Source organism: Aythya marila (assembly GCF_965140915.1).
Source record: "Aythya marila genome assembly, chromosome: 6".
Lineage (NCBI taxonomy): Eukaryota > Metazoa > Chordata > Aves > Anseriformes > Anatidae > Aythya > Aythya marila.
In genome coordinates, this window is record NC_139047.1 from 38,827,617 (window position 1) to 38,897,743 (window position 70,127).

Genomic DNA, 70,127 nt, shown 5'->3' on the forward strand with positions numbered 1-70,127 from the left:
TTGTGAGCAGGCCCCCGGCCTCCAGCGCCTCCGTGAGCGCTGCCTCTGCTGCACCTCCCCGTCACACCCTGTGCACCGCGGGCACAGCGGGCCATGGGCTCAGCAGGAGAGCCTCTCAGCCACACTGACATTTTCTTGCAGAGAATAACTCATATTTGGAAACAGGCTGCACGCCTCCTAGTCTGCTTTCCCTGCTATTTGGCAGGCAGGGAAGGCCCTTCCAGCTTTTGCTGTTCTGCAAATCCTCGTGAGCACAAATAGCAGGCTCCCTGCGCACAGCAGAGCCCTGTTCTTAATTAACGTCTCTTTCCGGGGCCATCTGCTCAGCAAGGATGGGGCTCAGCCCCCCAAGACCCCACACATGGCCCAGCCCCCAGGCAGGGTGCAGGGGGTCCCACACCACGTGCACCAACCACACTGCTGCTGCTGCCTGCCCCTTGCCCCTTGGCGAGGTGCTAGTGGACGTGCGCTCCGGCACAGCGCGACACGAAGCTGAGCCACCCCTGACTCCTGCAGCCTGCCCCACACCTCGTGTGGTCCGCTCCGACACAAGACACGTCCAGCCCCACGTGCGCTCTGCTCTCCCCAGCGTGAATCACCCCTTCTGCAGGCTCCCTGCTAGCGATTTGGCAGCAGAGTCGCTGTTCGATGCTACCAGGTAAGAGGCAATTGGTCAGAGCGCAAAGTAAAATGTCACCCAAATGTCACAGCAATTTCCAAAGTGTCCACAGAATGGCAGATGCTCCCTCTCAGTGGCACATGGGCTGCTTGGAACAGCAGCACCTTGCTCGTACCTGCCGTCCCCATTGTCATTGCCGCGTGCTAGTGGTGGGTGCTGAGGGACTGAGCTGCCACCGTGCTGGAAGGAGAGGCGTTATCCCACCAGGAGAGACCCCTCCTGCTCAGCTTAGCACCTGTGTCCATCTCAGCCCTTGCCTTTCCCAGCTTGGCTGGGGAGCAGCTGATGTCCACTCGGCAGCTGATGCGGACTGTTTCTGCCACCCTGGCTTTTCTTCCCCGGCTTGTTCTGGGCTGCCAAGACCCTTCACCCAAGGCTGAATGAAGAAACAAATCCAAGCTAATTTTAGCAGGGTGAAGCTGAAAGGTAGCACGCTGACACCAGCAGTGGACATGCACAAACTGGTGCCCACACAGGTCTCCGTGGGGCTGGGACACTTCACTGCTGCGCACTCTCATGTTCACGAGCCCCTCTCATCTCCTCAGCTGTTAGGCACTGGATTAAACACCGTGGTGACCAAAAATGACTCTGGAGCCTCTTAAGCATTTCTCATGCTCCCTGGAGGCTGATTGCTCCCCAGACTCTGCCACAGCTGTGGAGATGCCCTCTGAGGCACACTGGAGTTGAGAGCCACCTGAAGTCCTTTCTGGTGGCTTCCAGCACCTGCTCATGGTCAAGGACCAGGACCTGCTGTACTCATAGCACCACTGCCCCACACCTTCTTTGGACACCTGAGGTTGCCTGGGCTGCAGGGGGGAATAGGTGGGGAAGAGGGGAAGTTGCCTCCAACTTGTTCTGTTCCCAAGCCCCCGAAGAACTGCGAGCAGGCAGTGAGGTCTCCCTGCCCCGTCCTTGGACACGGGTGACATTTTTGTACTTCTCCCTGGTGCAGGGCTGGCTTCCATTGAAGATGACTGGGCCAACCCTGTAACAACCAGGGCTGCTGTCAGAGGGCTAGCTCTTCCTTCTGGTGCTGTGCCTCCTGACTAAAGATTTCCCAAGGCAGCAGAGTTCACAGACTGCAGGTGGTGACCTGGGGCAGGGCTCCAGTTTGGTTTTGCCTTCTCCTGTGCCTGGCCACCTTCATACAATCCATTTCTGGTACTGCACTTGCTTCAAAGGGCCAAAGATGCACTCCAACAAACGCAGCCGTGCTGCACGCTTGTGAGGTGGAATCATCTCTGTAACTGCCACATTCATGGTGTCTTGCTGTGCCTAGCACTCCGGGTACAACACGCACTGCTGATGTCTGAGCTGGAATATTTCTGAAGGCGCTGGCAGAGCCGCCCAGACTGCTCTCTCCTGGCAGCACAGTTTCTTGGACATGACCTCGTATGACTGAAAACACATTGCACCAGGAACACCTCTCCTTCTATCCTGCTCATCACCAGCACGTATGCAATACAACACAACAGTGACACATGCTCACAATGTAAGACAAGTGTCAGAAGCAGCGAGCTCTGACTGCTCTGATGAATATGTAAAAATATCACTAAGAGCCACATAGGAAAATGGACCAGAAATAAGAATATATATTCTGAAATAGCACACCATCTGCTGCATAAAAAGTCTTACACAACCACAGCCAACCCATTGGTATGTGGTGATGGAGACAGATCTCCACTTCCCAAACTTCTTCAGTGGACTACTCTTTAAAGCCTGGAGGAAAGCTCCATCTTCTGCATGGGCAGAAGACCCAGCAGAAAGTTCCTGCCATAAATGTTTTGTTCTTTCAGCTGGGCCCTGCACTTAGCTGACAATGACCACACTGTCACTTCCACTGCAGCATCAGCATACAGCTATAGACTTGGTGGAGGTAAAACCTGGGTCCTGTCCAACTCCTAGCAGAGATCCCATTTCTGTGGCTAGGAAGATGTAAATTCTCAAGCCAAGGCTGAGGCCAGTGTGTAGAGCCGCAGCTGAGAACCACAGGCAGTTGCTGTGCTGATGAGGATGCTTTGCCTGTGATCACCCTGTTACTTTGTGCCATTAATTCATCAGACCCCTTCATGCTTGTGTGTGCATCTAATTCTTGTAACTTCCGGATCAGTTTTCTAAATATCTCTATAAAGTATTCATAAATAGCTATACTTTCTATTTTGCCTGCTTAGCGTACTAAGGACTCCAAACACTGCTTTAAATGATTTGTCAGACACCTACGAAATGTGCATTGCCATCAGAGTGGGTTTGATGAGCTGCAGTTTGATGAGAGCCCCCCCCTGCAAATACAGGAAACGGTAGTGGTACAGAAGGCACAGCCCTCTGTGGCAGTGCTGTAATTACACAACTCCGAACAATTAAGTGCTTACTGATTATGTGTTGAGAGGAAGCTTAACGCCATCAGATCATATCATTGCTGATTTATTGAGTTGTTATTGGACACATCCTGAAGCTCTGACTGTCCTTACTTGATCAAAACTCCTCATTTACCTGAATAAAGATGAAGAATTTTGCCCTACAGTATTTCAGGCAATAGTGTATAATCTCAGAACCTTTTCAAATGCTATTTATAATCCTGAAGCATATTGTTTTATGCTTGTTGAGTTTTATAAACAACTATTCTTCCTGCAAGGATAAAAATAAAGTCAGCCAATGGCTTCTGCATTTAAGTCAGGTCACCACAAAGTGCAATAGGCAGGATTTTAAAAGGTCTGTTTTTAGAATTTATTGAAGACGAAAGAAAGATGTCTCTTGAAAGCCTACTGATTTTGTGTGCACCACAGTACGTTATGTATAAAACAAGGTCATGTATGTATTATCTTTATGTCATACATTAGGAATTAAATGAAACAAGGCTGACAAGCCATTTTCTGTGTGTTTCTGTTAATATCACAAACTTAATTTAGGTGCTAGAAGACTCTGCTCAGAGCTTGTCATTGACAAAAAGGTACTAGACAATTGTAAAGAGAACAAGGTAAGTGATCTTCATTATTATTATTATTTATTCCATCTCTTCTCTTTTTCCCCATTAAGCATTTTACTTGGAAATTCACTGGGGAAAAATGGGAGGAAATGCATTCTGCTTTCCCATCTGAATATCCTTAAGTCACATATGTTATAATATATTTGCATTTTTAAATAAATACCCTTCACAAAAAATAAAAATAAAAATAAAAATAAATTAGAAATGATTATTTATGTCTTATGAAGCTATGTTACCCTGCAGTGCTGTCAAAAGGTCAACCATTGCCTCTAACTTTGCTGTGCATACAATGACCTGGAAGTACCATCGATAATGACCCTATGGCTGCAAGTCTTGAAGACTTAATCATCTGACATACAAGGAGCCCTAAGGCTCTTGTACTTGGCATTTGCCTTATTGAAATGTACACAGACAATATGCATTTTAAACAATTCAAAACTGCGTGCCTAAAATAGTCATTGGGCCACAGATCCCTTTCCGAAGCAGGCTTCTCGCTATTTCAGCTCTCTCGCTTTGATGAGCAAGTCAGCTAACGAAACAATCTGATGCATCTGGAGCTAGAAACTAGCTGCATTTATTATTGGCATTTGCTCCATATTGCAAGGGAAAGTTATCATCTGCGTCATCTGGAACTTAATTACTATCTGCCACCAGCCAAATTTGATTTTAAGCCTCTTTAAGAGAGAGTTCATAAAACACAACAACAAAAGAGGGGGGACCAGTGGGGAAAGAATTCTGCATTAAAGAAGAAACCCAACCAAACCCCAGCAAAAGCAGCCGCCCTGGAAGCCTGGCTTAGCTTTGCTGGGTCAGTGGCTTCTGCCTGTGGGGCCTGTGCCCTGCTGCAGGCTTTAAAATGGGTGGGTCAAAAGGGGGAAAATAATAATAATAATAATAATAATAATAATAAACTACAAGGAGGGAGATGAAAACTGCCTTGAATACAAAAGCCAAAGTCAACATCTACCCTTATGATCATGAAGGACATTATTTAATGATCCCCTGTTTGGGAACACTTTTGCAGGACCACCATGTATTGCTGAGTGAGGGCCTGGAAGGAACAATTTCCGAAATACAGCCGTGGGCAGGCTTTGCTGGAGAGTCTGACCTCACCTTGAGAGCCGGCAGAGGCACAGAGGGAACTCCTCACCGCCTGCTGCAGTTTCAGCCCTCCCACCAGATAACCAAAAGCTCCTCTGGCAGCAGCCATACCCGTGGACTCCCCTTCTCCGTGGGTCCATGCCAAGCCCTCCAGGGGCACCTCCACCATCCTGCCAAGGCTGCAGCCTGCACCCAGCAGGGATGAAGCCCACCCTGGCTGCTCGGGGCTGTGGGAGCTGCCCGGTGCTGTGGGGGTGCCCCGAGGCTGCCCCCCACCGAGCCGCCCGCTCCCCTGCCCGTCACTGCGCAGGAGGACGCGGAGATGTGCGGGCTGCGCGGGAAAAGAGGCAGCATATGTCAGCGGAGTGGTGGCTGTGTTCTGTTACGTGTTTACCCTCCTACATATCTTCTCAGAGGCTTGAAGGAATTATTCTTAATGCAGAAAGAGACGCGAAAAAAAAGTCAGAAAGAAATCTTCCCTGTTCTACCTACCCTTGAAAAATATGCCAAAGTGATGTCTCTTTCTGGTGTTTCACATCGCTGGGAGTCAGGAAAACCAACCCATGCACTTGCCATGTCTTCTGTTTTAATAAACTGCACATTAGTTTCATTCAGCAGCTCCAGCCTCTGGCTATCCATTGTACTGTATATTAGTTTTAAATACACATTGCTTGCAATAACACTGGAGCAGGAAGCTGTGCCTCAAGTTAAGAAATGGTTAGGATTGCTTTACATTTGCAGTCTCATTGAAAACATTTATTCAATCAAAGGGAAAAATAAATGTGGTCCCTCCGCTCTGTCAAGTATAAACTGTTATTGATCCCCTAAATGAAATTTGTCCATGCTGATCGATCAAACACATTATCTTTTTTTCCCCAGTCTATTACCAGCAATTGGAAACTCTCAAGCATCAATAGCAGCTTGACCACACAAACTGCAAACTTAGCCTATCAGCTCCCAAAATGTGAGTTATTCTGGTCCCCCTCCTTTCTCTGCAAACAGCTGGACCCCTGCATGATGACTATATTTTTCCTGAGCTGAAGGTTAGAAAAAATTAAATTTAATAAAGCGCTGGAAATCATTTGTGTCGTGTTAAACTCCAGCCTCGTGGTAATGGCTGGGCACTGGCTGCAGGGCTGGCGCACACCCTGGCTCTCTCCTGCAGCCCCTGCTTGGGGTGAGCCGTGTGGGGTTTGGCTCAGAGGGGCTCAGCCTCTGCTCCTGCTGGCTCCAAAGGCTGTTCCTCAGCCACAGCTGCTTGCATTCCTTCCAGTCCCTGTCCCTGAGCCAGTCCCCTGCGTGTGCTGTACGGCTCCCACTCTGCCAGAGAGCGAAGGGATGGGGCACATCCACTGTGTCTGGGCTGAAAGTGCAGACACAGAGCATAACAGCACTACCAGTCCTCTACAGGGTGCTTCTCATCTTCACAACCTAGAGAAAAGCTGGGAAGGAGAGGAAGTTCACACATCCTCTGCTGAGTAACGAGCAAAGAATGGCCATAAAAAGGACAGCGGTTCTCTCTTGGCAAGGAGAAGAGAAGGGACAAGGGGTACAAGCTGCACTGGGAGAGGTTTCACCTTGGTATAAGAAAGGGACATGGTACAGACTCTGTCACTGGAGGTTGTTAAAATGGGATTGGGCTGGGTGCTGGATAATCTCATCTAGGCTCCCTTTTCCCATGAAAGGTTGGGCCCGCTGGTCTTTCAAGGTCCTTTCCAGCCTGGGCTGCTCTGTGGTGCTATGATTCCGTGAGTCTATGAATTATGTGAGGATGAGGCAATATCGTGCCACGTGAGCTGGCTTATTCCATGGTCTGACAATCCCAGCAGTAGCCAGTGCTTTCTGCAGGGAACCTTCACCACCCCAGGGCAAGGCACATCTCACGGTGCTCTCTGCAGGAGGATGCTCTGGGTGGCAGTGCACGCGCGTGTGCACGTGAATCTGTTCCCACGTGCTGCGGGCAGCAGTGCTCCCACGTGTGCACGGAGAGCAGCGTGGCCACCCCACTCTGCTGGCACTCGAGCACCACCACCTCCTCCCGAGGACGCAGCCTCGGTGCACCTTTCTAAATCAATTTGCTTCAGAGACATTTTGAGGTTGTCTGAAGTGAGCTCCCAGCAGCTCAGCTGAGCACCGATCTTCAAAAAGAACTTAATTTCAGGTAGGCTGTGAAAAAAAAGGTAACTCTTGTCTCTTAATAGCCATCATGAGGGGCTTACTCTCTGCTGCTGTCAATAGCTCATATGTTTGTCTTCTGTCTTGCTGATAGGTAATAATTTTCCAAGCAAGCTTAGGGAGCAGTGACTCTTTATTAAAACTAATAAGGGTGAGAGTCACGGGTTTTTAAAAATCACTCAGGAAATTATTACTGACAACTCTTTCTTGACTCATCGTGTAGAAGGAAAGCAATGAGAAGTTAAAATGCCTTTCAAGAGGTAAGCTCATGGTTTTGCTGCCACATTTACTCAGGACGTAGAAAACTTTACAAAGCAATTCCTTGCAACAGTGGCAAACAAATACACTGAAAATAAAACCATCCTGAAATTTCACCTGGAGTAGTAAAAGCTTTGAATCTAAGTTGTTCCAAGTGGATAATTTTGGTAAAATGGCAAAAACAGCACGTTAAGGAAGTAATTAACAGTGAAATATTTGTGGTGCTTTTAGCATCTGCTCAGGTACAGGACATTCAGACATGGATAACAAAGCACAGTCAGCACTGATGGCGTGAGGCTGGGCAGAGCCCTCCGCCAGGCACACAGCAGCCTCGCCCCCAGGGGCAGTGGGAAGGGGGCAGCTGCAGGGCCTCGTCCTCCTTCCTCTCCCTGCTCTTAACCCAGTGTCCGGAACCCGTCTCCTCTCCAGATCCTGGATCAGTGACCCTGCCCTGCTCAGTAGGGCAAGCTGCCCCCAGCCTGCCCCATGGGGGATGCTGTGGGCCGCCTGGAACCAACAGCCATCAGCGGCACCCTGGCCTGCAAGGGATGCTAGCACGCAGTGACTCCCATACCAAGTTCGCATCTGCTGTTTCAGCGTATCTTGCATATCTTTGTAAAAAATAAAAAATAAATAAAATAAAATAAAATAAAATAAAATAAAATAAAATAAAATAAAATAAAATAAAATAAAATAAAATAAAATAAATAATTAAAAACCTGCCCAGCCATGAGGGGCTTGCCTGGAGCTCTGGCTGTTTTCTGAGCACTTTCATGTTTCAAAATCTCCTTCTCAAGGAGCAGAGCCCAGAGCTGGACATCACCCTGCCATGATTTCCCCACCACCCCCGTCCCACCAGGCGGATGCCCTCGCCCCTCGCTTAGCTCCCGCTCCCCAGGTGCCCACCTCGGTGCTGGGCACACGGCGGGGCAGCATTTAGCCCAAAGCTCGCTGCTGCTCTTTCGGAGCTCAGCAGGAGCCCATGTGCCAAACCCTCGCCTTTTGCAACTGTACGAGCTGGTCTAATAAAGGCGCTGACCTCTGCCTGTGCTTCAGCTGGGAATGCGATCTCAATGAGGTTACTTTTATCAATCAGACTTTTAACCTAATAAAAAAGATGACCGGGGAAATGACATAAAGACCAGTTTCTTGCCAATATTGTTGCATTACATACTATTATAACAATCTTCTCTGAAAAAAAGAACATGAACACGTGTGGCAACATCCATTTCTGTCCTGAAGGATGCTGGCCGAGGCACTGCCTTATTGCCACCCAGGACTGTCCCTCCGCAGGGAGCCATCCCTCGCTGTGACTGGCCGGGGTTCGCCTCGGTCACCTGCGGGGCTCCTCTGACCAGCCCCACAGCGGGGTTTTCCACCTGTGCCACTTCATAGCCAGGCTATCACACAAACAGCGGCATGATTTCTGCTTCTTCACTCACAGAGAGTAAAAGAGCCATTTGGGGGGAATATTTTAAAATGTTGGTGTTGCCCTTGGAACAGCAGAAGCACAGGGTGGCCCATGTACACTCTTCTAACCCAGTCGTGGTGCCCCCCCCAGCATGGAAAATGGATCCCACAAGGCAGCTCAGCCCACTTCTGCCCAAAGGCCAGGCCGTGGCACCCCGACTGCCCCGGGGAACGTACCCACACCAGGGGGGATGTTTCTGAGCCACCTCTAAAGACCAAAACTTGCTCATTTGTCAGGAACTATGAATGGCTGCTGAAAAATGGGGAGCACGATGCTTTGTGGTGGCAGCATCTTCACCCCCAGTCACCAACCTACCAGATTCAATGCTTTCATGCTCAGTCGTATCTGCAGGCTGGGCAAGAGTGCCAGCACCTGGCATTAAAACTACTTTATCTGCGCTGCATACTGTCAGGCGCTTCGTTTAGAAAAACGCATGGGCTTTTTCCGCTCTCTTATTTTTGCACGCCTAGATGCAATTACTTTGAAGAGACAGCAAGGTGTTCCTGCTGTCAAATGGCCAGGGCAGCCCTCCCTGACAGCGCTGCCTCTGTAAATTATAACTTACCAACCTGAGCCCCATACCAGCTAATTTGCGGTGGGACTGGCTGGGAGTGTCTCCAGTGCTGCACTCACAGAAGGATGGAGGACAATGGAGAGGAGGAATAGGATGCCCTCCCTGCATTTCACTCAGGTGTGTCTGCACTTTGGAAGTGAGCAACATGACAGTGCAATCACAGTAATTCACAGTATCAGTCCCGCAGTCCTATAAGGGTTCTGCATTAGTGCTCCACTTTTCCACTGTCTGCCCTTTGTGTTTCATTTCCAGGCTATGGGAATGTAAGACCCCCAGGTTGGCAGCAGGGCCAGCAGCAGCCTGAAGTGGAGAGGTCAGGGGCATGGGTTGCCACACATCCCCAGAGGGCAAAGAAATGTGGGCTGGGGCTGCTGGAGGCAGTTGTCTCTTTGAGGAAGGAGCCCAAGGCTTGTTCTTGGTGTCATGTAGCTTTAGGGACACCTTGTGACAAAGTCCCCTATGTCCCATGGATGCTCTGAGTTTCTCTTAACAAAGCCAAAAGGAAAACAAAACTCCCACAGGCAAGGTGACACTCATGGTGATGCTGGCCTCGATTTGCAAATGGGCTTCCCCAGCCCCTGTCTCTCAGGGGGCAGTGGGGACAGCACTCAGCAGCATGCAGCAGGTACCAGTCTGCGGTGTGTCCCAGCCACCCCCAGTGACGGCAGCTGGTTCATTCGTAACCACCAAGTGGCGTGGACTAAGGGCCCCTCGTCCTGAACTTGGACTTAAAAACAGAAGCTTTTAACTTTTCATATGCCTCTTGCTTTCCTCCAGATTGTCCAGCTAGGTAAAACAAAGGGAACTTATTATGTTCCTGTGCCTTTTTGCTTATGACTGCTTTGGGTTTTTAACAAATTGCCACAAAATGTGGACCTTCTTCCCCAGAACACCCTTTTCCTCTTTACCTTTATTTTTGGCCATGCGTCTGTTCCATTTCCCATGCAAATGCCAAATCCTTTTACCTTGAGGCATTGCGTAGCTCTCAGGATCCAAGGAGCTACAAGAGGAACCTTTTTCCCACCTGCACCGTTTTTGAGGGCAGATTTGTGGGGCGCCAGGTGCCCACAGCAGCTCCAGCTGCAGTGCCTAGCGCCCAGGAGCAGCAGAGATGCCTGGGTCTGGATTTGCAGAGCAAACACCTTTAAACTTTTTTCTTTTTTTTTTTTTCTTTTTTTTTTTTTTTCTTTTTAATTCTAAGCAAGGAGAAATATGCAGCACACCGTGAACTCCTCTCATGCTGCCAGCCGGGTGTGCACCTCTCACTCCCAGCTCACAGCGCTCCGGCCCTGCCTCCCTCTGACACCCTGGGCTCCACAGAGGCCTCTGAGCACTGAGAGCCAGAGCACACCCAAAAGAGACCTGGAGTTTCTGGGGCTCCCAGCATCTCCTAGCTCCACAACTTATAATTATACAAGCTCTATAATTACAGAGTTAGCTTTGGGAAAAAAAAAAAAAAAATCCAGCAAAGTCAGTCAGGTTCTATATATGATATTTGCTGGTAGATAATTCAATTATTGTAAAAAATTATTTTAAACATTAAGATGCACAAAGTTCAGTTTTTCCCCATTTCTACTACTATCATACAAGCTATTGATAAGATGTCTAAATTTATTGCAGAATAATTCTGCAGGAAAAGAGATAAAAGGTTCCTGAATAAAATATGAGGCGAGAGCTGTAAATTGTAGCAATGCATATCATTTCATTCAAATGTAGGAAGCAATTACCATCTGCTATACTCATCAGTTCCCTCCTTTATGACTTAATTATATGTTTAATGCTATCAGATCAAGGAAAGGGCACAATAGATGAATGAGTGAAAGAAATAGAAAAGATTCAGCAACAAGACAAAAGGCAGATGAAAAGTAACCCAAGAACAGAATTGATTTCATTTGTTGGGAGAGAAGTTAATTTAAATAGTATATTCTATCATCTCCTGTGCTGTGCCGAGATAATATAAATCATGTGTTTGTGAATTTGCTTCATACAATTTTAACAAAAGCATTCAAGTTTCTGAAAACCTAGGGTCTGCAGGTTTTGATTTATTTATGAAACGAGTAACATTTACAAAGAAAGAGCAGTGACTGACAACCAAAGCATTTAAATTATTATTAACAGTACTTTGCTGTACAAGTATCAGATGACAGCGGAAAAGCTGACAAGCCCTTCTTGTTCCCTCCCTCTCCGGGTTAAATACCGGGGGCTCGTCGGCGGGCCCCCCCCGGTGGGACCTCCCGGGGCTGCTCTGCTCCCTGCAGGCGGCCGGGTGCCAGGGCCAGGTTGGCACCTCCACGCTGTGCTCCTGCGCCCTTACCCCTGCTCTCCCCACAAGTACAAAGCAGTCCTTGGTACCATCCTTTCCATCCTGATCGTTCTTCTCTTCCCCAGTCCCTGGCGCTGCGTTGTGGTCCTGGTGTCCCCAGGTTAAGACAGAGCGCGTCTCCTGCCTTTAGCAGGGAAATACCCATTCCCACACTGCAGAAACCTCCAGCACCACATGTTTTGCACTTACATGCTTACAAATCATCCTACATTTGAAGGTCCCGGTAGTTTAAAACATTTACCAGCAAAGCCTGACAAGGTACCTGCCTGCTGAATGCTGTCCCTGCGTTCAGCAGGCTGCATACGCACTTACAGCCTGGCTCGCAGTGCCGCTCGAACGAGGCAGGGTGACCTTGGAGGAGGTGGTGCTGCCCCAAACCCACATCTCCTGTCCTGCAGCAGCCCCTGGGGCACCAGAGAGGCCAGACCCCAAATCCCTGCTTGTGGACACCTCGCATTTCACCTGCCGTGTGCCAGGCTGGGGCAGTGATCCCGCCTGCATCCAGGGCTGCCGATGGGTCTGGCGAGAGCAACAGGCGTGAGTGGAGACTCCACCAACACAGCCCAGACCGCTCCTTCCCCTCAGAAAGCTGAAAGTGCCTTCTCCTGACATTTAGAAAGGATAAATGCTTGATTTAAACTAATCCACTTTAGCTAGACCTAGTCTGTAGGAGATTGTTTTGACAAGACAGCGCGGCACCCACCGAAAGCCCGGTAAAGTGGTCAGAAGGAGAGTGCCTGGCTGCAGCGCCCAGCCTGCCTCACCGGGTGCTCCCTGTGCCCCTGGGCCTTGCAGCACATCCCCTGTGCTGAGGGGAGAGGTTCCTAGCCTGGCAGCCTGCAAAGCCTCTGCCAGGCAAACCCTGCCATGGCCAGGGGCTGGGGAGCAGGGGGAGAGCGGCCACAGAGGGTGCTCAGGGGGCCTCGATGCCTGAGCTGCTCGCAGAGGGCAGGCATCTGTTTTTGGGTTATCCCCAGAGCAAGCAGTTGTAGGTGCCTCTGTAAGAGCCATCCCCGTGCTGCCAGTCTTCTTGCTGCTTCTGCCAAATTCCAGTCTGGGGGAAACGTGGTTGGTGGTGCTGGAAGAAGACAGCCGTGGCCAGGTCTGAGGCCCTCTTGTCTCCCTGGTCTTTGTCAGAAGAATTGGTTGCCATCAGAAGCCCTTGTTTTTACACCTGTTATCCTTTGAACCCACTTGAGTATCCTTTGAATAACCAAGGCATGGCACGGCTACCACAAGGGGCAACCCAGAGCATCCAGAATCCGAGAAGAGAGCAGCCCCCTCCAGGCTGGTTATTGTGGTACACTTCATGTGGACGGAAAGTTAAACTGCTTCTCTGCTGCCTGCTATAGATACACATACAAAGGCAAAGCCAGGGATGGTTTGAGATGGATAGAGGGGTGGGAACATGGGAAACCCACGAGAAACTCAAGCAGAAGCCATCCGTGCCGCATGGATGAAGGCAGCCCTGTGGGTCCTGCCTGGGCTCCCACCTGCAGCTGGCAGAGCCGGGAGCACAGCTGCCACGGCCCCACACGATGCTGCTCCTACAGCAGGGCAGCCGCCGCCTGCACTAACTTTGTTTCCCCAGGGGCTTTATGGTATAGCCCCACGCTGAGCCTATTGCATTAATCTGTCCTTAATGGCGCTGCACACTCAGGTATTTCATTAAGTGATTTCACTTTATGTATGTGCTCTCACCGGTGCTGCTGGGCCTGAAAAGCTTGCCACTGCTTTCAGTGGGAACAGCCTGCTCCTCTCCATGTGAAATGCAGTCTCTTTTCCAGCAGCTGTTGGAAACAAAAATTGAGGTACGGGTTACCTCTTCCCACGTTTCCAAGCACTGACAGAGCTGTGCTGGGGCGCAGCAGTGAGCTCCAGGAAGGAGAGGCTGAGACAGCAGGGTGTTTTTGGAGGGGTGATGTGGAGGGGTGGAGAGAGAAAGGCGTAGTGCTGAGGGGGCCTCGGCCAGCCCACCCTCTCCTCCTGGCTCTGTGCAGCAGTGGTGGCAGTGGCAGTGGCAGCTCCTGGCCCTTGCCCCAGGCCCCTGGCTGCGGTCAGCACAGCAGTGAGCAGGAGGTTTGTGCAGTGCTGCCGCCCAGCAGCCTTCCAACCGCAGCCGGCCACAGAGAGAAGCAGTAATGGAATCGTGTAATTTGCTTAAATATCGCGTGGTAGGGTTAAAACACAAAAAAAGTGTGTTGTCTTTTAACATACTTTCTGATGCCTTTAATTTCCCCTACTGGTTTCAATAATGTGCAGGTGGCAATTACACTGCTGTCTAAAATTATGGGGTTGTAGGAAATAAAGCAGTAAGCCCTTTCAGAAAACCCAGGCAGAGCTGGAGTTAGACGCAGTTACAGGCACAGAAGCAGCCCCATGGGCTGTATCTAGAAGTGCTCATCCCAGGAGTTAAACGTGATGAGCTCTGAGCGTTCCTTCAGAAGAGTAAAAAAAAAAAAAAAATCAAAGTTTTTACTAGTTTTTATTTGAAGTTTGAATTCAGGTTGTGTTCAGATCATAGCATCACACTGTTCCTTGCAAGCTCTAATGATACGGTGTTTGTCTACGGGTGATTTTCTCTCTGGCATGTGTGAGGTGTGCATGAGGTGTACCTTCCTCCAGCAGCTGATGGCTCCCCTGGGGTCTTCCACCCTGACAGACCTGACCTACAAGCACCTGGGAATGCACTGGGGAGAAATTACAAGGTGTAATTCCCAGGGGACACGTGGCAGGGCCAGTCCTGCCTTTCTAGCTGGCAGATCAAGGGGCAGGGCCCACAGCTGCTGCCCCAGTGCCTGGCTCCAGGCTTGGTGCCCACGCAGCCACCCAGGTGTGGGCAATGTTGGAGGTCTCCCCAGGCCTGGTTTCTTCTCCAGGTTCTGCCCGGGCAAACCCTGACGGCTGCTGACAGACCACATCACATTGCCAAGACCTCCAAGGTGATTTCCGTGTCCAAAGTCCAGGCTGGCAGGTGCTCTTGACCTAAATCCCCACGTGTCTCACTTCCCCCACTACAAGGCACCAATACTACTTCATTCCTGCTGTAAATACTTTGGGTGCTTAGCCCTGTGCCACGCCAGCCCACCCCAGCACTTGACCGCGCAGCACTCTCCTGAGGGCTGGCTGTGTGCAGGACAATGCCTCCTTCACAGCTGGCACCACGGCTGTGTGGTGGTGAACAAAACCCACATGGAGATGCTTTGGCTCCAGAACCAGGTCAGGGCTGGCTGAGCTGGAGGTAGGGGATGGCGTTTAGTGAAATGGTCTCAGTTTTGGACCTTCCCTCCACTTTACTCTTCTGTATCCCCACAGTACAACAGAGCACTGGTGGGTTTGGCTGCCTCAAAGGGCAAAGCTCCAGAAGACAGCTAAGCACGGACAATCCCGCACTGCACTTGCGGCTGTGGGGTTGCCCTGATACTGTGATCTTGTTCCTACATGGACACATGCAGACCATTGCCTTTGCACAGGATGGCCTTGCAGAAAGCACATGCATGCAAATATGCGCTGGGAAATCTATGAAGAAAGAACGCGGTTTTATACTAATTCCCTTAATTTATTCACACCAAATGTCAGTGCAGTGTCATATAAAAATCTTTAATGATTTTAAAACAAATGGTCCCTGAGGCAGGAAAATAGTTATAGTGTCATTTCTAAAATTAATTTAATTCCTTTGGAATAGAAATAAAAAAGAGTGCCTGCTCAATTGCATATGCATTACAAATAGCATTAGAAAATATCCGAGGCCTCACCCAGCCCCGACCAGGCAGGGTTTCCCAGCCTTGCTGCCAGTCCCCTCGACACGTGGCCGCCGGCCCTCGTGCTGCAGGCACTGCTCCCGCTGCCGCTCCGCACGCCATAAAGAGCACCCGGATTAATTAGTACCTGTTATTTTCTTTACACAGTAGCAGAACCTATTTTTATTACATTTCTAAATGACTCATAATTGTGTATCTTCTTGCCATATGTGCACAAGCTCAGGACAGCATTGCACTGATATTCTGGGCCTGGAATCCTTCCTCTCCAAGCTCATGGGATGATCATATACGGTCCCGCTTCGCTGCCCACCACCCCGCTCAGATGCTGCCGTACCTACTCACCATATGCTGTGCTGGCCTCACGCTGGGCGCTGCTGGCAGCGGCTCCGACGGGCAGCCAGCCCCCTGCCCCGGGGCCGGTCCCCATCCTGGCTGCAGGCTGCGCTCAGCCGGTGGCCACGCGCCTTCCCGCGGGCACCAGGGCAATGCAGCAAAGGGAAGATAAGCAAATGTGGTTAGAGCTGAGCTCAGCCCAAGAAACCGGCAGCAAAACCACAGTCCCTCAGCTAGAGCTGCCATACAAACCCGAGGTTTCACTGGGTGCTGCGTGGCAGCGCTACCGATCAGCTGGGACCTCTGGGGAAACACGCGATAAACACAGCCTGGGCACCAAACGTTCAGGTCACATCGCCACCCCCAAGTCCACGAGCTTAGCTCAGAAATCAAGCACTTTTTTTAAAGATCATACTATGAAACTGATTTTTCACCTGCATTTTTGGATGCGTTCTGTGCCTCACCAAGTCAGACCTTGCTGCCAGAGCTCCTAAATGCCCTGAAGGAGTTGGATTTGGAGCTAATAGTCCTCCACGCTGCTTATCTGTGCCAACTGCCTTCCAGCCTTTACCCAGCCTTCCAGCTCCTAACTAGGATCTAGATTTTTCCTCTTTCCCAGCCCTGAAATTAATTACATATGCCTTGGTGGTCCCTCACTGAGAAGCAAGTAACCCTGATATTTCCTAAATGTAAAGAGTTTGTCTTTGCAACCCAAAAGAACTAATTTTCTAGCTTTTAAAATGATGGTTTTAAATAAAAATATCATTTATCCTCCGCAGATTGGCCCTCTGAAGTCAGAAGCTCTTCTGTGCTGCCTCTGTTGAAGCTGCTGATTCACCTGCTCCTTTCCTCTGCTGCTCCCACTGGTGATCCCCTCAGGGAAATGGTTAACGGGAAAACTAGGCGAAGGAAAACTGCACCTCGCCAGATTCTAGACAGAAGCCTAGAAGGGGCAGCGTGAGATGGCACTGCAGAAATCGGCCGCCCCTCCCAGCAGCAGTTGCAGGGTGGCTCTAAGGGCAGGGACACTTCCCACCCCTACCAGGCTGCCCAAAGCCCCATCCAACCTTAAACACCTCCAGGGATGGGGCATCCACAGCTTCTCTGGGCAGCCTGTGCCAGTGCCTCACCACCCTCAGAGTAAAGAATTTATTCCTAGTATCAAATCTAAATCTACCCATTTTCAGTTTAAAACCATTCCCCCTTGTCCTATCCTTACACCCCCTGACAAAGAGTCCCTCCCTAGCTTTCCTTTAGCCCCCCTCCAGCCCCTAGAAATCTTTGTGGGATCGGTCAAGGATATCCCAGCCTGAGATCTGGTCCTTGCAAGACAAGACAAAGTTGTGTGTTAGGGAGAGCAAAGGGAAGTGTTGGCTGTAATAATTTTTAGCACATTGGATAAAGAAATGCTTCTGCTGCCTGGGAGGCAGCTTTGCTAAAAGGTTCTCTCAGTAATTCCGTAACACCTGTAACTGGAGAGTTTCCTAGGGTTTTCCCACCTGTAGCTGGGATGACACAATCGTGCAGTGCTTTCTTCCAGGCACGGAACAGAACCGTTATCTGTGCTGCTGTTGCATGGAGACTGGAGTCTTCATTTCACGTCCTACATGCATGGTTGCAGCATTAGACCACCTGTAAATGCAGACGGGTAGATTAATAAATTGGATATTCGTTCCATAATTTCACCTTGTAAGTACATTTCTGGGAAAGCACAGGCACAGATTACTGAAGGGTAAATCTCTTCCCCAGCCTTGCCATCATGGTTGTGATCAACCTGTGTATCAGGCCAGGAGAGGAGGTGGGCTGCTGAGTATTTTCTGTAAAAGTATGCTAGTAAAAACAGCAGAGCTAACCCGTACCTCCCATTGACGCGAGCATCGTTATGGGCACTGACAGGGAAGCGTTAGGAGTAGTACAAAGGTGGGAGATTTCCTGAAAATTGCCAGTGTGGATAATTAAAAAAATACCCAAACACATAAAATTATGTTCAGTGACTCAGTCCACACACTCCCACTCTCTCCTCCCACATGCCTTCTGATGCTCTGGGAGAAATTAAGCGCTTTAGTTTTTTTCATGTTTTGTACTTGCAGCTTTACATTTTCTCTTTCCTCATCTGAGGCTACCTCCAGCATGACGGTGAGTTTGCAAACCTGCTGGAGATGCCTTCACCCATCCCAGCTAACCTGAAATGCTTGTGCAGAGAAGCCTCACAGCAGCACAGCTGCATTTTTAAGATAATGACATTACATTGCTTATGGTTTTATTTAAAGTACCCAATTCACAGTGGGCTTTAAAAAAAACACTGAGGGATCATACAATTACCTCGTCCAAGGTTCTGAACAGGGCTCAAATTTATTGTGAATTATGCTCATTATGATTTTGATGGACTTTTGCAGAATAATGTGGAATCATTTTCTGCTTGTCTCCCACCTGTGTGGTTGAAGTAGTTCACAAATAGTTTGTGTTTGTGCTGTCTGTTGCTGAATGCTTTGCTTGTGGAGATATTTTCCAGAAATATTCTCATGGTTCTCCCAGAAAACCTGAGAAAATCACACACACCTGATGCGATGCGAGGCTTCTCTAGCCTGCATGCTGGCCTTCGCCTAGAGCCAGCTCTTCTCATAGCATCCAGAGGCTTCTGTATGAGAACAATCACATTAAAGTCAGGGACCTAGAGAAAAAGCAAAAGGGAAAATTGCTGTTAAGTGCTTTAGTTTCTTTTCATTTCTTCCAAATCCATTATAATATATGCAGTTTTATTATGGAAGTAACAATACGTTTAAAGGAAAAAAAAATCCCAAAGCATAGAAGGCAGCAAGGTGCTTATATCTTTTTTGCTTTAATTAAGAAAAAGGTAAACAAATCTGTTTAAATATATATATAAAAGATCTGGTGTCAACAATTCAGTGTCCTTATTTCCAGCATTGCTGTGAAGTAAGTTAAATACCATGACTTTGAATTAGTGGCTGCACTTAAACTGAGGTGCCAGGTTCTAATTATTAACAGATTCGATAGCATCCATGACAGTAGATTACATTTCAAATGGAGATTTGACATTTTAATTTCAGCTGTGCCTTTAAATTTATTCAGGTGGAAAATAGAACAAATGACCATCTCCAAATATATCATTAAGCCATATGTTCTTAGCCTGACTCTCCTTTCCTTTTAGTTTAAAAACTGGGCTAAAACACAAGAGTACTCAGAAAAAGCTCCGATCCCAGCCAACTAAAACACTCAACTTCACCCAAGGTGGCCACTGCACCTGGCTGCTTATCAACAGACAGGAGTTTCTGAGCTTTCATGAAGCCTGGGGACTGGATGGGGGTGTCTGAATGCGGCAGCACACCTCGTAGCAAGGGCACGTGTGACATGAGCAGCCATGCTACCAGGAGCTGGACATCTCCCACCTCACGTATCTCCCACCTCACGCATCTTCAGCCTTCAAGAAACCTGTCTGCATAGGATGAGGCTGTCCAAGGGCTGCCCAGCTCTGAGGCACAGCCTCTTCTGACTCACCAAACTCCATCGGTGGTGTCTGTGTACTTTCCTGCTAAGGACAACCGTTCCTCAGTCACAGCTGGGTGATTTGCTAGTCCTTGGGACAGGCCTCAACAAGGATTTTCAAGCTCATTTCCATGCTGTAGTGAATATGCCTTGCAACAGGTCTTGTGTTCCAAGATCCTTTAAAGCATTCTTGAAAATCTGTCCCTGGGGTCATCAGCTCCTTCCACACTGACAGACCTCTGTAGGACAGGAATAATTCTTCACACATGAACATCAGGAAGATTTGAACAAATAGCATGCTGGACAGATGATTGATTATAATTTCCAAAGCCACCAGTTTCATCTACAATATGTGCAATCCAGCAAAATAATGGGGTGATTAACAGGTCAGGGCATTAGGTGCAGGTAGCATATTAGCCGGTGACATGTGGAGGGTCAGTCAAAGACATTTGTCTGTGCATTGGAATAAGCTATTATGGCTCCACACACAGAGAAGCACATAGTTTTAGCTCTCAGATCTCTCTTGAAAGTAACTTTTGCAAAAAGTCTGATTCATTTTAACCCACTGAAAAGTGGTAGTAGTACTCATCCAGGAGAGCCCTCCAGTCTGTCTCTTGATGGAGCTGGAGGTGTTGTAAAATTAAAACAACTTTTTACTAAACTCTTAGAAAAAAAAATAAAGCTAGCTAAACTTGGGACACATGAGAAGAGGAAAGTAGTGTCATTTCCATTCTATTTAATATTTTTGGACAGAGCAAGCCAACTTATGGAAGCATGCCACACCATGACCTGGGAACTCGGTTTTTGCTGTAGCACAGCCCTTGCTGACCTGGTGTGGGGCTGGCTTGGGGCTGGGGGTCACGGCAGGGAAGGGGCACACTGTGGAGGGTCTGCTCCCACAGGACTTGTCCCTGTGGCCGTGGAGTAGCCAGGCTCTCCGGGAGTCCTCGCACCCTCGAGCTGCATGAGTCTGAGCATGGCCACAAGCGGCTCTTGCTCCAGCACAGCGCGGCGCAGCACCGGGCAAGGCACAGGATGGCTGGGCTTGTGCCTCGGTGCCTGAAACAACTCCTCTGGAGCTGAATAGGAAATGACAGCACTTCTGTAGGTACTGTAGTGTCCTGCAGAAAGTAAATAGGCAATCAGAGCCGTGTTACAAAACATCCTGGGACATCCAATAAAACAAATGGAAAATGTATTTCATTTATGCATTTGTAGAGCACGGCTCACCTGGGCTGAGTCACTAGGAAATCCCGACAGACTTTCCCACGTGGAAAGGGCTGTGAGGATACGGAGCTGCTTTACTTGCTGTTTACACACCGAGCCCAGCACCCCGGAGCCCTGCACCCCACGCCAGGCAGAGTGCGGCCTGCGAGCCCCACTGACCCCGGCCTGCCGGCACAGCCCGGCCAAGCGCCTCGGCACGGTACCGCAATGCCTAAGGACAACTGCTTTGATCCCTAATGATTCTTCTAAAATTAAAGACTTTCGTCAACAGTTTCCGAGCTATTTTTGCTGTACTGCCAGGCTATAAAGAGGGCAAAAGCACCACCCTGTGGCTAGAGGAGAAATACATTTCTGGACGAGGCACAGTTGGACAATCGCGTTTGTTCTTCCAGCAGCTGGTTTCTGAGAACACTGCCCATGGTCCTTGCTAAAAAGTGAGCGTGAGCGTACCTCCCTGGCCCATGGCAGCACCAGATGTGCTGGAAATTCCCGCTGATTCCTCTAGGCTCCTGATCCTGCAATGGAAACGAGGTAAATGCATCGTGTTACTCTATGATGAACTGTATTTTCAGCGTAAGCCCTTAAATCCGGGCTCTGTTAATAGTCCACCAAAGATGTTCTCCCAGGAAGGCCCAGGGCTGGTGCTAATCTCTCAGGCTGGTGCAAACGGGTCTCACACCAGCACCAACGGGCACAGCTGCCTGTCCAGTCATCGGCCTTGCTGACTGCCAAAAAAACTCATTGCAGTGGTTTTGCATCAGTTTCCCTGCATGTGCAGCTATGGAAGATCTTGCTCTGACCATCGTCAGTGGGGAGGACCAGTTTCTCAGTTTAGTATCCTTGCTGCACTAAAACAACTTTAAAATATCAGGCCCTTGTTATTTGCTTCTTCCTCTCTATGCAGGGTCAGCAGAGGTGGCCTGGTGTCCCAGCTCCTTGCTACAGGCACCCATGTACACTGGGGATGCGAGATTTTATTTTGGATGTGGCAGAAACAAGATCAGGAGTGCATTTTCAAATAACCTATGGGCTTTTGAAATTGCTTAGGAAACCATTTTGATTGGCAAGTCTAAACAGTACATTACATATTACTGATTACTTTCCCCAGCTAGCAATAGATTACTGATTATTTTTACTTTCTTATGCATCATGCATGCGAATCTCTCAGCAAGACAATGACAGACTGCCTGATGGCGATCATGCCGACTGTCTTTACATGACATATCGTTTCATGGCCATCAAACTACCAAAACATCGTCACTCATTCTCAGGACAGAACTGTCAAGTACAATGACCGCCTGGTTACCCCGGATTTCATGGCAGGATTTTTAGATCGATCCATTCCTGTGACCACCCTTGTTAAAATATTACAGAAGGAATAGGCATTTCCTGCTATCAGCTCTTTTAACGTTTAGAATATTTTTAAAGTATTAACATATTGCATGAGCAATTGAGGACACATAGCACACACTGCCTAGTGTCTTCCAGGACAGATGAACCTCAGCTCAAAGGAGATGCTGCAGCGGTGCTGTGGTGGGGCTGGAGCAAGTTCTGGCAGAGCACCACGGTGTTCTGCTGTACCAGCCCACCCTGCCTGCCCTGCCTGCCCTGCCCGCAGCTCCAGCAGATCACACAGGGATTCACTGTATCACAGAGGGGGTTCAAAGGTTTCCTACCACCAGGTAGAGGGAAGGGCTGAGGAAAAGTCATCCAAAAACAGTCACTTTGTTTTGGTTAACTAACCCTTTTGAACTCCCCAGCACGTTCTAGTTTTAATTGCTGCCAATGTCAAGATCAATGCCAAAAACATTTTAATAATTTCCCAAAATATTTGTGGTTTTAAAAAATGCAAAATGACAAATATTCACCTTGCAGTGGAGAAGAGATGCTTTGCAAAGAGCGGACACAGCCAGCCTACCTGGTACAAACACAAATGAAGAGCTGCTGATGCCATGCTCTAACATAGGCATTATGACCACACACCCTCGTACTGAAGGAAATGCCCCCTTTTTCCTAAAACTCAATGTACAGAAATTTATGGAGCAATTTGTTTTAATGTATTCACTCGGTAGTTTTAGCCAAAAAAAAACAGTAAAACCTTATATCTCAAATATAGATGAAAGAGTAAAGCTAAGGCTCAGAAGGGAGACTCTTATCTTTGATTTTATGTTGATAAAGATAAGCAACTCTACCGGCTTATTTTACTAACTTGGAGTGACGTGCTGCTACACATATTTAGGGAACAGCTGGGCCTTTCTCTCCCACCTGCAGAAACTTCCAGAAGACTTTACTTCCTAAGTTACTTAAACGATTTTGCAAATTGTACCCAACATCACTCAGAGGACAGGAGAAAGATCAGTCGGTGGAAGCAGAGCCTCCCAAAGCGAAACTCGGCCCTGCGGCTGACCGGGACGTGGGGAAGGCAGGAGACCCGCGGAGGGGCTGTGCCTCCATTTAGTTCAGGTCGCTGCCCATGGAATGAAATACAGGAGCGGCTAGACGAGGCAGGAGTGTGACTGCAGCCAGACAAACGTCTCCTAAACTGTGTTTGAAGACATTTGTCTCAATTCCCGGTGGCTGCATAGGTCAGCCATGTCCCGCTCCCTCAGTATTTGCTATTCACCAACATGTGTGTGCCCGGTCCTGTTCATGCAAATATTAGAGGAGCATTGCCTTGGTGCTAATGTCCACTTCCACATGCAAACAAAGGTATACATGATTGCACACCTATAATTCATCATATATTAGCCAGCACTTGTGATACCTTTATTAATGGTTTTAGCCCTTCAGGCAGGAGGCAGAGAAAATAATGTATAACTTAGGAGAGCAGTCAAGTACCTCAAATATTAAATAATTATTTTGAACAGGCTTTGAACACCCTACCTTGTGAGCTGAGCACATACAGAAGTATATATTTACAAAAATCTGGATCCCTTCATGCATTAATTAGGATCAGAATAAAAGGTTGAGCTCGCCTGTTAATGTATTCATGGTGGGGCTGTCATCCTTGAAATACAGAGCGAGCAGCACCGTGAAGAAATGGCTGGGCAATGCGCTGTGCGCCCTGGCCTGGGGCTGCCTGCAGCCACGCTGCATCACAGCAATGTTTTGGGGTAGACCATGCAGATTTCAATATTTGGAAGGAAATAGGGAGAAAAAGATGTGCCAAGAGGGCAGGGGGCATCTGGCAGCTGCTGGGGAGCGCACAGCGCAGGGAAGTGTTGTGGTGGGTGAGATGGAGAGGTGGGAGCGGGGATGTCAGATGAGGAAAGCCTTCATCGCGGTGAAAAGCTGAGGACAGGGCCTTTGCAGCACTGATGGGTGGAGGTAAGAGGTGGCATGGCCCTGGCAGCAGGGCTTGTCAGAAAGTCTTGGGTGGAAGCTTCTCATCGGAGAGCACCCACCTGCCCCATCCTCCAGGAACTGCTGCATGTTGCTAAAATTTGATTTAGAGAAAAAAGGAAAACCAGTCCTAATGAAAATAACATGCTTATGCCAATGTTGTTGCAACATTGCTTCTTTTCTAGATTTCCTCCTTTAATAATCCTGAAAATAATTTCTCTTGTATTCTGCTTCATGAAACACTTCAGAAAAACACCTAAAAGTAATAGTTAAATTAATATATTTTGAAGTTACTCTAAATGTTTGTTTTTTGTTTGTTTGTTTGTTTGTTTCTGGAATTTTCTTGCAAAGCTGGACACACGAGGCAGAATGCCCTGAAAACCGCCCTGCACTGGGAAGGAAAGCACGTGTACCACCAAGCACGGCAATGATGCTTCCACTTCGGTGCAGTGTTTCTGCTGGCCTCCAAACACAAGCTCTCCTTGCTGTAGGAAGGCCAGATGAGGAAGCTGAAGTCCTTCCTTAGAATCGGAATCAGCAAATCTCCCTGCTAGGGCCCTGCCGCTGTCGAAGCAGCTGGTGCCTGCACGGTGCTATCTGTCTGGTTTTCTTTGGAGAAAGATGTCAGGGGAGCAAATTGCCTCTGCCTTCGGTGCCTGCCATGGGTCGAGCACCGTTTCTCCATCATTAGAGCTAAGCACCAGCCGTTCCCATCCCTGCTGCTCACATCTCCTCGCCTCCCCAGCCTAGCAGCGCCCAAAGCCACCGAGCACCAACCTGCCCGGGGGTCCCGCCCCGCCACGGCACCTCCGAGCATCCCCAGCGCTTCGCCGACAACTTGACAAATTTCCTTTAACTATTTTGATGTAATAACGTAATTAGGTAAAAGGGTTCAGCAACCGATTGCGTTTCACTAATTTCAACCATCTGCTTCAACATTTGTTCCTGTGTGTGCCAGATTTCAGAGTGTCTTTGCTCTAATAGTAATTAATGAAACTGTTAATAAGCTACATATATCATATTATGCTGCAATAATTTATCAAAGGATAATGTTATGAGACAAATTATATATAACAATTATAGAAAACGGCTTACATTACTAAATGTTGCACACTGCTAACTAGTTTCTTTACTCTTCTCTTCTTAATGAATTCCCTAATTAATTTAATGCATACTTTATGCATAATTTGAAATTTAAAAACATCTCTGGGTCAGGTTTTAACCATCCTCTTTTACATGCTGTCTGCTTCTACAAGACACATATTAGCAAAACATGACCTCTATGCAAATGACGGAGACCCGCTGCTATTTCCATTCCCAATCCCGGCGCAGGCGCTGGGGCATGCGGGAACCCCGGCCGCCCTTGCTGGCATCCCGGCTGCACAGCAGCACACACACCCGTACGTGGCCCAGGAAAGCCACTGTGAAAGTAGGTCACTATTTATACCCCAAAAAAATAAAACTAAATGGCTGTTCTAATCTTTTATTACATAACCAGCTCCGTTTTCGGGAAAGCTGTTCACTGTTATAGTTTGTGCAAACAGACCTCTAAAAATAGAGCTTCGCCGGCATCATACATCAAAAATCATCCCGTCCCCAGAATAATGGGGTCAGATTAAAAATCAAGAAATCTTTAAAAATGGAAATGTAAAGTTTAGTTTCTTAATCTTCAGATGTTTAAGCCTCCAACATATAATTTTCCAATATTTGCTAGTTTTCTACGTCTACAGCTTGGCAGCTTTACTGCAGAACAAGACCATAAACTTTCCTTTCAGAGCCAAAGCTTCTATTCTTGTCTGGCTGTAGAACTAACTGTTTTCTGCTGGGATTTCAGGAAAATCACCAGCACCCCAGCATTCCAGATAAATCACAAGCATACTCCAAGTTTAATGTTTCCTATTATTTTCTTCCTGAATTTCCATATTAAGAGATATAAGATACCCCTGAGCAGGACCCCACTCACCGCAGACATTACAGTGCGGTAAATTGCAGGCTGGACCACTAGCAAAATCCACAGAGAAGGGTGAAACTCCTTTTTGGCACACACAGGAGAGCCAGAGACTTAGCTCAAGTTTTGACACTTCTCTGTGATTTGCCAGCTTACCATAGGACACCTCTGGGTTTAAGTACTGCACATACCTGCTACTTCATTACAGTAACACTACTTACACTTTATTATACGTTATTTAATGAAGGGCTGTGAATTTTGTCTAGGAACAGGCTCTCAGCGATGCAGAGGGCAGATGCTTGTTTCTGTAGCACAAACATTTGCTGACGCACGAATGATCCACTCTGCTCCTCATTCCAGGGCTAACTTGTTCCACTGCTCGCTATGGAAAACTTCGTGGGTTCCAGTTTCTGGAGGCAGCGATGCTGCGTGGACGGAGAGCAGACGCTGCGCCATCCCGATAGGCGCTCGAGGGCTTCGTGCTCTCTGCAGGCTGTGGTGCCTGGAGCCTCTCTGCAGCACTGCCTGTAAATACAGCCTGTAAACACAGCCCGCGCTTTAATAACTAAAGGAGAGAAGCATTTCCTCCCAGCAGTAACAACTGTTTGGTAAGCAGAAGCACGGATGTGTTTGGGAAGGACCGCATTATGAGCCACAGAATGCAGGACAATTATCACATCAGCCTCCAGTGCCCTGTGCCCGCCTGCCCTCGCGGGGCTGCAGCCCCCGAGCTGGGGGAGCCCCTGCCCCATCCCGCGGGGAGCACGGCCAGGTCAGCTCATCCTCCAGCACGTCCCCCGCGTGGATTCCTGCCCCGTTAGTCACCGCCTGGAACCCAGTCCGGCGCCCCTGCCAAAACACGCTCAGCGCCTGGCCAGGGAAAGCAGAAAGCAAAGCAAAACAAGTAGCTCCGCCACGTGGTTCTCCCAGCCCCCGTGCTCCCAGATGTCCAATATCCCACTGAATGAGGTAACAGCCTGCTGCAGCAGGTCCTGCAGCCGAGCCCTTCCTACCCGCCCACCAGCGTGGATTCTCTGATGCCTAGTAGTGTGGGTGAGCATTCACCTTTTCTTTCAGCGGGGCGCTGAGCTGGGGCTGTCTGGCCTCCACTTGTGTACCTAAGGTCTTCAAGATATGTACTGCTCTGTCAAATTCAGTTAAGGTTAATCAGCAGATGCAAAAGCTAGCAGGCCTCAGAGGCGATGCACAAACACAGATTTATCAGACATTCTTAATTACAACTAATATCTTATGGAACTCAATATCTTAATGAACAAACCATTCACAAATAAAGTTTTTGTGGTGAGTTGATTATCATTTGGTAGGCATGATTGTATTTCAGAAGTGAAAACATGATTCGTAACTGGGAACACATACGAAGAGTGTGAGCTAGATGGAAAGAGCCCGAGCGCTCAGGTGGCTTTAACAACCGAGATGCCTGGGGTGAGGGGAGGAGCAGGCAGACCCGTCTCGTGCACAAAATTTAACCTTCAAATGTAGCAAAGGTGATGATAGGATACATACACCAATTTCTCAGTAAGATCCTTAAATGCAAAGTTTTCCCTTCTTCTACTGGCATTCATGCTTATGCACATCTATACTGCTGCTGTCCCCTTCTCTGCACGGAGCAGGGTTTCTTTACACGAAGGTGCTTTTCAGCATGGCTTGCTTAGTGCATGCCCGTGTCCATATCCATGCCAGAAGTGATTAAGTCATCAAGTAACTAAGATATAGCAGATCCTGCCTTATGGCAAGAGGAAGAGCCTGATGGCTTTCTGAACTATCCATTTGCACTATTTCCTGCTATTTTCAGCCAAAAGGGCCCTTGTATTCTGCACTGTATGCTTACCCACAGGGGTCTAATCTTGCCATTTGTGGACAAAGGAGTTGTCTTCAGCTATGTTTGGTCTCTTATGCTCCAGAGCAGAAAGACAAGCTACCAAGCCAGCCAGCCTTTGGTATGGGATCATTCCTCCCTGGCTGCTCTTTGGACAATATTTTTTTAATACGTTAAGAAAATATTATACGGAGAGCCAGAGCAACTTATTGTGATGTTACCTCACCTTCTGGCACACTTCTGGCAGGAAAAAAATGTTGAGTTTTCATCTTCAAGTTAGCTTGCTTCTGTGCTTTTCAGTCTGACACTTCAGATTATTTTAATGATGGAGTAGCCTTGATTAAATAATTTCTCCCTACAGAAGCAGCTGTCTTGTGTCAAGGAATCTGTTCAAGTATCTGGAACGTTTATATTTGCCAAGGAGGAAAGCCAAGGCGTAGAGCTAACAGTGGGAATGCCTGACCATACCCAACCAGTGACGACTTTGTCGTAACGAACAAACAGAAGCCGACGCTTGGAGAACCATTAGAGACCTCCCCTTCCCACGGGTCGGACATCGCAGGAACAAGCCCAAGGGATAGGGAAGCTTCTCCTTTCCCTTCCCTTCCCTTCCCTTCCCTTCCCTTCCCTTCCCTTCCCTTCCCTTCCCTTCCCTTCCCTTCCCTTCCCTTCCCTTCCCTTCCCTTCCCTTCCCTGAGCACCCCATGGGGTCAGAGGGGACACGCAGCCCCCCAGGGACATCAAGTCACAGCAGGACCCCGAGCACTCCTGCCACTGGGACAGGCAGACAGAAGCAGCAAGGGAAGAAACCAGAATAAAAACAAAGAACTGGTGCCAGCGTGGTGAAGGAAACCACAGTCCGTGGTTTATCTTAAATTTTTACTTCTAAACTGAAGGTATTATTTATCTTGAGTTTAATCTTGACTCAGAGCTATCCTAGTCTCTGACAGCTACTCATTTGTTCCCTTTTAACAATCCCTTTGCAACCTTATCCTTCACTCCCTCTTCCTGAAAGTCCTTAAACGTGTACCATCCGCACAAACAAATCCTGCTGAAATCAGATCTGCCCAGCACGTCTGAGTGAGCTTGCTTTACAAAGAAAAGCCTTGGAAGAACAACAGAATTGCCATTTATTTCAAAAAGGTATGCCTTAGATCTCACAGTATAAACACAGGCTGGGCTTTGAAACTACTATTTTTTCTTAAGTATGAATATGAATGAAATTTTTTTCCACTTATTTATTTCTTTCAGTATTCATATATGCACTACAGTGGGTTGGAGACTTAAAAAAATGCTTTAAAAATATGTTGTTTTGTGATTTGGGGTACTGTGCATTGCTTTTAAATTCATTAATACCAGATTTTAAGAGAGCTGCAAAACATTGACTTGAGCTTTTCTCTCTTCCACATCCGTACCCGTATCCTGAGTTTTGGAAGTGGTGCCCATACACCACAAGCGGTGCCCATACACCACAGGTGGTCACAGCTCTTTAGGCTGACCGTGCCTACAGGCTGCACCTCCTGTGACCGCCCAGCATTGTCCCCACTCGCTGGCTGCCCTGCACGTCTCGATGGATGCACCCCTGCACCCCGACCCCACGCAGAACATCTCCTGAACACCCTGGGCCCACGCAGGCCACCCTGTGTGACCATTTGCAGAACAGCTTCTGCTGATGATCCAGTGGGTTTTGTCCACGTGCAGCCTGTGGGCCTGGGCAGCGGGGACCCCAGGGGACACCGCACCCAGCTGTGCCCACAGCCGTAACCATGCTGTGCCATAATCCATAGCCACGGCCGTGCAGACCAGCAGTGCTGCCATGGGGGTGTTTATAGAGCTCCGGGAAGCCCTCCACGTCCTCACCCGCTGCCCAGGGCAGGAGCAGGGTAGGTACTTTCCCGACCCTTTTCTCAGCCCGTGCTCAGTAAACACAGCTTCTGTGCCAGCTGCCCGAGCCAGCGCCGTGCAGTTGTGGCTCGCGTGCCCTGGAATTAAGGCGGCATGGGACGAGCATCCACGTGTTCAGCTGAGGCTTAACCTACGTGCTGCAGCGCCAACAGCCGCGTAAATCACACACCGGCACTGCTCCGGGACCGTGCCGAGTCCCTGCCAGGCAGAGCCCCGGTTACAGCGGCGTCCCCTCAGGGCTGCCCCGTCCCCCGCCGTGCGCTGGCTGCGGTACCTAAATGAGACACCTGGCATCCCATTCTTCTTCTTCACCCGCAGGAACGCCGTGAGCTGACCCGGCAGCAGGAGAGCCGCAGCCGCTGCGTGCATCCCCCGCCAGCGGGTCCCCTGCGTGCTGCGGGAGCGCTGCGGGGAGCGGGGCCCGGCGGGGGGCGGCGGGGAGCCGCAGGCCGGGAGGGGAGCTGCGGCTCGGGCAAAGTCCTGCCGAAACGGTTAACAGCCGGCAGGACCCAGGAGGTAAGAGCCCGGCAGAAAGTTTGCTGGGTAATGGCCTGAAATAGTTTCCTTATGCGAGGAGGTGTTGAGTTACAGCGCAGCCTTTAGCCTTTGAGGGCTGGGTGGAGAGAGGAGAAAAAAAAAAAAAAAAAAAAAGAAAGAAATCTGCCCCGCCACCTTCCTTTCTGTCCGGGCAACGTGTGCAGCAGCCGGGCCGGGGCGCGGGGCGCGCTGCGGGGCCGCTCTCCCTGCCCCGGGCCGGCCGCAGGATGCCACGCAGGCAGCGGCCGGCGGGCGCCCGGGGCTGAGCTCCCCCCGCCGGGCCGGGCCGGGCCGAGCCGGGCCGGGCAGGGCAAGGCAGGGCCGGGCCGGGCCGGGGGCTGCACCGCCCCCCTCCCCTCGGGCGGCCGGGGATCGCGGTGAGGATGCACAAGCTCCGGAAGCTTTTCCGCGGCAGCGGGCGAGCGCTGGCCTTCGTCTTCGTGGCCTCAGTCGTGTGGCTGCTCTTTGACATGGCAGCGCTCCGGCTCTCCTTCGGCGACGCCGCCGGGCAGCGGGCGCTGGCGGCGGCGGGACGGGGGCAGCGGGAGCGGGGCCGGCTCTGGAGGGGCTCCCCGGGGCCGGCGGGCGGTGGGCGGCGAGACCCCGGCCCCCCCCGGGCGGCGGCGCCGCGGGGGCCGGGCGGGGGCAGAGCCGCGGAGAGCGCGACGGCGGCGGCGGCGGAGGGGAGCCCGGCGGGGGGCGCAGCCCGGCGGGCGGCGAGCGGCACGGCGGGGCCCCCCCCGGGCAGCCCGCAGCCCTCCGCTGCTAAGGGCCGTAAGGGCCGGGCGGGGGGCTCCCTCCGGCCGGCTGCGCCCCGACGGTTCGGGTGGTCCCCGGCTGCGGCGGCCGCGCGGAGCGACGTGGCACCGGCGGCGAGCGGACCCCCGGCATGGGCAGCGAGGACGGCAGCGGGCGCCGTCGCAAGCACGGCCCGGCTGCCCGGGGCACCGCCAGCCACGGCAGGCGCCGGGGGACCGAGGGACAGGGCCCTGAGCCCGGACCTGCATGCGCCTGAGCCCGCGGAGCCAGCCGGGGCTGGGGCGGCGGTGCCGGAGGGAGCCGCGCACGCCGCACATGGGAGCCTGGCCCCCCCCGGCAGCCCGGCACACCGAGCCTCCCGGGCACCGTGGCACCGCGGAGCCCGAGCGGGAGAGGCAGCAGCATCCCCTGAAAAATACTTCGTCCTCATCGGCAAGGCGGGGGCAAAACCCAGCAGCAGCGCAGCAGCCCCGAGCCTCGGGTCCGACGCCGTGCCGAACTCCTGGCGGAGCCCCGAAGCACGCGGAGCGCAGGAGCTCGCAGCCACGAGGCTCAGCACCACCCTCGCCGCCAGCACCACCGGCAGCGCCGCAGCACCGCGCTCCCCTGGGGCAGGAGCTGCGGGGCCGGCAGGAGATGCCGGGGGGGCAGCCGAGCAGGGCAGGCAGGGGGTGGCGGGCAGCAGCAGCCGCGCAGCCCGGCCGGGGGGCAGCCCCGGGACACACAGGGTCTTGGCCGTGGATGCAACGCTGGCCCCCAGAGACCCCCAGGCTCCCGGGCAGTTTGGGCATCCTGTGGCAGTCCCTGAGGACAAGCAAGAAGAAGCAAAAAGCAGGTGGAAAGAAGGCAACTTTAACGTCTACCTCAGCGACCTGATCCCCGTAGACCGAGCCGTGGCGGACACCAGGCCTGCCGGGTAAGATGTGCTTCCCTGCGCACGGGCTGCGCCGCGCTGCCGGGGGGCTCGCGGGGAGGGCAGCGGGGACACCGAGGCCTTGGCTGCGGGCGTGCCAGCACTGACAGGGCTCCCTGTCCCCAGGTGAGAGGAGCTCGTCACTAACAGTAAAGCCGGGTAAAATTCCCTGGTGTCCAAACAGGCTGGGGCACATGAGGCAGGCAATGGGGCTCGGGCCTTTTTGCGCCTTAAAATGTTTTATTTGCCTTATTGGGTGTAGCAGCGAGCACTGCTTTGTATCGCTCTCCGTGCGTTTGGTTCCCCAGCCGCTTCTGCACACCACCAACGTGCCCAGGCAGCTGAAGCCCTCCCTGCCCGGGAGCACTGGTGCTCTCACGCCTGGAGCTGCCACTACCCCTTCCTGTCCCCCCCAGAGCTACCCCACTGGCCTCACCCACCTAAAGGGCACAGAGGGGGCTCCTGGGCAAAGCCACCTGATGAATGCTGAGACAAGGACACGGCAGGTGGCTGCCTGCAGCTGCGGCAGTGCTGGGATGTCCTCGGGATTGCTCCTTTTTCCCACCAGCATCGCTGGCTGCTGCATGGCACTTTTGTGCTGCCCAGCGCCACGTGGGTGTGCGCTGTGTGAGCTCGGGGCCTGTGGGCAGAATTGTGGTTTGGTAAGCAATTGCTTCACAGCTGTCCCCCTGCAATGTGCGGCTGAGTCTGCAAATGTCAGTATTGCACTTTGAAACACAAACCAACGCCCTGCCATAGTCCACATGCAAAAGCAGGGCAAGATGTGGGCAGTACCTTGCCAACAGAAGGGGCAGACGTTCATGGGGCTGCTTTCTAGAGCAGGTGCACCTGAATCGCTGCAGACAAGGTCTAGAACAGGTGCAAATTCAGGTGAATCCTCCTGCCCCCCCGCATGGGAGCAGTGGCACAGGCTTTGTGCTGTGACACACAGGACAATACACAGGTGTTCCTGTGCCGCTGTCGTTACTCGCTTTGTGAGCCGAGGTGAAGTCCTGGAGAGGCAGGAGCAGGGCAGGGAAGGAGCTGCAGCACCTTTCCAGCGTGCAGATGCCAGGTATGGGAGCCGGCTGCATACAGAAAAAGAGCTGACGTGGCTCAAAACCAGGCTTGAAAGACGAGCCCTGGCGAGCTGCAGAGCAGAACACCTGCCTGCCTTCCAGGAGCACCCGCCCGCCTCCGATGAATCAGGCACCTGCCGGGAAGGGAGGCGCAGCCGCTGGGGTATCCGGGATAACACCTTAGCCAAACAGGGGCTGGTCCCAGCACCCTGGCCCTGGGACCTGTGCTGCCACATGGTGTCAGGCTGCACCCTGCGGATGGTGACGTGGGAAGCACCCGCGGGCACCCCAGTGCTGGCAGGAGCCGTGCAGGCTCTGAGCACATGGCCTGTTGGCACAGGGAAAGCTGGACGTGAAGGCCAGCTCTCTGCAGTCTGTCTGGATGTAACGCTGACTGCTTGCTGAGCGTTACTGACCAGCACTGGGGCTTGCTGAGCGCCGTCTCTCTGCAGCAGTGCATAAAGGCAGGGTCCCACGCACGGAGGGGCAAGATGCAAAAGCCACACAGCCTGGGTTAAATGTCCCAGGGCAGCTGTGATGTTTGCAGGCAGAACACTCAATGCAGAGCCTGGTAAAAAAAAGTGCTGCATGCCACTGTATGGTTTAGTGAGTCAGCCCCTGGGTGCCAGCAGGCGCGGTGTGCCAGCTGCTGGGCAGGTGGGGCAGAGCAGGGCTGCGGTGAGGCTGCTGCCAGGTTCGGGAGCAGCAGACCCAACAGAAAGATCGTCCAAAGCAACTTCAGCGACATAAGAGCCTGCACTTGACTGACTTTGAGGATGAAGTTAGCCAAACACAGAGGCTATGGACTGTTTTTCTGTAGAAGCCTCTCTGGGGGTGAAATTCCAACAGAATTTGACTTCTGCTTAATATTAGTTATATATATTAAGCAATATATGTACATTATTTGTGTATGTGTATTTATGTAATTAGCAAAGAAACAGAGCCCAAACTCGTATAGAATTTGTGAATGCCTTTAGCTGTGGATCGACAGTAATGAACCCACTACTCTGCCTAGAAGCCCTGTTTTTTAGGCAAGGAGGGAGAAAAAGGCACTCCTCAGTTTGAGGTTGCCTCAAAGAGCTGCTTCTGCCTGTTGCAGCCACTTGCCTCCACCACGGGCTGCCTTGGCCCCGTCCCGCATCCTGCACGGCTGCCCCTCGGAGGCTGGGCCAGGTGCCGGGGAAGTGCCTTGCGAGGGGTCTGTAATTTGGGGGCTATTTTCACTTACCCACAGCACTCCTGGCTAGCTAACACCTCTGAGGAAGAAGTCACTTCTCTGTACACTCCCACATACATATATATGTGTATATATATATTCACACACATATATATATGTGCATATATATATATGGCCCTGTTTGCTGTCCGCTGTGGATAACGGAGTGAACAGGAGCTCTGATTCATCATTGATAAATTCATTTTCTGCATCCGCAGGCAGGCTGGTGCCTGTCCTGCCTGCAGGTCTGCTCTGGAAGGAAGAGAGGAAAACCTGTTATCAGACCTCAGCTTATGGATGAGAGAAAGCAAGTCCCAGTGCGTCATGAATGTTCTGGATAAAGTGGCGCGTTCGGGGGCCTGCAGCTCTTCCTTGGGGCATCCCGGGCGCCTCGAGATGCCCTCGGAGATGGATTGCTGCAGGAGCCCAGCTCCCCGCAGGCAGGCAGCAAAGTGGTGCTTGAATTGCAAATAGCGATGAGAAAAGCTGCTCATCGACCTTTTGTTCAAACACTGCAGACACAGGCCTGACCCAGCCGTTACGTTTTGGGCTGTCACAGAAGAAAATGACAAACTCACAGGCAGGGAAAAGATGTTATCGCTCCCTTGGCCCAGGCTGCGGGCGGTTTGCGGGGACGTGGGTGCTGCTCGGAGCCCCTGGGCAGGGCTGGGGCACGGCCGGTGGCGCTGGGTGTCCCTGGGGAGGTGTGGGTGCTGGGCTGTGAGACGCAGGGTGCTGGGGGAGCGGACCTGCCAATACCAGTACACAACAGCCGGATTTTTGGGTGTCTTCCCGTCCTGCATGGCAGTTAGGTGCAGAGGTTGGGCCGGGAGACCCTTCCTCACCATCTGCCGGCTCCACAGGTTGCCCTGCCGGGTGGCCCCTCATGGAAATGGCCATTCCCTGCACTCTGAGCGTGCTGCTGACTTTTCCCAGACAAGGCAACCTCCTGAAGCCTGGGGTCCCACGCCTGCAGGAGCTCAGAGCATCACAGGAGGGCACCCCGTGCACAGGGCTCCTTTCCCCGCAGGTGTCCCCAAGAGCAGGGTGCAGAGCTGGGACCGGCCTCGCTCCCCAGCACCCGCCCATTGCTCGTGGGGAGGAGATCTTGTCTCCTGGGGGTGGGGTGGAAAAGAGAGGTCCCTGCTGGAAAGGAAGGGTGGGTGCATCCCGTCCCCGCAGGGCTGCCCCCTGCTCTCAGCCGGAGGCAGTCAGGGCACAGCAGCAGTGCTGCCGTTGCAGGTGCTCGGAGCAGTGGGTCCATGACGACCTGCCGACCACCACCATCATCATGTGCTTCGTGGACGAGGTGTGGTCCACCCTCCTGCGCTCCGTCCACAGCGTCCTCAGCCGCTCGCCTCCCCACCTGGTCGAGGAGATCATTCTGGTGGACGACTTCAGCACGAAAGGTAGGCGAAGCTGCTTCTGCCTTTATGAAACTAATATAACTTGAGGCTCAAATACAATTTGTTCTCTGTAATTCAATTCTGAGTTGCAGGAAGAAATCGCATTTCCTTCTTTCCATGTATTGAAGTGCTTACGCAGCCTGCACGCACTTGAGGTGTCCTGGCTCGAGGGCACATGCGTTCATAAAGATGTTCTCGCCCTTCTCTGCGCAGTTTCCAGATGGGTGCACATGGGTTTCAGTGCTGGTGGCAGGCGCACACATCCAGGGTTGCTCGGACACAGGAGTGGTTATGATAAAAGCGTTCAGGATCTGGCCCTGTCTGCATGCACAGTGACTTCACCTGTGTAGTCACAGACATTTCACATCATATCAAACCTCTGCTTTGTAATACTTTGGCTCCCTGCTGTCTTCAGCCCTTACAGCTTTTAAAACGATGTAATTTTTCTACTGCTGGTTCTTCAGCAAAGGTGCTGTCTCGACAGCAAGGCTCATGGCAGCACATAAAAACGTTTTCCAAAAGAGCCCATAATGCAACAAGACAATAGGTGCGAGAGAAGGAAAAGGGCTCTGCTTGCTCATTTTTTAAATAATCGTTAAACATGTCCATACCATCTCCTCCAAAGTGTCTCTGCAGTTTTCCTCTTCACTTTCCTCCTGGCTTCCCCTTGTGTCTGCTCATGAGCCATTGAAGCAGCAGAAACCTCGCTAGCACGAGTGGGTTATGGGGAGCTGTACTCTACGCTGCTGTCACCTAACGGCAGCAGCAGTGACCCCCTGCAAATGCTTTGCCCGTGGAGCCTTTCAAAGCCTGTGGCTGGCAAATGCTGCACCCCGTGCAGCCTCATTCTCTCCTTCTCCACAGAGTACCTCAAGGAGAAGCTAGACACATACATGTCACGGTTCCCAAAAGTGAAGATCCTGCATCTCAAAGAGAGGCACGGTCTGATACGGGCCAGGCTGGCGGGAGCGCAGGTTGCCAAAGGTAAGGAGAAGCCTGGCCACACGCCTGCAGGAGCTCCTCTTGGCTGCCCTCGCTGAGCTCACGTGTTGGGCAGCTGAACACCGTGCTGAGCAGAACTGCTCTGCAGACACCGTGCTGAGCAGGCACCGTGCTACAGCCCTGCCCAAGCGGCTCCAGGCTGCAGAGCTGAGGGGCTGGTGGCTCACAGGTGGCTGGGAGGAGGGCATCTTGGTGTACCAAACCCGGCTGTCTGGCACCTGAAGGTGTCAGCAAGCATCCATCCGAATCTCCAGCTCCCCGCGCTGTAGCTCTGCTTCCCAGAGAAATTTTGGGAAGTGCCGGGGTGTGGGGCTGTGGCACCGTCAGCCCGTGGGCTGCCCGGGATGTTAGAGCCTGATGGTGCCCGTGGCTCCTGCCCACAGGCGATGTCCTGACGTTCCTGGACTCGCACGTGGAGTGCAATGTGGGGTGGCTGGAGCCGCTGCTGGAGAGGGTCCGCCTGAGCCGCGCCAAGGTGGCCTGCCCCGTTATCGAGGTCATCAGCGACAAGGACATGAGGTAACACTTCACAGCACTGGGAAACCCAGAGATTCCAACCCATTGCCCTGAGAAAACCTCTTACCCTGGCCATAAAAATGTTAATTTTAAAAAGACATACGTACAACCCTTCTAATCAGCCTTCCACAGTCTCTCACAGGGGATATGCAATATAGGTGACTTCCACACAATCAAATTAACATTAGCAGCAGCCATGGCCACTTCATTTACTGCACACACCTTTTCACTTTTTCATGAATTCAAGCAGGATTCCTGATGAAATTTGTTAGAATCTTGTTTTAATTATGTGCAGATATTCCTCTTTGCTCATTAAGTGTGACATTTCAATCAGGAATGTGACTCAGAATTAGTCATCTCCATCTCTTCTGTGTTTAGCTACATGACCGTGGATAACTTTCAACGTGGGATTTTTACTTGGCCGATGAATTTTGGATGGAGGCAGATTCCACAAGAGGTCATTGAGAAAAACAAAATCAAGGAAACTGATATAATAAGGTAAAGAAAGTGAATCGGAGAGGTTTGTGAACCAGCCCGTTCTGCTGTCACTGATTTAGCTACAGAGGCTCCTTCCAGGCCGAGCGTTTTGCTGGTAAGGACGATGGATGCGGTGGCTCAGCACACATCACCTCGCCTCACCAAAGCCCACCAAGTGTTTCCTGCTCCTGCAGCCCCGTGGGTGCATCATGGTGCTGCCAGGACGTATCTTTGCGTGCCATGCCACCCTGTTTCCCTCCCATCCCCACTCTGAAACACCATCTTTTAATCTCGCATTTGTCAGTGGGCACTGAGGGGACAAATCCTATGGTCCATGCTGTAAGCGCACATTTGGGCACCATCCCCGAGCATTCAGTAACTGACATTTTCGTGATGATTCCTGTGTAGAAGCAAGGTGAAAAGGATGGGTATTTTGTGACCGACTGATGTGCCACCTTGCTCGTCTGTTCCCAGGTGCCCGGTGATGGCGGGTGGCCTGTTTTCCATCGACAAGAAGTATTTCTTCGAGCTGGGAACGTATGACTCAGGACTGGATGTTTGGGGAGGTGAAAATATGGAGATTTCATTCAAGGTACGTTGCTCTCAGCAGCCTGTCCTGTATCTCAGAATCACAGAGTCACAGAATGTTAGGGACTGGGAGGGACCCTGAAAGATCACCTAGTGCAGCCCCCCTGCCGGAGCAGGAACAGCAAGGTCAGGTCACACAGGAAGGGTTTTGAATGTCTCCAGAGAAGGAGACTCCACAGCCCCCCTGGGCAGCCTGTTCCAGTGCTCTGTCACCCTCACCGTGAAAACGTTTTGTCTCATATTAAGTGGAACCTGCTATGTTCCACCATGCACCCACTTCCCTTTGTCCTGTCATGGGTGTCACTGAGAAGAGCCTGGCTCCATCTTCTGACACTCGTCCTTTAAATATTTATAAATATGAACGTCACCCCTCAGTCTCCTCTTCTCCAAGCTGCCATATGCCTGGTTTGGGTGCTCGGGGGGCCCTGTCCCTCCTGGCAGGGCACAGCCCAGCGAGCCCCCTGCTGCCCCCCGCGCTGCTTCTCTCCTGGCGTGCGCAAAGCCAGAGCACAACCCTGGCCCGTGTTTCTCTCAAAGCAACCTCTGCTCCTCAGGTCTGGATGTGCGGAGGAGAGATTGAGATTATTCCGTGCTCCAGAGTTGGGCATATTTTCAGGAATGACAACCCTTACTCCTTCCCGAAAGATCGGATAAGAACGGTGGAGAGGAACTTGGCCCGTGTCGCAGAGGTCTGGCTGGACGAGTACAAGGAGCTGTTCTACGGCCACGCGTACCACCTGGTCCTGAGACGCCTGGACGTGGGCGACCTGACCCAGCAAATCGCGCTGCGAAAGAAGCTTCAGTGCCGAAATTTCAGGTGGTACCTGGAGAACGTCTACCCCGACCTGGAGGCTCCCCTGGTGAAAGCCAGCGGGCTGGTACGTACCCAAACCGCTTGCTGTTCCTCATGTCAAAGTGTTTGCAGCTAGAGCTGCGGCAGCATCCCGGTACGCCCGTCACTGTACGCCTGGCGTGTGGTAGCACTTTTGAGTACCCAGCCTGTCACGGTGGTTAACTATCTGGTTTATAAGACAAATTGCAGTGATGCCAGGATTCCGAAGGCCTTTCTGCCTTCCCTGCCCACCCCGTGTCTCTGAGTGCAGCCGCAGGAAAGGCTCTTGCAGAGAGGAGGTGGCCAGGACCTGGTGACCACGGGGCTGGCACGGCTGAGGCACTGGGAACAAGCACTGCCTGTCCCCTGCCTCCCTGCCAAGGCACACAGCCTCAAACCTCTCTGCAGGCCGCTCTGGGAGCCGGGGAAAGCACAGCAGCCCTTTGGCCACGCTTCAAGGTTGTCTGCAGGCCAAGGGCGTAACGTGCAGGCTCCCACTCACGGGCATCCCTCGCAGCCCAGCCAGGCTGCCTGCTGGACGAGGCTGTGCTGCAGTGTGCCATGAAGGCGCGGGGCGGTGGCTCTGCAAGCACAGCGTGAGCTCTCACTTTTCATGGAAAAGGCGTAGGAACCCCCTGGGGTCGGGCACGTCAGCGGGTTATGAGCAGCTCATCCCTTCAGAGGCCTCTGTCCATCCCAGCGTGCCCCCAGCCTTGGTTGGTGCCTCCCGCAGCAGGACACGTGCTGAGCACTGCCTGCGGGTACCTGGCCCCAGGCTGTGTCCCATTGCTTTCTCTTCGGAAACACCATCTGGGTTAGAACGAAGGTTTCTGTGAAACACCAGCTTAGGTGACTTTTTTAAAAAAAGGATTAGTAGTGATAATCTTGAGAACATCAAAAAAAAAAAAATGAATTTTTGGAAAACATCAACTTTTTCAGCTCTTTCACTCAGAGCAATAAAACCTTATGTCAAATCTGTGCAGTGCAGTTAGACCATGCATAGAGACCTTTGTTTCAACAGAAGCAAAACCTCCACTTTTCAGTTCTGTGTTCACGAAAATGTTCACAACGGTGCCTTGCTTTGTCCTGATTCAGGCCACCTGAATGGTTCTTTTATCTTCATTCTCAAAATTTAATAGGGCAGAAAATCTGTTTTTCAGCTAGCTCTGCAAATTCCAGCTGTGCTGAACTCTAACCAAATTTATTTGAGAACTTTTTTTCTGAATAGCCTACTTACCCACTGGGATTAATTCAGAAATTCTTCAGCAGTCTACATTTGCAAGGAATCACAGACAGGACTGGCCTAACCACAGCTGCGTTCCCCCGTGGGTGACGGTGCCAGGGCAGGCAGCCTAGGTGACAAACAGGCAGGTGGGGCAGTGAGCGTGTCAGGTGCTGCACTAAATGCAGAAATCCCTCTGCTTTCTGCCAGGGGAAGAGGGAAGGCAGGTCCCGGGGGTGGCAGCAGTGGGAGGGTGGCGGTGGGGGATGGTGTCCCCAGGGGGGGTGCGCTCCTTCCTGGGGTGGTGGCAGGACAGGGGTCGTGGTGGGCAGCTGGTGCTCAGGGATCTGCAGAACGGGAACACCGGCTGTGTCCAAAGGAAACCCAGGGAAAAGCCCATCTCATCCAGCTGTAGATGCTCCCAGAAAGGGATGGTGTTGGGCTTCTCATGCTAGAAAAACGTGTAACAGGGCACGTGTGCACTTACACATCCCACCAAGGACTGGCACCATGCCTCTGCTTCGCTCCGTTGACAGTATTAATCAGTGTCTGCATTGTAACAGCCTCTCCTCTTTCTTCACAATTTGTGTCTAAATCTGCATTTGGTTATTTTCTAGCTTGTTAACATAGCCACAGCAAGATGCATCACTGTGGAAAACACCACTCTAGCTTTTCAGACGTGTGATGTTAACAACGAGGTAAGGATAACCCTGTACTGAGCACTCAGTAGCACCTCCCCACACTGACCTCGCCTCGCCTGCAGGGCTGGTGCCGACCCTGCCGTCCTTCCTACCCCAGACACACCAAGTGGAGGGGCAGGAATTGCCTCTGCTTGCAGGGGCTGTAGCCAGGCACAAGCGCCCTGCCCCAGAACTAGCAGGAGGGTCAGATAGATCCATGAGCCTGCACGTGAGCATGGGGACAGACACTTACATCCAAACCTGTGCTGTGTGCTGCTGCAGCACCAGCTGCGCCCCGCTGAGCACTCACCCCGGTGCACCGAGGGTAGCAGGCACTGCCGAGGGGCACACGTGCTGGGTTGGGGCTGCTGTGGCACGAGCTCTCTCCTGAGCTCTGCCGGTCCCTGAGGGGCCCTCTCCCGGGGCACAGTTCTCATGGCGGGTGCTGAGAGCATGGAACAGGTGGGTTGTGACAGGGCAGTGCGGGGCACGGGCTGACAGCTCCCTGCCATCCCTCCCACAGGACCAGAAATTCAACTACACCTGGCTGCGGCTGCTCCGGCACGGAGACCTGTGCATCGCCCCGGCAGGCACCACGGGAACACTGGAGCTGCGGCCGTGCACGGGCTGGGAGAGCAGCCTGGCCTGGCAGCACAGCAGCCTGGCAGCGGCCCGGCCAGAGCTGGTAAGTGGCCTTGGCAGTGGCGGTCCCATCACGTGTATGTGCAAAGGCACGAGCCCACCGTGAGGCCCAGAGCCTGTGGGCTCGCTGGTGTCCCCAAAGCTTTCACCCAGAGGTGAAGGTAGCCTCTTCGGTCCCCTGCCCGCACGGCCTTTCACCGCCTGGCTGTAAAGCTGTGCTCTGCTGTAGGTTTCACCACCCAACACAACCTGCAGCCAGATCCTGCTGCACAGCCCGGCCAGAGGGCGAGATGGAAACTTGCAATGCCGAGGCACTTGCTCCAGCAGGGGTTTGCCATTTGTGGCACAATAGCAGAAAGTCCTGGTTTTACATAGAGGAGATCAATAGCACTTACATGGATATTACTTGGTATCGATCGGCATTCAGTTCACAGTGTTGTTTTTCTAACAGAAAACATTTATGAAAAGGAAGAAAATGGGTACTTACATTTATTACCTGCACTGCAAAAAGACAGAAAGTCATGGCTGTATCTGTGTCAGCCTTCTGTAAGTGGTGTTCTCCCTAAAAAGCTATAAAATGGCATACTTTACAACACTTAATTTAGGAAAGAAAAAGAGTAGTAGTTAAGTAGCACACTCGTTCTGTAGGCAAGATCCCATTCCTCTTCAGTCTAAAAAGATAATTCTTTTGAAGCCAAAACACTGCAGCATCAAGGCTGACAAAAGCCATGATATTTTGTGAAAAGTACAAGAAAATTGTTCTCCACTTAGGAGTCCAGACAGCAGTACAGGTACACCGTCAGTCATTGTCACCTGTTCCAGACTGAGCTCGCGTTAGTCTTGTCTGAAGGTCCCGGCCAGCATGGGGAAAGCCGTGGTGCCCCCCAAAGCCTGGCTGCTCCGGAGGGGTTGGTGCGGGCAGCCCCAGACACCCAGTGCTGCTGCCCTGCCTGGGCTGGTGGGCAAGGCACAGCTGGAAATAGGAGCCAAGGTAATGTGCCAGGCTCTGATGTGCCGCAGTTTTACCATCTCCACACGGTCACTTAACTCAGCTCAAGTTGGGGAGCTGGCTGACCGCTGTGCTGGTGTTCACGGGGCAGTCCCTGTGTGAGCAAAGTGGCGGGGCAGTGTCACAACAATTTACTGGTCCTTTCAGGAATATTCCGTCTGGGTATTAACCGAATGATCATAAGAACCATTGCAATGCTAGGCAGTGAAATGGAGCATCCCTTACCTTCAGCAGCACTCATCATATTGCCTTGCTGGCCACATGGGTTAAGTAGATAAAGATGAGCAGATGTGAAAACCAAAAGGACTGATATCACTCAAACTCTTCATTCCTTCATAATCCAATTTACTACCCCAGCATTTGAAGTTCACTGCTGAATTACCTAGCGTCCTTTTCATTGCAGTAAATGTGCTTTGAGTTCATTAGCAGAGAAACTCCAAAACACAAAAATCCGTCTCCTGACATACGTTTCCCTATATTGCAAATACCATCTGGAGTGATTTCCTTTGCATGGTAATTGCCACTCGGACGGGGAGAGAACTAATCTTCAATTTCCAGGGAGCTAAAAGCCACGAGGCACAGAAGGTATGGTGTAATCCTAGCTCAGCAACAGGTGTAAGTGTTGGATCCCACCCAAAATTCCTTTGAGTCAGCAAAGAGACCTCGTGTTAGGGAAATGCAGGAGAAAGAAGAAAAAAGGCATATCATAAAGAATCAAGCTCTCGGTAGAAAAGCAGAGCAACGTGCTTTGTTGGGCTTCAAACAGCATTTGCTGCGTGAGCCCAAGGACCTCCCGCCCCTCTCCCCTGCAGGCAGACCACCTCGTTTCAGAGCACCTCCAGCCGCCCGCCTGTCTGGAAGTGGATCCGTCTCTCCAGGCCCTGAGGGTGAGTGCCTGCAACTCCGCAAATCCTTATCAGAAGTGGCAGTTTGGCAATTACTATGCAGACTGAAGGGAACACAATCGAACCAGAAGCAGCGTGCTTTCATCTTGTGAATTCAGCAATGGCATCTGCGGGACTTGTGACAGCAATTACAGAACTGGAAGTTCATTTCCAAATGGTAATTGAAATCCGTAATTTAAACCGGCATATTGAGAGATCAAAATACCAAGAGTAGCACATCTGGTTTAACGACGTTTGAAATGTGGGTTTCCTTCAACTGTGAGACACTTTGGCAAAAACTCAAATAATTTTTCTGTGTTATTAAATGGAAACATTTTCTGAAGCCCCCCCCCCCTTCTCTAAGCACACGTTCAGTAGTTACCTCCAGACAACAATATAAGCTAACAGAAATAATTCCAGGGCTCTCTAGTCTGTAAACAGTAAATTGGGCCATTTGTTTTTCAACAGCCTGGGGAAATGGAAGCTTATTGAGCAATGCATTACAAAAATCCATCCGACGTGCCCATGCTGGGCCTTATGGCAGGATCCTGCCCAGCACGACCTGTTGCTCTGACAGTTAAGCATCAGAGTTGGCTTAGGAATTGATTGTGCATCGAAAAAGCCTGTTCTTGATAACAGGAGGCAAGTGTGGGTCGATAGCCAGCTGGGGCAGTGCTGCCTGCCCGCAACCCTGCGTGGTGAGGGTGTAGGCGGCCCCGTGAGACCTGGGGCAGGCAGCAGCCCCCAGCAGGACGCTTTGTAACCCACTCCACTTTGTAACCCGGCTGTGATCGGGATGGACAGGCACCCACGGCAGCCTGTGGGCACTTCTCCTGGCACACAGGTGGCTGTGAGGGTACGGAGGCCTCGCACAGGGAGTGTGGCACCGGGTAGATTGCCCCTCATCGGCCCTCGTGCAGCTGGGCCAGGCTATCAGGCCCCGCACACCACGAGTCCCTCCGAACTTGGTGTCACAGGCAGCTTTTGTTCTTACTGTGAAACTTGCATCTCCAAAAGCTGACCCCGGTTTTTGAAAGTCTGGATTAGAGAGGAGAGCAAATTCAGATGTGACAAGTCATGAGCCCTGAGATAGGTGACGCTGCAGCGCCACAGAAAGGACATGGCCAGCCCCGTGTCACACAGCTCCCAGGGGCTCGCCACGAGGAGCTGTCACCCGCACTCAGCAGTGTCACCAACAGGAAGGTGGTGCTGCGTCCCCGGGTACCAAACAGGCTTCTCCAAAGACGGGCCTTCTGCTTAGCACCTCGGGATCTGCAGGACTGAGCACTGCCCTGGCTCTGACGCCGCTGCTCACGATGGCCGAGCCTTTGCCATGCAGCATTTGCAGGCTGATACAAAGCAACTCACATCTCTCCTTTGATTTTTCAAGTGGCACCAGCATAATGTTACCTCTCACGTCAAGGATCAATGCTGACAGCACTTGACAGGCTGCGTCTGCCAAAATATTGACTGGCCTAACAGATTTTCACGATTGGCTCCTGTTCCAAATGTCTTCCTGATTTTATCTCCCTCCTTTGGTGCTGCTCGCCTGCAGTCACTATCAGAAAAATTACACAGATGTTGTTTGTGCAGTCATGTTTTATCAGGAGCATGAATTTCATTAAATGCTGTTTGCTGACATTCAATCATTTGTCACTGAATAGGCAGCGAGTGTTCTCATGTCATGGTCACATCACATCTCCAGGCTTGTCACTTGCACTTTTATCCCCTGTTGTGTAAATGCTCACTTCCATGCTGGTATCTTTTACTTACAGACCTGAGCATGCCTTCGGGGACCGTTGGCCATGAACTTGGCTGCGCTGTTACACAACACCCAGAAACACCCAGATCTCCCCATCAGACGGGTTTGCAGGAAGGAGAGCATTTTTCTGGCACGCTCACAGGCGCATGGGGCACGTTCCTGCCCATCCCCTAACCTAGCACTGTGAAAATGGGGAGGAATTGTATTCAGAACAACTCTGGGCCTGCAGTTACAGCATCCCAGAGCTGGTCACCCTACTCACCATCTCCACTCTGTTTTCTGTGCAAAACTTCCCCATGTGGAGCAGGAGCGTTTCCAGGCTCTGTGTCCCCCTGGGTGCCCTGTAGCATGCTCTCCCCCCGGCTGCTCACAGCTCCTGCTCCAGCTCGCCGCAGACGTGCTTTGGGCAGAAGCAGCCCCTGCTCTGTGCTGTGCCCTGGGGTGGGCTGGGTGGCAGCACCCATGGGAGAGCATTCAGCTCAGTACTGCTCACTCTCTGCTGCATGCCCCTTGATTTCCATTTTCCAGCTCCCCTGAGGGTTTGGCAGGAGGTCTGTCTGTAGAAGAGGCCTTCACAGCATCCCCAGAGTTTACATTTTACTTTTCCAGCCACCAAGCCAAGCGGGAGAGGGAGGTCATTGCTCTCAGATGATCACATTTGCTTTCCACAGAAGCAAAAAACTCATCCAAGCTTCAGTGGGAGGCCACGCTCAGCTGGAGCCTGACTCTACAGTCAGCACAGCAAGTGTCCCTGCCACGCACAGCCCTGACAGCACGGGGAGTGGTGTGCTGGCTGCCTCCAGGAGCGTGAGCCAATGCTGCAGACTGACAGGGACAGACATGGTAACTCAAGGGATGTCTGCCTTTTGTGCTACAGCTGCCCCATCTCCCACCTGAACCCCACTGCTCCTCCTGCAGACACCTGCGTGCACCTCCCCGTGCTGTACTCATCCAGGCACCAGCCTTACCCTCAGGTTTTTGTTTCGCCTGGGGTCTTAGCCATTTTCTTCCCCATTACACTCTGTAACCGCAGCTGAGCCCATCCGCAACTGGCCCATTGTTGCAGTGAGCACAGCTGGCCTCACTGCGAGGAGCGCTGCGTGCCGGGAGGTGACCGTCGGCAGGTCACAGGGAGCTGTCGGCGCGCCCCGGCTCTCCCAGACAGCCCAGTAACAATCTAATCGTTAGGAGAAATGTGCCGTCATCCTTACAGGAATCGCTGAGGGCAGAAGTGGGTGGGGGTGCAGGGCAGCTGTCAGAGAGCAGGCGAACAAACTGGCAGTATAAGTTTATACAAGCAAACCTCTGAATTTTTGCGAGCCAAAGAGCAAATAAACAATTCTGAATAGTACAATGAGGACTGTGTTTTGTTTGTACAATACAGAATTGCCATTTATTAGTTTGACGTTGCCAATAAATAATTGCCTTTATGTGGAACAAACAAAAAAAAAAATCAAAGCAATATTCAGTGCTGCTGGAAATGAAAAACTAATAGTTTAAACAGCAATTGTGGCTAAAGGAGGCCTGGAGTTGAAGTCACAGCCTCAACCCCATTCTTACCTCCTCTCCCTTTTCAGCTGCTCTCAACTTTCCCCAGTTCTTTCTGGGATGCCATCTGCAAAGCTTAGCTCCAACTCAAGACAAAGCTTTCTGTAAAACAGTTTGAAAGAGACTAAATCAACAGCACTGTAGTTATGCAAAGGCTTTTAAAAATGGAGAAAGGCTGTGTTCAGATGACAAAAATAAATCATGTTAAAAATCTGCCCTGTCTTTAAAAAAGTCTGTAAATTTTGCATCTAAACTTACCCTGGAAATTGAGAAGAAAGTATGAGAGCAAAAACTCACCGTCCACACTGCTGACACTCAGAACAGATTTCTGGTGCCGGCTGGTTTTATTGGACAAACCAGTGTGCCCGCACAGACACACTGGTGGTTCCTAGCGCAGCACGAGAGGCACCGGCTGGCAGCAAGGACAAACAGCAAGGGAGTGCGCTGCGGTTGCAAACAGTCATGGTGTTTCTTATTCACCCTGTGCTGCCCAGCACCACCGGGATGGCTGCACTGCCAACTCGGTACCAGCACGGCTGGATCACCTGCGTGCCTGCAGCTACAGAAGCCCCAGCTCATTCTAGACATACCAGAGTTGGAATACGGTTACAAAACAAACAAACAAACAAACAAAAGATAGAAAATAAAGGGTAAACTTCAAATCAAATGGTATTACACTTAGTGACCTGATTATTCTCCTGTTCTATGGGTGCCTCTGCCTGCTGGCAAAGTGAAGCATAGAAGTTACATTTTCACAATGTTTTATGAAATCATACAAAAAGCCAAAAAGCAGTGACTTCATGTTGCATGAAGAAATATGTCGGGGGGCAGGGGGAGGGAGACAAAACAAAAACCAAAGTGAACTGCTGTCTCAGTAAGCAATCCTCCGCCTCAGTTTATAAGTGCATCATGGACTCAAATTCATCAATTCTTTGTTTGGTGTTTCCTTTCCTAATCTTCCGGTAGGAGATGGTGTTGTACCGGGAGTAGCTGTGTCTGGAGATGTCATTCTTTTTCCCCAGGCTGGGCTGCTCCCCAGCTTTCTCAGCCTGGGCGTTGCAGCCAGGGCTGGTGGGGGGCGACACCTCCTTGCCGCTCTCTTGCTGCTGCTGACGGGACGCCTCACTGGTCTCCTTCTGCATCTCTATCACCTGCACTTCGTCCTCCTCGGTGTCCTCCTCTTCTTCTTCCACCTCCTCCTCCTCCTCCTCATCAGCATCGTCCGCTCTCTGCTCAGCGGTGCCCGCGGGGGTCCCCGCCACCTCCCCGCTGGGGCTGGCCGCTGTCCCCAGTGCTGGCTGCCCACTGCCTGGCCCTGCAGCAACACAGAGTTATGCAGGTGGGGGCTGCCTGCCCGCATGCCCCATGCCACCTGCCTGCTGCCTGGCAGGACGAGCTGCTCCATCTTGCCCTCCCAGGACCAGATACAGCCCCCAACACACTGCAGTGCCACGGGGGGCACCCCCAGCTGCAGCTCACCCGCCTGCACCCGTCTGCGTGGCCGTGGGGCAGGGACCCCACATGCGGCCTTCCCAGGGACGCGGGCACACGCACGTCCCGGCTTCAGAGGTGGCGGGTGACACTTGGATGGCTATCTGGTATTTGTCCTGTTTGGCACATCTCTGCTCCAGTGTCACAACAAACGGTCTATTCAACATTTTGCCTGTGGAGTCCTGAGTATTAATTAGACTAAATTGGTTAGGTACTAAAAAGCTGCCTGCAATTTAGAGATAAAGTGCTTGTGGCTGAGATGGAAGGGGGGCTGTGCAAGATCGTTTAATAGGTTTTATTGTGCACTTGTAAAGCAGCACAGCTGGAGTGGAGATGTCAGCTCCGAGTGGGAAAGCCACCATCATGATTCACCTCCTCAAAACCCATGCAGTTGCTAGGAAATATTATTTTGCCCAGGACAAATGTTCATACTTTTTTTTTTTCTTTTCTTAATCAAAGCAGCACCAGTTTCTGTTTACAAGGCACGACCATATATCTTTTATAGCTCTGTTCAAATGACTTTAGCTTTGCCAACACCACAACAACTACTCCGAGTTGTTAATCTGCTCTTCTGTGAGGAGAGGTTCAATATTTATGTGGCAGCTGACATACAGACACACCAGCTTATCGCAGCCTGGTGGGTGCACCAATGGAGGGAGAAATGCGGGATGGCCGTGGCCAGGAGAGCATCCCACCGGCATTTGGGACATCCAAGAGGATATCCCAAATCTTCAAGAGGACTTCACCCTGCACCACCAGCATGCAGGTGTGTCCCCAAGGCCATAAAATACCCCTCCTTTTTCAGTGACCTTTTGCATGGTATAACTAAATATGCTCACTGACTTTGTATTTTGGCGTGCCCACGAAGACAAAGAGCACACAGTGCCCCCAGCCCCACTCTGTGCAGGGGCAGGGGGGGCCCAGGCTTGGCCGGAGCATGCTTGTCTGTTTCCATCCAAGTACAAGTGGAAGGACACAGGAACAGATGTTCCAGAGGGCAGACAAATTTCTGCTCGTTACTTAGGGATCAGGGCATTTTAGACACTTCATAAATCAGGAAGGGAAGAGTTTGGGTTCTGAGGATGCAAAATTTAGACTTACAGCCATCCAACAAAACAGCAGGTAAACGTTATCCTGCATGGAGCAGAAGATGAAGCATCTCCCGTCCTGACAGGAGGGCTGGAGACCCCGTGTGTCAAGGCCCCAGGGTGCTTCGACCCCAGAGTAAAGGTGTCATGCACAGACCGCGGGAGGAGAGGCAGCAGCTGCTGCAATCCTACGGATGGGAGTGAGTCACCCTCCTCTGCAGCGTGAGGGTTTGAACGGATTTGAAAAAGATAAACATCTGTATAATCTCATCTCTGAAGGCTACTCATCACTATGCCTCAGAAGAACAAGTCACATCACACGGCATTCTTCATTACCTTCCTCTGACTCCTGGCTGCCGGTTCCTGTGTCCTGGAGATCAACTGATCCCTGCTGTAGCGTCACATCATTTTCCTCTTGCTTTTCTTTAGGAAATACAAAGCACGAGAAATGTACTTATGGAGCAGTTAGTGACAATAATTAGGTTTTAATGGCTGCAGATTGGCAGCAGAATTTTAGAGCAAAGTGAAAAACATTGCTTTTTCCTTTGGTCATATACTTTTCATTTCAGTCTCTGTAACCTCTAGCTCAATCTGTCCCTGACTCCCCATTACTCTGAGCCATTGTTACTATGCCTGTAGCTTTGCAGTTCTGAATAACACACACAATACATGCCATTATTCATAAGACTATACACAAAATAGAGGCTTTTCTCTCCAAATACCCAAATAAAGGCAGCATCATACTTTACCTTCGCATCGCTTTTCTCTGTCAAAATCTGCACACACTACGTCCTCCACCAGCGAGTTTCTACTTTCCTCCTCATTTCCTTTTGCGAGCGGCGCGTCAGGGCTGGTGTCTGCGTTCGTGTAGGGCCCCGTCCCTATGGGCCTGGCGATGTCATCGATGATGCCAATGACCTGGAGCGGTCCCTTCTCAGGGACCACGCTCCCGTTGCACTCGGGCATGCTGGGCACCGCCGGCACGTCCTCGGTCATGCTGAGCACCGTGCCCAGGGGCTCAGGCCGTGCACCTGCCGGCCCCGTCCCGCTGCTCCCGGGCTGGGCCGCTGCTCCCGGGACGTCCTCGCGATCACCGCGTGTCCCCTCTGCGGCCAGACGGGGCCGGCGGTGACAGCCACGGGCTGGCGGGGGCTTGTCCGCCGGCACCGCCACCAGGACCCAATCAGCACCTCGCCCGGCGCTCGGGCTGCTCGGCCTCGTAATTAGATGCACCGCTGAAATTTACATAAACAAACAATCTGAAGCAAGGCGGCTTTTGTGCTGGCATGTAGAGCGGGTCTTTCAGCATGTCAGCCCGCGGTAATACACAGGGATTTTGTATTCTGCACACAATGGCCCTTTGTGCTCCCCCCCTGCGACAGGAGCACCGACTGTTCTCACCTCCTAATCCGCCGAGGGTGACCTCGCTCCCACCACCACCGTGTAACCGGCTTACCGCAGCCCCCGGTTCCTGCCCTGTAAGCCCCATGGGCTGCCGCAGGACCAGGGCCTCATTTCGCCCTGTCTGAGTGGTTCGGCTGGGCCTGGACACATCCTGCACGATGCCCAGTGGCTGCAGAATGTACCGTGCCTCCGGGAGGCAGCTTTGGGCCACAGCAGCTGAAATACTCCTTAAAGGAACATGGAAAGGGCAAGGCACGAGATAAACACATCGTGAGCCAGCAGACGGACCTACAAGCTCGCAGGGGGGCGAGGGTGGCGTGAACAGCGCCGGCCATTTCCTGAGCACAGCTGAACTCATCTCAACCCTGCCGAATGAAGCCAGGTTTACATAAGAATGTAATCGCCCGCTCTGAATGATTTTTTGTTTTCATACAATACAACATTTTTGACATCTTTGGGCTTTGGGATTTGGAAATCCTCTTGTTGAGATCAGACCTTGATTAGAAACAGAGCCAAAACACTTTGACTGTTCTTGTTCATCTGTGAGTTTGCATCTTTTAATCAACAACTTTTCACTGTGCTGTAAATGAGTTTGGTGTAATTGATTCAAAAATCAATCCTTTGTTGGAAAAAAATGTCCAAGACAAATGGATGATGACATTTGGAAGCTGGTTGGCAGCACCCACTTGCAGGTACCCTCATGAGGAGAGGGGTGGGTATGTGGCACAGGCTGACAGCTGGAGGGCAGAGAGATCATTTTCTGTTCTTCCCAAGCTATTTCCTTAGCTCTGAAATAATCCGAAAAGCCCTTGCATGCGATTCCTTGCTTGCCAGGTCCTGTCCCTAGGGTTCCCTCGGTCTGGAAACACCACTGAGGAAGGTATGGCAGCTGGGAGGCTCCTCAGCACCTCAGGACGGGGAGCAGCAAGGCTGATCCGCAGTGCGGGAGGCAGCGCTGCAAGCAGCGAGGTGTCCCACGGGTTGGGGCAGCCCCTGGGAGCCGAGCTGCCCCCCAGTCCCAGTGTGGACAGGACAGGGACGGGTCCTGTCCGCCTCTCCCCAGCACCTGCCTTTCTTCTTGGTGCAAAAAGCTCTGGGAACACGTTGAGGTACTTCGTGGTGCCATCTATTGGTGACACAACCAGCTCTCCCCCTTTCACGTCCCAAATTAGCGGCTCGTGGTTGAAGCTCTATTTGCATGAATCTATTATAAACCATTTTCCGAGTGACCTTTTAAGAAGGAAGTTTCCATTCAACAAGTCCCATTTTCTAAAATTTCGTAAGTAGCACCTGTGAGTGCAGAGACACCAGAGCACATCGGGAATTTGAAAGTCGGTGAGCCTCATTAGGGCCACAGTAACTCAAATTCATCTCAGAAATACTAAGAAGCAGGTGCTGCAGGGTATTTGCAGGGTTCTTTAGGCTCATCTGTCATTAACTGCTTATCCTCCAGTTTCTGCTCCTCTCTGTCCCCACATGATGCCGTAGGAGGAGCAGCACTTTGCCTCCCTTCCAGGCAGGAATGCGTTCAGGAGTGGCAAACCAGGGGCACACTACCTGCAGACAATGGGCACAGGCAGAGTAACTCAGGTGCTGACAGCCTGAAAAACAAACAGCTGCCGCTGGCTTTCTGGGAAGCGAGGAGACCAAAGTGATGGCCGGTGAGCATCCCACCCAGCCGCAGGCACCGCCGGCACAGGACCCATGCCAGAGCCATGCCAGCAGCACGGAGCTGCCCACCCTGTCCCCGTCCCTGTCCCTGTCCCTGTCCTGCCATGGTGGCCAAAAGCCCAGTGCTGCTCAGGCACCGGTGCGGTCCCAGCCAATTTTCATGCAGATGGAATCGGAGCTGGGCACGAGGGAGAAGTAGCTGCAGGTTCCTCCCACCACTGGCAGCTGTTTATAAATAGAGTTTGGCAAAAATATGTTCTGAGCCTACAACAACATTTCATTTGCACAAGCTGAAAGCCATCCCATTTCTGCCTCTTTAACCTTTTAAGAAAAATGTTTTCCAATGAACGAGACGAACCTTACTGAAGCTGTTCCAGCTGCAGATCCCCCGAGGCAGAACACCATCGGGTACCACACTGCCTTGTGGTCCCCAGCACTTCCATCAGGTCTGTCCCCACCTGCCCGGGGCAGTCCCTCGTTGCCAGCAGAAGCCCCGGGTGCTGCCTTAGCCGCAGGTTGTGCACCTAGCAGGAACAAGCAGGCATGTGGTGCTGAGACACGTGCGGCAGTGCCAGGGAATGCAGCAGGGCATGGGGCATGGTGCAGAGAGGAGCAGGCATGGGGGGATGCATGGGCACAGGCAGGGACCCCATGGCTGTGCACAGCTCACCTGCAGGCAGCCAAAGAAAGGAGCCGGGCAGAGCTGGCCTTAGGGGCTGCAAAGAGAACAGGAATTAGTATCTAACATGCTAAAGGCACCACACATAGCAGACATCCTACTTCTTTTTGTATCAGTTGGGTCCAGATGAATAATTACATCAAATTACAGTGTTAAGAATTGAGTGATATTAACAATGAATTCTTGGCTTTATGCGTGTGCGAGGTGTGCTTGCTGTCTGAGTTGCAGTGGCAGGCAGCAGAGAGTAACCCCACATAAGCACGTCTCGTGATCTTCTTCTCACTGCTACAAGAGCTAGGTGCCACCAGCTGCTACAGAACACTTCTACAACAGCTGCACGAGAAAGGAAATGTCTGGTCTGAAAGCAGAAACTACCAGAGCAGAACCACATGCACGAAGGCAGAAGAAATGCAGCCATCCCTGAAAAACAGTGAACTGGCCACCGACATGAGAGGTGCCTGCCCCGAGCAGAGCTGAAGTGGAACGGAACAAAACCAAGGGCAAGCAGAAAGTCGAGTCTGAGACAGGGAAATGCAAAAGCCTCACGTCTGTCAGTAGCTTCCAGGCCTGGACCTGTAATCTGCGAGGGGTGAGTTTGTGCAGGGCAATACAGCCTTGAAGGCAGCATGCTTTTCCACTGTATTTGAAATTTTCCCAGCAGAAGCCAGAATACGCTTCATGGCTTTGTAGAAAAAACTTCAGCAATATGAATTACAGGCCAAGAGAGCCGAGCAAAATAACTGCAGAGTGGGAAGGTCACTAAAAAGGGGCATGGCTGGCTGGAGAGCTGCAGGAGCGTGGAAGAGACAAACAGGTCTGAGGAGCAGCAGATGAGGCACTGCCAGGCCCTTGAAAAGCCACACTGAGCTGCCAACCACCAGTGCCTGAGCAGCAGGGACCGACCCGTGTAACCAGAGGGAACTTTGCTGCACTCCGCGCCCCGCTCCCCCCTTAGCAGCATGCGCAGTGCCGGGCGCGGAGGTGCTGTGCCAGCCCTGCTGCTGGAAATGCCACCGCGTGCTCGGTCCCATCACCGTCACCTCACGCGGAACTTCTGCCCATCTGCTGCTAAACCAGGGGCTGATACGGCGACCTTGTCCTTCCTGTGGTTTATGCTTGGAGAGGGATCACCCTGACCCGGTCACTGGGAGGGGCAGACTTCAGGCTAAAAGAGGGGAGATTTAGATTAGATGTAAGGGAGAAATTCTTCACTGTATGGGTGGTGAGGCACTGGCACAGGCTGTCCAGAGAAGCTGAGGATGCCCCATCCCTGGAAGTGTTCAAGGCCAGGTTGGATAGGGCTCTGAGCAACCTGGTCTGGAGGGACGTTGGCAGGGGGCTGGAAATAGATGGTCTTTAAGGTCCCTTCCCACCCAAACCATTCTGTGGTTCTTCACTGAGAGGGTGATTGGGCACTGGAACAGGCTCCCCAGGGACATGGTCATGGCCCAGAGCCCACTGGAGTTCAAGAAGCATTTGGACAATGCTCTCAGACACAGGGTTTGATTTTGGGGTGGTGCTGCGTGGAGCCGGGAGCTGGACTCAGTGATGCTTGTGGGTCACGTCCAACTCAGGGTATTCTGATTCTGTGAAACTTTGATTCTTTCTGTTGGCAGCTCGGATTGTCCCCTTTATCCATGGGGGATAAGAAAAGTCAGTCCCCTGGCTCTCAGGAAGCCAGGCAGCCCCATAAGCGCTGTGCTCAGCACCAGCATGTCCCCAGGAGCTGCAGCTGGCACAAAGGCTTGCCCTCCTCAGTCAGCACGTGCTGCCCCGTGCCCCTGGGTGTGCTGGCCCCAGCCTCACCACGGACCCAGCCCACACCACCACAGCATCCCTGTGCACATCCCGGGAGCACAGCAGGAATTGCTCCCAGCTGCTCCCTGCAAGAAGCAGTGCAGTTCTAGAAGCTTTCTCCTTCTTTTTGCTCTCTCTTTAGTTTGCCTGTGTGTTTCTTCCTCCCCTCGAGAGGCTGTGGCACCTTTGATCCCCCGCCACACTGCAGAGCCCCACAGAGCTTGCCGATCGCCCACATCCTGTTTTTGATCAGCCGCGCAGCTCATGGCCCTCAAAACACCGTGCTGCTGTCACACATCGTGTTGTAGCAACCCGAGTGTCCTCACCACCACTAGAACAGCACCATTTATCTAACTGCCTTTCGTACGCTTGCTGGGTGCCCAGGCTCATGGGCCTTCCCAATGCTAAAAGCAGGCACGTATCTCCCAAGGCTAGGAATATTTGTTTCTTCAGACATAAATGCATACAACAGCCATGGCCCTGAGTCCTGGGCCAGACGGACAGAGGTGTGCTCTGCTGTGGCAGAGCAGGACTTGTCCATGGCTCACGGCGATGGGCAGCTGGAAGAACCCCGTCTGCAAGCACGCAGGCTCTGGGCAGCTCTCTTCCCTTTCTCTGAGGTCTGGTAAAGACCTCAAACAGTGTCTGTGTGGCTTAGAGAAAAAGCAAAGTCATAATGTCCGATACTGTTCTGTGCAGGTCTCTGAGCACTTGCACCTCTGGGTTTGGCATTGGCTCTGTACTCACTTGTGTGACCTCGCGAGGGCCCTTTGCTGATGCCTGTGTTTTCCAGGAAGCCCAGCAAATAACAACATACATTTACTTGCAAATGAAAATTAACACATCTAAGGAATTCCTAGTCTGTTTCTTAGCAACTCTACACAGCAAGGAAGAATCTTGACCCTGCTGAAATATGAGTATTGCAAGCATTTCATTCGGACTCCGACATGGACACAGAACTTGCAGGTACAGTTAGCTCAGGCATAACTTGGTAAGAATAAGCAAACAGATTAGCTAAATTAGACATATTTCCACTAATAAGTTAGGCATGTTACTTGGCATGAGTTACAAAATCATAACATTTGCCGTACCAAATTGCAAAAACATGACTGAGTTTAATGTCTCTTTTTAAGTGTCGGATCTCTTTGTTCTCTTTGGGGTATTAATCAACCTTCGCCAGATTTTCTGGTTATTGTGGCCACGGTTGCTTTCACTTGGACACCCATGCAGCTGCCTTTAACTCCAAGTTGTCCATGTGGAAATAATCTCTGCCTTTCTTTGTTGTCTCTGCCACCATGACTGGCAAAGCGGAGCTGTTTCTTGAGGCAGATCACAGGCCAAAAATTCGGTGTCCAGAAACGAGCTCCAATGAGGGGAATCATGGTGAATCCAGGCCCCAGCCCACCTGTCTGATGAGGATCAGCCCCAAGCCCAGCTCCATGCCCAGGTGCCGGGGCTGAGCCTCCCTCGGGGGCTCCCCGCCGGGCCTCCAGCAGCCCGCAGAGCAACGTTTACTGATTACAGGAGTACCAGGACAGTACCAGGCTGTTTTTATTTGGGGTTTGTCTCCACGGAAAGCTATCAGTTTCAGTCTGAGGTTTCTGAAAAGACCAGGAAATCCTGCCACAGCAATATCGGAATTGCAAACAGCTGCACATTCTTCTCGGTCAACAGATAAACGAGGCACACAAGGCATTTAAATTACATTTAAAATTCTTCCAATTGTACCTGAAAAACACAATTAGGCTGCTTGCTCTGGCCTAACAGCCTATTTCTGTGTTGCCTGAGAGGAAAATAAAAGTCCTCTGTTTCTTCACATTTATATCCATATTTATTATAGCACCTCATAAGAGCAGTCAGGTGAGCCCTCATTGCCTGTTGTCTCTGTGGGGTGGAGAACAAAACCAGCCCACAGGGAGACCCCGGCCAGCGCCCGCCTGCACCCACACCAGAGCCAGCCCTGGTCGTCCCTGGGGGAGATCCTCTGCTCCACTCACCTTAAAGAGGTCAAATTAACCTGAACTGTGTGCTTAGACCACTGCATGCTGACGAGCATTTTCTCCAACCTGCTAAAATTCCAGTAAGCTGATTTGATCGCAGTAATCTCAAGGGGTGATGGTGACGACACCCAGCACTGAAATGACCTGTCACTGAGCTGACACAGCACGGAACATGCTGTTTCAAGTAAGCATGATAGGAATTGCACAGAAAAGCTCTGTGGCTTCCACAGGGCTCCAGAGAGCCCCACCGCACCCTTTGCTGGTTTGGTCACTGCCACCAGCCTGTTTTCATCTTGGAACATCTCCCCTGGGGTCTGCCATAAGCTCCGGGCTCCAGCCCGTTTCTAACAGGACTTTGTCGCTGGCTTTAGTGGAAGTGCTTGGTTTATTAGACACCTTTGAGGACTCTGACTTCAGTAACAGGAAATAAATAGCTACAAATCTTGCATTCAGTTATTAACCATTATTAACACTAAAGTATGCTGAGGAAGTTCTGCAAAGGTTCTTCACATCTTGGAGTTAGTCGTTTTTCATGTTAATGAAGAAGTCCACAGTGCACTCTGGTTAAAAATTAAAATTAAAATAATTAAAAACCCCAGAGCATTTTAAATACCATCAGTCCCACCATAAGGTTGGGTGAGGAGAGGAACAAATGCAGCCTTGGGTTTGACCTGCTGCAAGCCTCCAGGTGGGCTGCAGCACGTGGTCTCTGGCCTCTGGCCCCGCTGCGGGCTCCTGAGCAGAGCCCCAGACATCACGGACAGCATGCGCTGTGTCAGACCCGACTTTCTTCCTCTTCCAGAGCTCGGTGAAGGCCTGGGATGAATTTCAGAAGCTGCTTTCGTACACTTGATCTCCTGCTCTTCCGTGGGAGTGTCCCAAAGCTACTCGAGCAGCTGCCTCCCTCCCAGAGGGGGGACATGGACCCGCTGCTGGCCAGGCTGATGCTGCGGTTCCTGCGCAGGGAGGACCTCCCGACCGCGCCGTCACCGTCCCTGGGGAAGAAGCACTCATCGTCGATGCTGGACTGGCGGCTCAGGCTCTCTGCAGCAGAATCATCGAAGGCACTGCTCTGGTAGAAGCTGTCCTCACTGTCGATGGTCATGGAGCTCAGCCGGCTGCGGGAGCTGCTCTCACTGGAGAAGCGAGGCTTGATCGGAGAGACAGGTCCCGGTGTGCCACAGCCACCAAATAAGTTGGCCTCTTCCAGCTCCAGCGTGTCCAGCAGAGCATTGTCATTCACCTCTCCTGGAAGCAGAGGTCAAAGAGGAGCATTAGTCAATGGCATCTGCTCAAGGCCAGAGAGCTGGAAGCCTGAGCAAGCAGAGATGGCCTCAGGCTCCACAGCAGCTGTCCCAAAACAGCACTGCAGGGAGGTCAGCGTGGCCATTCCCATCCCTCTATTCAGCCGAGGCCATCAGCTGTGTCTCTCATGGGTTTCACCCTTCCCCTCCACCCTCCCAGCCTGGGCAGCCTGAGGGGTGCTGTGGTGTTTCCACACCATGAGGGAACAGGGGAGGATCACACCCAGTGTCCATTCTCACCCCGCATTTCCCAGCTGTGTGGGGCTCTCTACCCCTGCCTTGCCCCAAAATGCAGAACCAAAGTTGCTCCCAGGGCAACCCGTAAATAAGGGGAGGGCTTTGTTTGTTTGTTTTTAAGTCCATAAAAAGAGAATGGAAAAGAAACTTTACAACCCACACAAAACTCGTTTCCTAGAACTGATGCAAAAGAGCCTTCAGTCTGCATCAGCAAAGCAGCATCCAAATTCATTAGTCACTAAAAAAAAGCTTTCCCGTGGGCCAGCCCCATGCCCTCATTAACAGGAGAAAAAGCAAGCAAATGAAAATCAGGTTAAAGGAATGCTTGCTACTGATCAGCCCGAGTTTCCACGGAAGGTCTCAGCAGTGCTGTGGTTTCCGACCCGGAAAAGACGACTTACCATGCAGCAAGCGCTGTTCCCGTAAGTGCAAGGAGCGGAACTCCACCCATTTCTGCTGCAGAGTTTTCTGTGAAGGATAAAGAGGACTACCTGTCACTCACACGCTTTCACAGAGGCTTAGAACACTTTAACAGACAGGGTTCTCAGGCCGTACGTTTCACCTACAGGAAGTATTTGTGCACCCCCTTCTCACCAGCACAACAGCAGTTGTCCTGGAGTTTGGGAACCTTCCCCCACAAAGCACAGAGTCATGCCCTGAGTGCTCTGACCGAAGCGCTTCACATATGAGATTTGTGAAAGCAGAAGGCTGAAATCCGGAGAGCATGCAGCATGCATTCGGACAGCAAAGCTAGAAAACCAGTTTCTCAGTGGGGAGGCACAGCCAACCTCTGTCAGAAACCTGCCGCAGCCCAGAGCCGGCTGCCTCTGCCAGGGCCCCGTGCTCCTTGCTCCTGGCTCTGCCAGCAGTGCAGGCACATCACGGTCAGCAGTGCCCCGATCCTGCAGTAGGGAACACATCCCCCCAACTGTCCTTACAGCCTGCAGGTGCTGACAAACCGTCCTAACAATGAGCAACGCCTAACTTTTTTCCTCTGTTGCAGATGATCTTTTGATATAGCAAATACAATGCTGCATAACTGATTCAAAACCAGCCAGGTTAACCTCTGCCTGGAGTAGGTGCTTCCTCAGTGATCTTCATGAACTCGGTGCACCTCAAACATGCAGCTAGGTGCCCTGACAAGTTATATTTATACTTGCAAAGTGCCCAGGCTAAGCTTGCGTGGACGATCTTGCTACTGCTTGCACATTTCTCCCCTGTTCCACACTTCAGAAAAACCAACCCAGCACACACACAGCCTCCCGAGGGCAAAGCACTGCCACCCATCCAGCACCCAGACAGCCTCCCCTGCAATACGGGAGCAGTGATTGCTGTCAAGGAGGGCCTGAGACACCGCCGTGCTCTCCTCCTGCCTCTGGGCGACCGCAGCTGCAGGGCAGGGCTGGTGGTGCCCGCACCCAGCGCCACGATGTGCCTGCTGTGGGGCAGCGGTGCTGGGGAGTTGGCCAAAGACATTCTTTGCCACCTTTGGGACCCAAGCAAAGCAACCTCCCAGTGATGGTTTCTCCCATTTAGTTAGGTCTCATTAGCAGCTGGGCTCCCCAAATAACTGGCACACGGTACGTGTTCCCGCTCGCTGCTGACAGCACGCTGCTCCCTGGTGTGGTTACACGGCTTCCAGCTGCTGAACACGTCCCGCGGTGAGACATCAGACACGGTCATGACCGAAAGTAGGTTCTTTCCACTGCCGCCACACTCCTGATCACGCAGGGCCAGGCCCACACCCAAATTCTGCACTGCAAGAACTCTCATTGCCAAGATTTGGCACTTCTGGGAAACAACTGTTTTCTAAAACCCAAAAGCAGGGCATTTCACAGGAGATTTGGGTTTTATAAATTCTCTGGAATGGGAGGCAGCCTGTGTCTTGTGACTGTGCCGTTATTTCATGAAGCTGCCTAAGGGGAGCAGCCCAGGCGGCTTCTCCTGGTGGTGGGGCTGGGACCAGTGGGCAGGCAGCAGCCAGGTGCCGGCAGCAGTGGGGCTGAGCGGGACTGGGAGCACCACAGCACAAACTGTGGCTGGCACCGCTGCCTCTGCCAGAGCAGTGCCTCCGCTTCAGCCAGCACTTTGTCCTCACAAACTCCCCTGGGTGTTGCAGCAGGTCCTCTTGGTGCCGGTACCTCCCAGAGGCTTCAGCTGGGCAGCTCCATCAGGCTGGCAGGGCGAATGCATTCCCCTGCATGCCTCCTGCACGAACACAGCTCAGCACCCAGACACCGAGCAGCACTCTGGGCTAACAAAGGTGTCCCAACCTCCTGGTGGTCCAGACCAGGTTTCAGTATTGCCAGCAGTCCTGTGTCCCCCATCACCCTAAAGCTGAGAGCATCCCACAGCCCACAGTTAATTTTACCTCCTTCAGAGAGAAAATAACAGCCAGCTGTGGGGCAGTAACACCTAAACCCAGCCCAGATATCTCCAGAAGTATTCTGCATAGCCAAGCTTAGCTTAATGAGTACTGAAGGGCCTCGTCCTTCCTCGCTGTATCCTTGCTGTACAGCCTCCACGTAGCCATTACATCAGCTACATCATAAAAATCATATACCAAGCTACCATGCCCTGTGCTATATTCTCATAAATTCAGTGCCAACCAGATCAAGGTTCCTCATCAATCTTACTATTTGATATTTGAGGGGGGGGGGGAAATACTCCAAAATTTCTACACACAATGTTTTGACATTTTCAAAATGTTGTGTAAACTTAACTGTTTACTTGGAGCACTCGTTAATTTTTAGTCTGACAAAATTTAAGAAGAGGTCAAAGCTATCAGACATCTTTTTTTTTTTTTTTAATCATTTTTTCATCATTTGACCTAATTCAAAACAGGGCCATGAAATGCTGTCAAGATGAACGTTTTTTCTTCCCTAAACCAGGGCAGGGAAAGAGCTGGAGAAGCTCAGCACCCCAGGCAGAGAACACTCAAGCCCATTCAGAAAACACCCAGGGGCTTGGGGAGGAGTGCTCCATCCAGGCAGACCTGGCACTGTCACCGTCCGTCCCCGTGCACCCATGGGACCTGGCAGCTGCAGCACCACCCCCGGAGGTGCTGTGGCTGGCAGTGCCAGCACAGGGGACAAGCGGGTGCCATTCCCCTGCCACACCGCCCAGCCACCACCACGAACAGCAGACCCACTGCAGCCTCTGTGCTGCACGGCAGAGAAGCGGCTCACCGCGTTACCTTCAGCAGCTGCAGCTTGGTCTCAAGTTCCATCTTCCTCAGGTACATGGCCCCGTTGACAGTCTCCAGCCTGGAAGGGAGAGGCGCTTTGGGTACTGGCGGCCCCACAGCAGCACGTGGTGCCGCGGTGCACTTGGGGAGGGGACACACGTGGGACAGGGCAGGCCCCGTGTGCCGTCACCTCTCCTCGACAGCTGACTTCGGCAACAGTGGTGTTGGTGCCAGAGGGGCAAACACGGTGTGGGCAAGAGACACGCACATTACAGACCTATGCGTCTGGGGCAGTGTGGGGCTGCTGGATAGCATGAGAAGGTTTCCTGGCTTCCAGTGGGACAGACTGTTAAAGTACAAACACTCTGGAGGACAGGTGCCTACCTTAAATAGTTCCCTGAAGACTTTATCAAGTCTACTATTTGCTTGTGACTAAACCCATCAGTGTTCACTCCGTTGATATTGGCAAGGATATCACCTGTTAGAGATAAGCAGAGGCTATAATGAGCATCTTCAGCATACGTATCCCTTCCACTTTCTCTAAAATAAAACTAATGGGGATAAAAAGCAAGATAGGGCCACCCATCCATAGTGGAAAAAAAAAAAAAAAAAAAAAAAAAAAAACAAAAAAAAAAAAACATTAATAGTTACCAATTTGAAGGCCAGATAAATGAGCAGGGCTTTCTTCTTGAATTTTGCAGACACAAGTGCATACCTCCAAGGAGTAATCATTTTGGTTTGGAAATCTAATAGTCTGTAATAACAAAGCAACAGTGTAACCAATATTAAAGCCATGATAGCAATTTAATACTTAAAATACTGTCATCCAGACTAATTTGTTTTCATAGTCTTTTTACATCTTTTTAAAATGGGAAGGCTGTGTTGATCAGATTATATGATATGATTATATTAGAAATAGCTTTCTTATGATTAGAGAACAGCAGGCACCTGACAAATGTCTGTACATTGTTTTTGCAAAATCTAGTTTTAAAGCAAGTTGATTATTCATTATCAAAAACTCAGTAACTTCAGTCAAGAACATCTACACAAATTGCTTTCTGGTTCTCCCCACAACTGGAAGGATATTTCACGTTCCCAGTCACAACATGGCAGGGCATGGCCTTGGCTTTTCAAACAATAGACTCCTCCTCAATGTGAACGCTGCATTAAGCCATCGGCTGTTGCCAGACAGAAAAGTTAACAATAACAACTGAAAAGATTAACCAACTTTTGCTCTTCTGGTCTCTGAAACTCATTATCTACATCTGTGCCTTCCTCCCCCTAAAAAGTGCTTTACATTTTTGACTTATGCATTTAAATGTAGGTTAAATAACTGTAAGCAAAATCCATCATCTGATTATCAACTCTGACATTCATTTAGAAAATGCTAAACTAGGAGATGTAACCCCAGCAATCCTTACCATGACAGGAAATGTCTTTTTAGTTACATGCAAATATCAGTACTCAGCCACATCCTCTACCAAATTTTAGTACTGAAGCTGAAGTTCCTGAAAACCTATGACAGCCAAATCTATCCTGGATATAAGAAGTCATGTTAGTTTCTCAAATTTCTCAGTCCACATGGAACAAATAGGAATGAAGACTGGAATGAGTTCAGAGTTTATCAGGCTAAATTACACCAATTCAGTGATTTCAGACTTAGAGACCAACAGTAAAACTTTCAGTTAAACTAAGGACTCCAAGAGAAACATGAGGATTTTGAAGGACTTCACATTCAATACAGCAAATACAGCAGGCCAATTATTTTGGAGCAGATACCTAGGTTCTAGGTGGCTGCAGAGTGGGGAGAGACATGGGGCTCAGTGCCTTCCTGCAAACATCTGGGCACGTACAGATCCATACTGCATCCACCTCGCCTCCAGACTCCAGTTCACGGGTGGGAAGTCCTAGTAGAAGCAGCAGCTCACGAGAAACTCTGGCACTCAGCCATCACTGTAATTCTCATAAATTCCCTGCAGATGGTGGACCTAGAGTTTCACATTGTCTTATTCTGGTTTGCTTAAATTTAAATTATAGTAATGGAACTGCAACTTCTAAATAATGGATTATTTTTAGTACCAGACAGATGCTGTCTTTTCAGAGCCTGGACTTTCTAGTGAAATGCTTACACTGAATGTACGTTAAGGAAGAAATATGCCAAGAACAATTAGTTTTAATCAGAATGTCACATGTAATGAAAATCCACCCTGACAATTTATACAAAAGCCCAATAATTGACTCAATTATATTCACTTCTGAAAGCTCTCTACTGTTCCTGAGCTGAACACTTCCACATTCATTAGTCACAGAACCAAATTGTAAAAAGTTAGGTTTTTCCTAATGCACTCATTTCACTGAAGTTAGTGTTTTCCCTTTGTGCATAGATAAGGGCAAGTGCTCTGACGACGCGCTGCAGCAGCAGTAAACGAGAGTGAAGGGGCAGCGTGGGAGGTGTTCTCATGCACTGCCGGGACAGAACAGCTCCTGCTCTCACAGAAGAGGCGTGTGGCTCAGCGGAGATGCCTAATGCTTCCTTGAGGGTGCTTCAAAATGCGTTGTTCATATGCTCTGCAGATGTTCCCATGTGGTTTATTTCACACCCTCAGTTGTGCCCTGAGGCAGTAACCACACTGCCTTGTACAGCAAGCACAAGGTGTTTTTTAGGAAAAGGGCTGTTTGATCTCTATCTCTTTATATAAAAATATTTCCATACAAAATTCTCTAAAAAATATTCAGCTAGGGAGAAAAGAACATGTTACCATTGCACACTTGGGATTTCTCCTGCTCTCAGTGCTCTGACTTCTGATAGGTCAGAAACTCGTATCTATGACCTTTGCTATGAAAAAAACATCAGAAATGCATCCCATTTCTGCATCGCTGCTCTATTAACATAATTTGGAGTATGTGACACTTGAGAGTTTGCACCAGATTTTATTTTCAAATGAATTGACTCATCATTTAGGCCTTACCTGTATTTCAAACCCAAACGTCTCTTTGTCATCCTTGAATATAGCAACAAGGTGTCTGTAAGGAAAACACTCAGAATTATGCACAGCCCCGGGGTGCACTCCCTTTCCAGCAGGGTCCTGTCCCCTCGCTGCCCCGCTCCGTGCAGGCAGGGGCACCAGCACGCCTCGCTCACGGCCACAGCCATGGGGCCACCGCGCTCCCCGGGCCCTAGCCTGGCGGGCTGCGCTTCTCCCAAAACATGCGGCTGTTACAGAAGGGAATCTTCCTACCTCTGTGGCCTGGAGGAGTCACCCAAGGAGCTGGATCTGGTTAAAGCGAGCTGGAACCAGAAATGGGAGAGGAAAAGGGTCAGTAGGTTCGCAGGTCCGTGGGGCTCTCCCTACAGCAGGTGCTCTTGAGGAGGTGCAGGACACGGAGCCCTGCCCTGAGATAAAATTGGGGGCAGGAGAAGCATCTCCCCACTTTGCACAGCCTCTGGAGGCTTCCTGAAACTGAAACACATGCAGCACAACGAAACTGTGAGCAAACGGGGCACAACTTCAGATAAAAGGCTGCACTTTAAAATAGAAAACTGTCATCAGTCAAACGTGAGCATAAATGCTCAGAGTGTCAGGCAGAGCCAAGTGCAGGACTGCAAGAGCACTCAGCACCGCTCTCAGAGCCCTCTTCAGTGCTGGCAGCAAGCTCAGCAAGGTGCAGGCAGCCACAGCACGTTCTGGTGCAAAGCACGGCACTCGCCTGCATGGGGCCATAGTTGAAGGAATTCATGTGTATTTGTATTATGTTGGAAATTAAGCCCTGGAAAAATGAGCTCTTGCATTTTTTCCAACCCTATAAATGCAAAATGAAGCACTACTGAAGTACTAACATTACAGAGTAAAAAAAAAATATATACTTTTAGTACATAATAATATCGATTCAGTTGTTCTCCTCCAGTGAAGATCAAGGTATCCTCACTGACAGACAGTACTGCAGTGCCAATCCCACCTTTACTTGAAAAAAATCAGTGTAACTACTCAAGACAGTAGAAACTGGGAGAACAAGAGGCACAACCACTGAAGAGAAACCCTGCAGTCAGTAGGGCTTCAGAGATGGAGCTCCCATCGTATTTTCGCACATAAAACTCTAAAGGAGTGAGGCTCCAAAACTAAAAGCCAGGGATTGCCATCACTTCCATTAAAACTGTAATCATTACCTACATGGTGCCTAAATCATGTTTATGTTATGCTAAGACCTCACCTTTCCTTCACACCTTTCCCCTAAAAATCTGTGGGCACTTATAAACTTAACACCTACAAGAAAAAGCAGAAAGCGCACAGACACAAGCTAAGAAAACTGCAGGCAGCTCTCAGCAGTTTCTAGCGGTGGCCACATAGCATTTCCAAGCTGATGCATGGCCATGGCAACAGGCACCTGGCATCCCTGTTTCAGGCAAGGCAGACCCGTGACTAAAGAGGTCTGGAGAAAAAAATAAAGGATCAGTGCTAAATATCAATTCTTCCCTTCACTTTTAGTGAACAACAAATAAGGGATTACATTATCGATACATAAAACATCCCAGGCTTCAGTGGTATAAAGTCATGCATTGTAAGACCACCTATAAAACCTCCATTTCATAAATATGCATTTACTTGGAGAGAGAAAAAGAGAGGAAGGAGAGGTGACTGCAGTAAGAAACTGAATGAGGTGGGAGAGCTAACTGCAGGCCTAAACCCAGGCTGCTCAGCCCCACTAGGCAAGGTCTCTGCGGAGCAGTTCCCATGCCTAATGTACGTGCTGTAATTTATCTTTAACACACACAGTTGCGTCACGGCCATTATCATTTGTTTATCTCTACATCTGGAGCAATCACCACGCAAAGTGCTCCTCTGTCACTGCTGGCAGTGGCTGAACCAATGCAGTGAGCGTTCCCAGCATTTGCCTGGTCCTGGCTCTCCTTTATCGTCCCAGGCTTGTACAACGAGACGGATGGAGTGCGCTTCTGTTCCTGCGCTAAGCAAAGCCTTAAGTGCACAGACACTGTGTGCTGGTTTTCTGATAATACTTTGAAATTATGTGTTACAAGCGCTTTCTATTTAAGCGAGTTCACACTCGACAAATAGACAAGCTAGAATTGCTCAGCTGGCAATTTGCAGCAGCAGCAAAAGGGTTTTGTTGGACTCTGGTTGGAAACAACAGAATTTTACTGTTCTGCATGAAAAACACAGTGAAACAGACAGCCAAAGCAGCTACAATAGTAGTAGCAAAATACTCCAAAGTTTGGGAGGAAGCAGCTCAGGATACATCAGCTCCCTGCCAGAGATGCAGAACAAAGGGAAGCCCAGACAGGACACCATGCTGAAGCAAACCCAAATTTAAGGGTACCCCCAGTAGCAGGAGCCTCGGTGCCTCACAGCACAGCTGCAAATGGAGAAGAAAGGCAGCCTGGGCAGGGTACAAGCTGCAGAAGCTCTTCTGGCCCCCAGGTGCCCATGGGCAGCCTCCTCCCGCATCTCCTCTCAAGAGCACCCTGCAAGGTCACTGCAGGAAAGACTTCATGACAGCCCCAAAACCCGTTCAGCCTGCGGCAACCCCTCCGGCACAGGGGGACTGAGCAGCAAAGCCCCGTGTTGGTGGCAGCCCAGCTCGTGCCCCAGGGCTCCATGTGGGCTGCGAGGTGCCCTACCTGCTTGCGGCCCCGCGGCAGCGTGCCCACCGTGCTGGCCAGGTGCTGGAGCCGCCTGCTGTCCATCTGCGGCCCCGGCTCCCCGTGGGGCATGCACGCCGGCTCCGCACCGAAGCCCACGGTGCTGGCGTTATGGTTTTGCTGAATGAGCCTTTTTAAAGACATGCCAGCAGAAGGGTTCCTAAAGAGGCATTGCTGAACGCTGGCATGTCCGAGGGAGCTCAGATACGCACTCTGAGCGATCAACAAGTATGAAAACGGAAAGCGGGCCATGTGACTTGTGGTTTAGGTGCACATTACATAAACCTCTTCTTGTAGATCACCAGGGCTGCTCGGCATGTTTTGTGCTCACAACAGAGTTAAGAACTCAGTTTGGCAGCTACAGAAATCTGCTTAATTTTTCCATTCCTGCGCACAGTAACAATTTTCTCTGAACAGCTTCTACTTTCTGCAATAGTTTGTCCTTAAACAACTGTTTGCTTTAGACACTTACTTGAATTCAGCTTCCTCGTTCTTTCCCTTGCTCGCCATCCCTTGCTTTGCTCAAATTACCTTTTGGCAAAGACAGGAAAATAATGTTTTTTCTGGACAGCCATGCCGATGTGTGACTTTCCAGCCACAGGGAGAGAAGCAAGAACTTCTTCTACTTTCAGCCCATAGCCTGAAAGTAGAAGCTGAAACCACTGCTCTGCTCGTGCTCCGCAGTGTTAGCAGAGCGCTCATGCTTCGGTAAGGAGCGGTGACGCACCCAGCAAAGGGGGTTAGTGAGCAAACAGCAACAAAAGCACGGGGACAGAGGACAGGGACACGAGGTGCTGCCCCAGAACCAAGGGACAAGCATGGAGCCAGGATGAGTGTGGCCAGAAGCTCTCCTTGCCACGGCTCCTCGCTGGCTGTTACGGTGCTGGCTGGGGGCCGAGGCAGAGCCACAGGGGCTGCGTGCAGGCAAACTGATGGGCAGCAGCAGAAGCACCATGCCTGCGAGGCCCCGCACACTGAGCAAAAAGGGGGCAATGCCTGCACCCCTCCTTGTGCACACCACATGACGATGCCCCAGCAGGGTGCCCCGTGGGAGCAAGGTGGAACCGGCACCTTGGCAATGCCTGCCCCTGGCAGAACATCGTGCAGTAGCTTTAAAATCAAGCTTTGCACAAGGTTCCTTTCTTTGAAAGGTTTTACCTCAGCAGCAAACACATCTGGGAGGACTCAGGACTGTTGTGGAATTTGAGGCTGTTTTGTTTTTTCACCCCAGTTATCCTGCAACCTGCAGTCCATTTCAGCCTGGTTGTTAGCACCCTTGAGGCGTTGATAACCTTCAGGTGGGTTGCTTGCTCCGTGGGTGTTATGGACAAGCCTGTGAGGAAACACAGAGCAGTGTCTGTCTCTGCTTCCCTTTGGCGATAGAGAAGTGGTTCAAAAGAAGAACTGGAAGCCCGGGAGGACCAGAGTTGCCCTCTCGCTCTTCTGGCTGTGCTGGCCGCCAGCCCTGCAGGCAGCCCAGGAGCAGCTGGGGCCACAGGCAGCGAGCCCAGAGCCCAAGCCCAGAGCCCAGAGCCCCCTCCCTGCCCCAGTTCATGACTGTGGGGCCGCTCTGGAGCCCTCTGCCCCTGCCAGCTGCTGGTGGCCAGCACCAGCAAGAGTGGTGGGCTGCACATCTGCACACTCACTTGGAAACCTGATTTGTCAGTTGAGAAGGCTGGACAAATATCAGGGAAAATAACTTTACAAAGGAACTGAGTGTGTCACAATTAACCCTAGCTGGCATTTGAAGCTCTGAGGGGAGCTGTGACCCTGAGAACAGAGTCCCTCCCGGGGACGAGGCAGGCAGGGGTGCAGCAGCGCGGCGCTGGAGCGAGCTCTGCTTGCTGCTGGTGCTGTGGAGGCTGGGTGCAGCCCGGCGTGAGCAGTCACAGCACCTCAGCTCGGAGCTGGTCTGCATGCCTTCACGAGCACACTGCCTTCACAAGTGGCTGCGGAGGAGGAGCACGTGTATGGGTGTCCGGCTGCGGCTGCGAGTGTTCACATGCTGAAAAAATAAAACCTTTGAAGTAAAGGATTACGAAAGAAGCGGTATGAGTTCTTAAAATAAGTATCATTAAAAAAAAAAAAAGTGTCTTCTCTTAAGCTGTAAACAAGTTCATTTTTGGACTGTGAAGCACTATAAATCACACAGGATCTGAGCAGAATCTCAGGGTGAGTAAAACCACGAGCATGGTAGGATGGGCTATTCAAACTCAAAGATAAGTAAAATTTAACTCCTAGCACAGGGTGTTGTTTTTGTTTTGTTTTGTTTTGTTTTTGTGTGTGTGTGTGTTTGTTTTTTTGGTTGTTTGTTGTTCTCTTGTTTTTTCCACCAAACAGAACTCTCCCAGAACCGGGCTGGCAGCAGCGGTTACAGCGTGTGGCTGGGGGACACTGCCAGGGTGCATCCACCACCGCCAGGTGACACCGATGGTTCACCAGCCAAAGCTTGGACCCGCCGGCCCCCCGCAGCCTGGCAGACCTCCACCTGCCTGACGCACACGGAATTCTGATCTTGTCATTTATCTTACACTTACTAAAGATGATGGCTAGTTTGAAAAGTAAAAGCAAAAGCTGCCATGGTCTTAAGCTGCACCAGTCATTTTTGTCAAAATTGGAGCATCTCCCAGGAGATGCAGGGGGTCTGCCCCTTCTACCAGCCCTGCCAGCTGGAGCAACCTGAGCGCTCCTCTTGGCCCAGCAGAAGTTGCATGATTAAGCTCCAGCTAACACTGAACAATCGAGACTCTTCCTTCCTATGCTCCAAAAACAGGGATGACAAGAAAAGACACAAGCGCATTGATGACGTTTGCTGACTGTGAGACACGTCGTGCTGCCTCCCAGCCCTGCAGCTTGGATTCCTGGGCCATGTGCATGGGCTTCTGCAGCTAAATGGTGCACATATCCCGGCTTTAGGGGGAGGTTTTTATGTCAACCCTGAAAGATAAGGCTATCAGCACACCAAAACTTTTGTTTCCCAAGACCAAAATTCTAGTCTATCGAAAGCCAAATAAACCCCCTATTTTGCAGGTGATGCGTGTGATACAGCAGGCAGGAACACAATATCTTCCACTTTTAAAGAAGTACTGACAAGGCTTTGGGATACAATGGTAAATGAAA

The 70,127-nt window shown here is 51.2% G+C and overlaps 3 protein-coding genes across 3 annotated transcripts; 1 reads left to right on the forward strand and 2 right to left on the reverse strand.

Moving 5' to 3' along the window:
• Window positions 1-29,644: 29,644 nt before the first annotated feature.
• GALNT5 (polypeptide N-acetylgalactosaminyltransferase 5) lies at window positions 29,645-45,878 on the forward strand. The gene is made up of 10 exons (XM_082763948.1): window positions 29,645-31,633; window positions 35,168-35,334; window positions 36,196-36,315; window positions 36,717-36,852; window positions 37,228-37,347; window positions 37,801-37,918; window positions 38,469-38,792; window positions 40,586-40,666; window positions 41,172-41,333; window positions 43,112-45,878. The coding sequence occupies exons 1-10, from the start codon at window positions 30,342-30,344 to the stop codon at window positions 43,250-43,252; spliced, it is 2,661 nt and encodes an 886-aa protein (XP_082620074.1). The 5' UTR covers window positions 29,645-30,341; the 3' UTR covers window positions 43,253-45,878.
• Window positions 45,879-47,389: 1,511 nt separating this feature from the next.
• Window positions 47,390-50,068, reverse strand: ERMN (ermin; the record flags this gene model as incomplete). Its single annotated transcript, XM_082762870.1, has 3 exons — window positions 47,390-47,808; window positions 49,409-49,495; window positions 49,822-50,068. The coding sequence occupies 3 exons, from the start codon at window positions 50,066-50,068 to the stop codon at window positions 47,390-47,392; spliced, it is 753 nt and encodes a 250-aa protein (XP_082618996.1).
• A 7,271-nt stretch (window positions 50,069-57,339) lies between these two features.
• CYTIP (cytohesin 1 interacting protein) lies at window positions 57,340-67,243 on the reverse strand. The gene is made up of 8 exons (XM_082763553.1): window positions 66,987-67,243; window positions 64,591-64,640; window positions 64,321-64,375; window positions 62,003-62,105; window positions 61,736-61,829; window positions 61,361-61,430; window positions 58,566-58,632; window positions 57,340-57,871 (listed from the first exon to the last, which is right to left on the reverse strand). Exons 1-8 carry the CDS (start codon window positions 67,149-67,151, stop codon window positions 57,399-57,401), a joined length of 1,077 nt encoding a protein of 358 aa, XP_082619679.1. The 5' UTR covers window positions 67,152-67,243; the 3' UTR covers window positions 57,340-57,398.
• Window positions 67,244-70,127: the final 2,884 nt, after the last annotated feature.

Excerpts from the sequence above, each read along its gene's own strand:
- CYTIP (XM_082763553.1), bottom strand. The coding sequence starts at position 67,151 with ATGTCTTTAAAAAGGCTCATTCAGCAAAACCATAACGCCAGCACCGTG. Across the intron at positions 62,106-64,320 it reads CGTTTGGGTTTGAAATACAG|ACTATTAGATTTCCAAACCA; the intron begins GTAAGGCCTAAA and ends TTGTTATTACAG. Across the intron at positions 61,431-61,735 it reads TCTTCAGGGAACTATTTAAG|GCTGGAGACTGTCAACGGGG; the intron begins GTAGGCACCTGT and ends TCTCCCTTCCAG.
- GALNT5 (XM_082763948.1), top strand. The coding sequence starts at position 30,342 with ATGCACAAGCTCCGGAAGCTTTTCCGCGGCAGCGGGCGAGCGCTGGCC. Across the intron at positions 31,634-35,167 it reads GCGGACACCAGGCCTGCCGG|GTGCTCGGAGCAGTGGGTCC; the intron begins GTAAGATGTGCT and ends CTGCCGTTGCAG. Across the intron at positions 41,334-43,111 it reads CAGCGGCCCGGCCAGAGCTG|GCAGACCACCTCGTTTCAGA; the intron begins GTAAGTGGCCTT and ends TCTCCCCTGCAG.